The sequence below is a fragment of the Gossypium hirsutum genome, chromosome A03 (genome assembly GCF_007990345.1).
Source record: "Gossypium hirsutum isolate 1008001.06 chromosome A03, Gossypium_hirsutum_v2.1, whole genome shotgun sequence".
NCBI classification, from domain to species: Eukaryota; Viridiplantae; Streptophyta; class Magnoliopsida; order Malvales; family Malvaceae; genus Gossypium; species Gossypium hirsutum.
This window is the reverse complement of record NC_053426.1, coordinates 21655909-21727997: the sequence shown is the minus strand read 5'-3', so window position 1 is coordinate 21727997 and position 72089 is coordinate 21655909. Positions and strand designations below refer to the sequence as shown.

The following is a 72089-nucleotide window of genomic DNA, read 5'->3' as shown; positions in this document are numbered from 1 at the left end:
AACCGAACATGAAGCAAGAAATCCTCTTCTTCTTCCTTCCTCAAGTCACTGCAATGGAGGAGTACCCTAGCTCATTTTTTTTTCTTTTCTCTTTCTCCTCCTACTAACCACTATTATTTTATTACCCATGCTCCTTATTTTATCATTCCTCCATAAAACACTAACATAACATGTTTATGACATGTTTTACCCATCACATTTTGTCCACCTCATTGTCATGGCCGGCCACTACCAATTAAGTGGGGAAATTGACATGCAAGTCCACCCTTTTTTTACATGCACTAATAGATCCTTATAGATTAACCTATCACATTTCAAAAGTGTCACACATAAGTCCTATTAACTAAATTCACATGCAATTAACTAAATCGAAGCTTAAAACTTTCACACATTCATATTCACATATTTTAGACAATAATTATCATATTCAAATAATTTGGTGACTCGGTTTAGCGGTCCCGAAACCACTTTCCGACTAGGGTCACTTTAGGGCTGTCACAACTCTCCCCCACTTAAGAAATTTTCGTCCCCGAAAATCTTACCGGTAAATAGGTTTGGGTATCCTTCTTTCATAGAGTTCTCGGGTTCCCAAGTAGCTTCTTCCATCCCGTGTTTGAGCCATAACACTTTTACTAAAGGAACCTTTTTGTTTCGTAACTCTTTCACTTCACGAGCTAGGATACGAATTGGTTCTTCTTCATAATTCATATCGGCTTGAATTTCAACCTCGGAGGGACTTATTATGTGCGAAGGATCAGATCTGTAACGTCGAAGCATCGAAACATGAAAAACATTGTGGATCCTTTCAAGTTCAGGGGGTAAAAGCAACCTATATGCAATTGGACCAACTCGTTCGGAGATTTCATACGGCCCAATGAATTCGAACTCAATTTGCCCTTACGGCCAAATCTGAGTATCTTTTTCCAAGGTGAAACTTTAAGAAACACTTTGTCTCCCACCTGATACTTAATGTCTTTTCGTTTCAAATCCGCGTACGACTTCTGACGATCTGTGGCTGCCTTCAGACTTTCATGGATTAATTTTACTTTCTGTTCAGCATCTTTAATCAAATCAACTCCGAAAATTTTACTTTCACCGAGCTCGGTCCAAAACAATGGTGTACGGTATTTACGACCGTACAAAGCCTCGTAAGGTGTCATCTTAATACTTGATTGAAAACTATTGTTGTAAGCGAATTCAATCAAAGGTAAATACCGCTCCCATGAACCACTAAACTTGAGGATGCAACATCTCAACATATCCTCAAGTATCTGAATTATCCGCTCGGATTGACCATCGGTTTGGGGGTGAAAAGCGGTGCTAAAATGCAACTTGGTACCCAAAGCTTCTTGCAATTTCTTCCAAAATCGTGAGGTGAATCTCGGATCTCTATCCGACACAATAGAAATAGGTACCCCGTGTAATCTCACAATCTAAGAAACATACAATTCAGCTAGTTTATCCAATGAAAAATCCATGCGTACGGGGATAAAGTGAGCCGACTTAGTCAGTCTATCAACAACAACCCAAATCGCATCTTTCTTACTTGCCGACACTGGCAACCCAGATACAAAATCCATCGTGACTCGATCCCATTTCCATTCAGGTATCATGATCGGCTGAAGTAAACCCGTAGGCACTTGATGTTCCGCCTTCACTTGCTGACATACTAAGCACTTCGAAACAAAATCGGAAATGTCTCGTTTCATACCATGCTACCAAAACTGACGTCTCAGATCGTTGTACATTTTCGTACTCCCCGGGTGAATTGACATTCGGCTACAATGAGCTTCGTTCAGAATCATCGAAATAAGTTCTGAATTTCTTGGAACGCACAAACGAATTCTGAACCTCAAACAATCGTCATCATCAATTTGAAACTCTGATTCCATATTCGAAACACATTCAGCCTGTTTTGCAACCAGTTCATCATCGACTTTCTGAGCTTCACGAATTTGATGAATCAACAATGGTTTGGCCTTTAATTCTGCCACTAACACATTGTCGGATAGAACAGACAAGTGTACATTCATCGCTCGTAAAGCAAACAGTGATTTACGACTTAAGGCATCCGCAACCACATTAGCCTTTCCCGGGTGATAGTCAACGACAAGCTCATAATCTTTCAACAACTCGAGCCAACGTCATTGTCGCAGATTAAAGTCTCTTTGAGTCATCAAATATTTGAGACTTTTGTGATCCGAATATACATGGCACTTCTCACCAAATAAGTAATGTCGCCATATTTTCAAAGCGAACACGATGGCAGCTACTTCAAGATCATGGGTCGGATAATTTTTCTCATGTGGCTTCAGTTGTCTCGACGCATAAGCTACAACTCGACCCTCTTGCATCAATACGCATCCCAACCCAAGTAGGGATGCATCACTATAAATGACAAACTCTTTGCCTGATTCGGGCTGCACTAGTACTGGAGCTTCAGTCAAACAAGTTTTCAGTTGATCGAAACTTTTCTGACACTTTTCTGTCCATTCAAACTTAACATCTGTGACACCCCTAATTTGACCCTAGTCGGAAAGCGGTTTCGGGACCGCTAAACCGAGTCACCAAATTATTTGAATATGATATTCATTGTCTAAAATAAATGTGTGAAAATTTTAAGCTTCGATTTAGTAAATTTCATGTGAATTTAGTCAATAGGACTTATGTGTGACATTTTTGAAATGTGATAGATCAAAACATAAGGACCTATTAGTGCATGTTGAAAAAGGGGGGACTTACATTTCAATTTTTTCCCCCCATCTAGTAGTGGCCGGCCATGACATTAGGATGGACAAAGGGTGATGGGCAAAACATGTCATAGACATGTTGTGTTGGTGCATCATGGGAGGAAACAATAAAATAAAATAAGGAGTATGGGTAATAAAATAATAATGGAAAGGTAAATGATGATGAAAAAATTGTCTCATCCATGTTCCCCCCCCCTTTGCCGTGAATTGAAGAAAGAAAACAAAAAAAAAGTGTTCATTCTTGAACATCTTTGGCCGAATAGAGGAAAGAAAGGAAGGGGAAGAGCTTGAGAAAATCAGCTATGGTGGTTTGCTAGACTAAGGTATGTTTGATGTTGTCCTTGAGATTCATGCATGTTTTTAGTTGTTAGTTTGAGTTCTACCTAGCCCATGGTTTAAATCTTTGCTATGAGATGGAGATGATATTCGGCCATGGGTGTTGTCTTCTTGGTTGATGTTTGATGTTGTGGTGATGAGGCATGAAGATGAGTTAAGTTTCGGCTAAGGTGGATTTGTGTTGATGTCATTTGCATGCTAAGTGTAAAGCTTTGTAATGATACATGTGATGGTGATTGATGACTCTTGGATTCTCTTTTTGGCATTTTTGAGTTAGACATTAAGTTCATTGTGTAACCCATGTCCAAATTTGAATGGTATGGTGTCTTGATGCATTCGGCCATGGTAGAAAGTAGATGTAAAATGGTAGTAAGGTGAAGTGCAAAATGTTAGTATTTGATTACTAGTGTATATATGCGTATTAGCCGAGTTTTGAACTTGAAACAAAATGATATATAAGCAATACAAGTAACTATACTTGTAGGAAGTATTAAGCATATAATCGGCCTCAACATAGATATGCATATTCGGCCATAGGAAGAAGATTGGTGTTGCATGTATTCGGCTAGAGGCAAGCATATTGATGCTTTTATCTTGGCTTAGACAATCGGCTAAAAGAGAGTGTGGGCTAATATGTTGAATTGATTTATGATTTCATATGTATGTGACTTTAATGTCTAATGTATGTATATATGGGCTAAGTACCTTGAGTTCCTCTTTTGATGCTCAAATGATTAAATCAATTTATTTGTTAAATTAAGCTCAAGAGCTTAGAGGACCAAAGTTGGATAAGGGAAGGGAAAAAGTGATCGAATAGCTGCCGAAATTGTTCGACCACATCCGAGGTAAGTTTTAAGTGTTTAAACGTTGAGTAAATTCAATTATAATAGGACATGATGAGTTGATTTAATAAGATATGATGTGGCCATGATATGTTCTAAGCTCAAATGGTAAGTTCTTAAGTGTTTGAGCTTGGGAATTTAAGGGTAATTTGAAATAGTCTGCTTCGGACAGCAGCAGTAACGTGACTTTAGAAAATCACCATAAATTTATGGACTTGAATTAGAGGCTTAATGAGACATGAAATTAAAGCTTAATGGGTCTAGTTTCTTATAAAAGAAACCGTGTAAGCAAAGGAATTTCCGATAATGAGATATTTAAAGTTGTGTGAGACGGTGTCAGAATGACTCCGAAATCCCCTGTTCTGTTTTTAGAAAATCATTATAAATTGTACAAAAATGGTTATAAGATAAAATTTATATTCTTAGACTCCTTAATGAGTCTAGTTTAAAATGAAATCAAATACAACACATTTTAAATTCTGTAAAATGAGAAATTTGATTTGTAGTGAAGAGTGGTCAGATTAGTCAAACAGTGAAACAGGGGAAACTTTAAGAAAAATCTGGTATTGATTGGCCAAACCTAAAATTCTGGAAATTTTATGGATGGAAGATATACGAGTCTATATTCAGGAAAAATTAACGGAAAGTGATTTGGAGTTTTGTAGCTCCATTTATAAATAATTTAGTGACTATTGCTCAGGAAAAACAGCTTGTGCTGAATTTGAGATTATGTTGTGAACCTTGATAAACTTGTTTTAGTTGCTCATAAGCTATTGATTAAACCCATACTTGAATTCTAAATCGTGATATTGTAAGTTTATTAGTATTCGAATATGAAATGATAGTATGGCGTAATGACCGATGTGATGAATGTGAAAGTGTATATATGTGATAAGGCCTAATGGCCGATGTGATGAATGTGAAAGTGTATATATATGTGATAGGGCCTAATGGCCGATGTGATGAATGTGAAAGTGTATATATGTGATAAGGCCTAATGGCCGATGTGATGAATGTGAAAGTGTATATATGTGATAAGGCCTAATGGCCGATGTGATGAATGTGAAAGTGTATATATATGTGATAGGCCTAATGGCCGATGTGATGAATGTGAAAGTGTATATATATGTGATAAGGCCTAATGGCCGATGTGATGAATGTGAAAGTGTATATATGTGATAAGGCCTAATGGCCGATGTGATGAATGTGAAAGTGTATATTTGTGATAAGGCCTAATGGCCGATGTGATGAATGTGAAAGTGTATATATATGTGATAGGGCCTAATGGCCGATGTGATGAATGTGAAAGTGTATATATATGTGATAAGGCCTAATGGCCGATGTGATGAATGTGAAAGTGTATATATGTGATAAGGCCTAATGGCCGATGTGATGAATGTGAAAGTGTATATATGTGATAAGGCCTAATGGCCGATGTGATGAATGTGAAAGTGTATATATGTGACAGGGCCGAGTGGCCAACGTGATGGATGTGAAAGTGTATAAATGTGATAAGTCCCGAAGGGCATTTGTGTCAGTACTATATCCGGGTTAAAACCCCGCAGGCTTTATGCGAGAATATTATCACTGATTAATGTCCGTAAGCTTCGTGCTCGTACTATATCCGAGCTCTAAAGACCCGATGACTACGTGTGGGGATTTTGTCCGGGTAAGACCCGATAACTTGGTGTGGAGATTATGTCCGGGTAAGACTTCGTAATAAGAATTGCTTATAAATATATTCAATGCGAAAGGTTAAACAGGTATGTACTCCAAGTTTATATGTGAGCTTGATTTGCACTAAATCATAAGGTAGTTATGTGATGCATACGAGAGCAATCTATGAGACTATTCTTATGATTATGTGACATCGGATCAGTGTGAGAGGTTATGTGGAATCATACGATATATCTATGTCACATGAGCTCACTTTTATGTGAAAGTTTATCTGCCTATTGTATATGATGAGATGTGCATATTCGGTAAAGGGATGGTATGCCCGAAGGAAGAGTGAAATAAAAATACGAACAACTATGTTATAATTTGATTGTTATCTGTTGACACTGCTTAAAACTTACTAAGCATTGTAATGCTTACTCCGTTTACTCTGTTTCCTCTGTTTTATAGATCTCATTGCGAAGCTACAGGCTCGGGGATCGTCAGCAACTAGTCACACTATCACTATCCACTGTTTGGTACTACTATGTTTTGGATTATCTTATGCAATGTATAAAATAGACTAGTGGCGGAAGAATATTTTGGTTAATGTATATAAGCCATGCGAAAATGGCATCTTTTGAAATTTACTTAGAGAAGTTTAAATTTTATCCCTGGCCGTGCTTAGTACTTATCTAAATGAATGACCTTTATTTCAAGAAAAAGCTCAAAATTTTACGGTTCTGACATGAGTTACAAGCCCGGTAATGCCCCTTACCTATTCCGGCGACGGTCACGGGATAGGGGTGTTACAACATCTTTCTGAAGTAGTTTCGTCATTGGTGTGGCTATCATCGAGAAACCCTTTACAAAGCGTCTGCAGTAACTGGCAAGTCCCAAAAAGCTTCGAACTTCAATAATATTTCTCGGAGGCTTCCAGTTAAGTATGGCCGAAATTTTGTTCGGATCAACTCGAATACCCGATGCAGACACCACATGACCCAAGAAGCTAACCTCTCTTAACCAGAACTCACACTTACTGAACTTAGCATATAATTGCTTATCCCGTAAAATTTGCAACACTAATCCCAGGTGTTCAGCATGATCGGTTTCATTTCTCGAATAGACCAAACTATCATCAATAAACACAACTACAAACCGATCTAAATACGGTCTGAAGATCCGATTCATCAAATCCATAAATACCGCGGGGGCATTAGTGAGCCCAAACGGCATCATTAAGAATTCGTAGTGACCGTATATCGTTCTGAAAGCAGTTTTGGGTATATCCGAATCTCGAATTCGCAACTGATAATAACCTGATCTCAAATCTATCTTTGAAAACACCGAGGCTCCCTTTAGTTGATCAAACAAATCATCAATACGCGGTAACGGATATTTATTCTTTATTGTCACTTTATTCAGCTGGCGATAGTCGATGCACAACCTCATGGTTCTGTCCTTCTTTTCCACAAACAATACTGGTGCACCCCAAGGTGAGAAACTTGGTCGAGCGAAACCCCTATCCGTCAACTCTTGTATCTGAGCCTTCAACTCTTTTAACTCGGTTGGTGCCATACGATACGGAGCTATCGAAATCGGTGTAGTCCCAAGTACAAGCTCAATACCAAACTCTACCTCCCGAACAGGTGGTAAACCCGATAATTCTTCAGGAAAAACATCCGGGTATTCACAAACCACTGGCACAGATTCAGGCTTCTTTTCTAACTCTTTGTCATCAAGTACATACGCAAGGTATGCTTCACACCCCTTTCTTACATATTTCTGAGCCAACATCGATGATATTACAGCTGGCAACCTATTCAAGTCAGTAGACTCAACTCGGATTATCTCGTTATTTACTCACCTTAAATCGATGGTTTTTCTTTTGCAATTTACAATTGCATCATGTACGGTCAACCAATCCATACCGAGGATAACATCAAATTCGTCAAACGGTAAAAGCATCAAATCGGCCGGAAAACAGGAACCTCGGATTACTAGGGGACATTTCTTGCACACTTTCTCGACAAGCACGTAACGACCCAAAGGATTTGACACCCGAATTACAAACTCAGTAGACTCAACAGGTAGAGTCTTACTGGATGCTAAGGTTTAACATATATAAGAATGAGTAGAACCAGGGTCAATCAAAGCAATCACATTAGTATCAAAGAGAGTAAAAGTACCAGTAATAACATCTGGCGAGGAAGCATCCTCGCGTGTGCGTATAGCGTAAGCTCTAGCAGGAGCACGAGCCTCAGATCTGGTTGTAGCATCTCTAGATCCTCTCTGACCACCACTAGCATTGCCCGTATTTCTAGATGGTCTACCCCGAGCAGTAGTAGCACCAAGTTTCCCACTCTGATTTACGTTCTGTTCAGACAATCTCGGGCAATCTTTAATAAAGTGGTCAGCTGATCCGCACTTGTAACAGGAGCGGTCATGGAATCTACAACTCCCCGAATGCCATTTACCACAATACTGACACTCTGTTCTCTCTCGACGATCATTTCCAGCACTGGCGACCGAAGTGACTCGTGCACTCACAGGGGGTCGATCACGATCTCGTCTAGAAAAACCCGAAGTGTCTCTAGATCGGCCTAAATCATCTCTAAATTTCTTCGATGACTGTTGAAAGGGCCTCCCCGAAGACCTCTTACGAAACTCCTTTGCTCCCATATCAGCTTTTCTTTTCTCCATACTGAGCTCCTCGACTTTGCAAGCTCGCTCGACAAGTACCACAAATTCTCGGATTTCCAAAATGCCAAGATATAGCTTTATATCATCATTCAGTCCATCCTCGAAACGTTTACACATCACGGCTTCTGAAGAAATGCATTCTCGAGCGTACCGGCTAAGCCTTACAAACTTTCGCTCATAATCGGTAACTGACATGGAACCTTGTTTAAGTTCAAGAAATTCCTTCCGTTTTTGATCTATGAATCTCTGACTGATATACTTTTTCCGAAACTCGGTTTGGAAAAACTCCCAAGTTACTTGCTCTCTGGGCACAACAGAAGTCAACGTATTCCACCAATAGTAGGCAGAATCACGTAGCAAGGAGATAGTACACTTTAGGCACTCATCGGGTGTGCGAGATAGCTCATCGAGTACCCGAATAGTGTTGTCCAACCAAAATTCAGCTTGCTCGGCATCATCGCTGTCCGTAGCTTTAAATTCAGTAGCCCCGTGTTTTCGGATTCTTTCAACTGGGAGCTTATTTGACCTTATTTGGTCAGTTGCCGGAGGTATTGTAGGTGCGGGGGTGGTATTAATCGGGAATGGAGGTTTTGGAACAGCCGTATTAGTTCGAATGTATTGGTTGAACCAATCATTCATCACGCTATAAAAAGCTTGTCTAGCTTCATCATTCGGATTACTAGCAATAGGTTGAGAGTCCGGCGGTGCTGTCCCTTATGCGGGAGCAGGTGCTACACTCTCAAGATCATCAGCTACCGCTCGGTTGGGATCGGGATCCATTACTATAAATAAACACATTTTCAATTGTCAGAAATCATCACACTATCAAATAATCACATAATGGCATGTATAGCTAGACCCAAACGTATTACGGTTGTCCTAGAATCGACTAAACCGTAGCTCTGATACCAATAAAATTGTAACACCCCATACCCGAGACCGTTGCCGGAGTCGAACACGAGGTGCTAACAGAATTAATTCATTTATTTTCACAGACCATTTTAAAAATTTCCAGACAAGCTGGCTAACTGCGTCACTGTCACCTTAAAAATCATATCTTGAGTTCCAAAACTCGAAAACCAGTTTCGTAAATTTTACCTGAAACTAGACTCATATATCCATCTACAAATTGTTTTTCTAGAATTTTTGGTCGAGCCAATTAGTACGGTTTATTAGTTAAAGTCTCCCCTATTTCAGGGTTCGACTACTCTGACCTTCATGCATTACGACCTAGATATCTCCTTGTACAGGGATTCAATACTTATGCCGTTTGTTTCTAAAGAAACTAGACTCAAAAAGGAATCTGTACACATAGGGCATGACTTCCAATTATCTCTAGTTAATTTACAGTGAATTTCCAAAGTCGGAATAGGGGATCCAGAAATTGCTCTGGCCCTGTTTCACGAAAACTTAAGCATCTCATAAAATACTGCTCATATGATCGTTTCGTTCCTTTCATATGAAAATAGATTCATCAAGGTTCGATTAAATAATTTATTCACTATTTAATTCCATTCCTACTATTTTTAGTGATGTTTCAAATCCACACCACTGCTGCTGTCAGCATCTGTTTTTAAGGTACACTTTACCTATTTCATGGTTTTCCATGAATCAACTAGAATTTGTCATACAAAGCACCAAAATGATCATGATTAACCATTCCAATGGCTAATCGTTACCAAACATTTCCATACCTCTCAATGAACAACATACAAAACGATTATAATGCTATGCTCAAAGTATATATAAGCCATTTTCGCATGGCTATCCAAATTTATACAAAACCAAAGGGTACATGACCAACAACAACAAGGGTAGTCCTATACATGCCATTTTCAGAGTTCAACCAAAAGTGTACCAAAAGGGCTTTGATAGTGTGGATGACTTCGACTTCGACAATCCCGAGTCCGATAGCTGACGAACCAAAATCTATAAAATAGAGATTCAAAGAACGGAGTAAGCATTTAATGCTTAGTAAGTTTTGCGCAATTAAATTAGGCACAACTGAAGTATAGCATTCATATAACTAAACGGATAATTTCATATACACATATTCTCAAAAATCAGTCCTACTTCACAATTCCAACCCTCATATTCACACATAAGGGATCAACTTAACCAAAGGCCGGAAGCTCATTAATTGACTGAGCGAATAATATTTAAAAGGAATCAACTACTCCAATGCATATACGAAACGTACCTCATCGTTGGGATTTTAAGAGCGTATTAATTGAAATTATCATAGCAAGATCGCTCATTCCCAAACCAAGTACCTTCGGAATTTAGCCGGATATAGCTACTTGCTCAAATGCCTTCGGGACTTAGCCCGGTTATAGTAACTCGCACAAATGCCTTCGGGACTTAACCCGGATAGAGTAACTCGCACAAATGCCTTCGGGACTTAGCCCGGTTATAGTAACTCGCACAAATGCCTTCGGGCTTAGCCCGGAATTAGTCACTAGCACAAATGCCTTCAGGACTAAGCCCGGTTATCATCCGAATATCCATGCACATATCAATAAATCATGACACATCTATATTTCATTTTCATAACTAGAATTCAAACACAAGTCACTTATCAAGCATTATCATTTTCGGCTCAATAGTTACATACAAAGAGCATGATTTTGATTTACTTAAAACATGATCTAATCGAATCATAATCTAAGATCCATTACTCAAAAACTTACCTCGGATGTTGTCGAATGATTTCGGCGGCTATTCGATCACTTTTTCCTTTCCCTTATCCAACTTTGGTCCTCTAAGCTCTTGAGCTAATTCAAACAAATTTAACTTATTAAAGTCTCATTATGCTAGCTTATGGCCGAATACGACAAGGAGTTTGATAGGTCATATGGCCACCTTTAGCTCAAATACAAAATGGTCATACGCATTTTTAATCACATTGAGCAATTTAATACAATTAATCTAACATTTCCTCATGTGCACCTTTATGACCGAATACACACATCATTAACCTAATATCAATTAACTAAGCACTTTAACAAATTCTCCTTGAGCCGATTATCTAAGTCAAGATAGATTCATAATTATGCTCGCCTATAACCGAATACATGCAACACCAATCTATCTCATGTGGCCGAATATGCATGTCTATGTTGAGGCCAATTATATGCTTAATACTTCCTACAAATATGGTTACTTGTATTGACTACATACAATTTTGTTTCAAGTTCAAAACTCGGCTAATACACATATATACACTAGTAATCAAATACTAACATTTGCACTTCACCTTACTACCATTTTCATCCAAATAACATGAACAACAACCATATTTCTCTTCTACTTCCTACCATGGCCGAATGCATCAAGACACCATACCATTTCAATTTTGGTCATAGGTTAAACAAAGAACTTAATGTCTAACTCAAAAATGCTAAAAAGAAAATCCAAGAGTCATCAATCCACCATCACATGTATCATTACAAAGCTTCACATTTAGCATGCAAATGACATCAACACAAATCCACCTTAGCCGAAACTTAACTCATCTCCATGCCTCATCACCACAACATCAAACACCAACCAAGAAGACAACACCCATGGCCGAATATCATCTCCATCACATAGCAAAGATTTAAACCATGGGCTAGGTAGAACTCAAGCTAACAACTAAAAACATGCATGAATCTCATGGAACAACATCAAACATACCTCCTCCTAAACACCAACCAACCGAACATGAAGCAAGAAAATCCTCTTCTTCTTCCTTCCTCAAGTCACGGCAATGGAGGAGTAGCCTAGCTCATTTTTTTCTTTTTCTCTTTCTCCTCTTACTAACCACTATTACTTTATTACCCATGCTCCTTATTTTATCATTCCTCCCATAAAACACTAACATAACATGTTTATGACATGTTTTACCCATCACATTTTGTCCACCCTCATTGTCATGGCCGGCCACTACCAATTAAGTGGGGAAGTTGACATGCAAGTCCACCCTTTTTATTACATGCACTAATAGATCCTTATAGATTAACCTATCACATTTCAAAAGTGTCACACATAAGTCCTATTAACTAAATTCACATGCAATTAACTAAATCGAAGCTTAAAACTTTCACACATTCATATTCACATATTTTAGACTAATTATCATATTCAAATAATTTGGTGACTCGGTTTAACGGTCCCGAAACCACTTTCCGACTAGGGTCACTTTAGGGCTGTCACAACTCTCCCCCACTTAAGAAATTTTCGTCCCCGAAAATCTTACCGGTAAATAGGTTTGGGTATGCTTCCTTCATAGAGTTCTCGGGTTCCCAAGTAGCTTCTTCCATCCCGTGTTTGAGCCATAACACTTTTACTAAAGGAACCTTTTTGTTTCGCAACTCTTTCACTTCACGAGCTAGGATACGAATTGGTTCTTCTTCATAACTCATATCGGCTTGAATTTCAACCTCAGAGGGACTTATTATGTGCGAAGGATCAGATCTGTAACGTCGAAGCATCGAAACATGAAAAACGTTGTGGATCCTTTCAAGTTCAGGGGGTAAAAGCAACCTATATGCAACTGGACCAACTCGTTTGGAGATTTCATACGGCCCAATGAATCTCGAACTCAATTTGCCCTTACGGCCAAATCTGAGTATCTTTTTCCAATGTGAAACTTTAAGAAACACTTTGTCTCCCACCTGATACTTAATGTCTTTTCGTTTCAAATCCGCGTACGACTTCTGACGATCTGTGGCTGCCTTCAGACTTTCACGGATTAATTTTACTTTCTGTTCAGCATCTTTAATCAAATCAACTCCGAAAATTTTACTTTCACCGAGCTCGGTCCAAAACAATGGTGTACGGTATTTACGACCGTACAAAGCCTTGTAAGGTGCCATCTTAATACTTGATTGAAAACTATTGTTGTAAGCGAATTCAATCAAAGGTAAATACCGCTCCCATGAACCACTAAACTCGAGGATGCAACATCTCAACATATCCTCAAGTATCTGAATTATCTGCTCGGATTGACCATCGGTTTGGGGGTGAAAAGCGGTGCTAAAATGCAACTTGGTACCCAAAGTTTCTTGCAATTTCTTCCAAAATCGTGAGGTGAATCTCTGATCTCTATCCGACACAATAGAAATAGGTACCCCGTGTAATCTCACAATTTGAGAAACATACAATTCAGCTAGTTTATCCAATGAAAAATCCGTGCGTACGGGGATAAAGTGAGCCGACTTAGTCAGTCTATCAACAACAACCCAAATCGCATCTTTCTTACTTGCCGACACTGGCAACCCAGATACAAAATCCATCGTGACTCGATCCCATTTCCATTCAGGTATCATGATCGGCTGAAGTAAACCCGTAGGCACTTGATGTTCCGCCTTCACTTGCTGACATACTAAGCACTTCGAAACAAAATTGGAAATGTCTCGTTTCATACCATGCTACCAAAACTGACGTCTCAGATCGTTGTACATTTTCGTACTCCCCGGGTGAATTGACATTCGGCTACAATGAGCTTCGTTCAGAATCATCAAAATAAGTTCTGAATTTCTTGGAACGCACAAACGACTTCTGAACCTCAAACAATCGTCATCATCAATTTGAAACTCTGATTCCAAATTCGAAACACATTCAGCCTGTTTTGCAACCAGTTCATCATCGACTTTCTCAGCTTCACGAATTTGATGAATCAACAATGGTTTGGCCTTTAATTCTTCCACTAACACATTGTCGGATAGAACAGACAAGTGTACATTCATCGCTCGTAAAGCAAACAGTGATTTACGACTTAAGGCATCTGCAACCACATTAGCCTTTCCCGGGTGATAGTCAACGACAAGCTCATAATCTTTCAACAACTCGAGCCAACGTCTTTGTCGCAGATTCAAGTCTCTTTGAGTCATCAAATATTTGAGACTTTTGTGATCCGAATATACATGGCACTTCTCACCAAATAAGTAATGTCGCCATATTTTCAAAGCGAACACGATGGCAGCTACTTCAAGATCATGGGTCGGATAATTTTTCTCATGTGGCTTTAGTTGTCTCGACGCATAAGCTACAACTCGACCCTCCTGCATCAATACGCAACCCAACCCAAGTAGGGATGCATCACTATAAATGAAAAACTCTTTGCCTGATTCGGGTTGCACTAGTACTGGAGCTTCAGTCAAACAAGTTTTCAGTTGATCGAAACTTTTCTGACACTTTTCTGTCCATTCAAACTTAACATCTTTCTGAAGTAGTTTCGTCATTGGCGTGGCTATCATCGAGAAACCCTTTACAAAGCATCTGTAGTAACTGGCAAGTCCCAAAAAGCTCCAAACTTCTGTAATATTTCTCGGAGGCTTCCAGTTAAGTATGGCTGAAATTTTGTTCGGATCAACTCGAATACCGGATGCAGACACCACATGACCCAAGAAGCTAACCTCTCTTAACCAGAACTCACACTTACTGAACTTAGCATATAACTGCTTATCCCGTAAAATTTGCAACACTAATCCCAGGTGTTCAGCATGATCGGTTTCATTTCTCGAATAGACCAAAATATCATCGATAAACACAACTACAAACCGATCCAAATACGGTCTGAAGATCCGATTCATCAAATCCATAAATACCGCGGGGGCATTAGTGAGCCCAAACGGCATCACTAAGAATTCGTAGTGACCGTATCTCGTTCTGAAAGCAGTTTTGGGTATATTCGAATCTCGAATTCGCAACTGATAATAACCCGATCTCAAATCTATCTTTGAAAACACCGAAGCTCCCTTTAGTTGATCAAACAAATCATCAATACGCGGTAACGGATATTTATTCTTTATTGTCACTTTATTCAGCTGACGATAGTCGATGCACAACCTCATGGTTCCGTCCTTCTTTTCCACAAACAATACTGGTGCACCCCAAGGTGAGAAACTTGGTCGAGCGAAACCCCTATCTGTCAACTCTTGCAACTGAGCCTTCAACTCTTTTAACTCGGTTGGTGCCATACGATACGGAGCTATCAAAATCGGTGTAGTCCTAAGTACAACCTCAATACCAAACTCTACCTCCCGAATAGGTGGTAAACCCGGTAATTCTTCGAGAAAAACATCCGGGTATTCACAAACCACTAGCACAGATTCAGGCTTCTTTTCTAACTCTTTGTCATCAAGTACATACGCAAGGTATGCTGCACACCCCTTTCTTACATATTTCTGAGCCAACATCGATGATATTACAGCTGGCAACCTATTCAAGTCAGTAGACTCAACTCGGATTATCTCGTTATTTACACACCTTAAATCGATGGTTTTTCTTTTGCAATTTACAATTGCATCATGTACGGTCAACCAATCCATACCGAGGATAACATCAAATTCGTCAAACGGTAAAAGCATCAAATCGGCCAGAAAACAGGAACCTCGGATTACTAGGGGACATTTCTTGCACACTTTCTCGACAAGCAGTAACGACCCAAAGGATTTGACACCCGAATTACAAACTCAGTAGACTCAACAGGTAGAGTCTTACTGGATGCTAAGGTTTCACATATATAAGAATGAGTAGAACCAGGGTCAATCAAAGCAACCACATTAGTATCAAAGAGAGTAAAAGTACCAGTAATAACATCTGGCGAGGAAGCATCCTCGCGTGCGCGTATAGCGTAAGCTCTAGAAGGAGCACGAGCCTCAGATCTGGTTGTAGCATCTCTAGATCCTCTCTGACCGCCACTAGCATTGCCCATATTTCTAGATGGTCTACCCCGAGGAGTAGTAGCACCAGGTTTCCCACTCTGATTTACGTTCTGTTCAGACAATCTCGGGCAATCTTTAATAAAGTGGTCAGGTGATCCGCACTTGTAACAGGAGTGGTCATGGAATCTACAACTCCCCGAATGCCATTTACCAATATACTGACACTCCGTTCTGTTTCGACGATCATTTTCAACACTGGCGACCGAAGTGACTCGTGCACTCACAGGGGGTCGATCACGATCTCGTCTAGAAAAACCCGAAGTGTCTCTAGATCGGCCTAAATCATCTCTAAATTTCTTCGATGACTGTTGAAAGGGCCTCCCCGAAGACCTCTTACGAAACTCCTTTGCTCCCATATCAGCTTTTCTTTTCTCCATACTGAGCTCCTCGGCTTTGCAAGCTCGCTCGACAAGTACCACAAATTCTCGGATTTCCAAAATGCCAACATACAGCTTTATATCATCATTCAGTCCATCCTCGAAACGTTTACATATCACGGCTTCTGAAGAAATGCATTCTCGAGCGTACCGGCTAAGCCTTACAAACTTTCGCTCATAATCGGTAACCAACATAGAACCTTGTTTAAGTTTAAGAAATTCCTTCCGTTTTTGATCCATGTATCTCTTACTGATATACTTTTTCCGAAACTCGGTTTGGAAAAACTCCCAAGTTACTTGCTCTCTGGGCACAACAGGAGTCAACGTATTCCACCAATAGTAGGCAGAATCACGTAGCAAGGAGATAGTACACTTTAGGCACTCATCGGGTGTGCAAGATAGCTCATCGAAAACCCGAATAGTGTTGTCCAACTAAAATTCAGCTTGCTCGGCATCATCGCTGTCCGTAGCTTTAAATTTAGTAGCCCCGTGTTTTCGTATTCTGTCAACTAGGGGCTTATTTGACATTATTTGGTCAGTTGCCGGAGGTATTGTAGGTGCGGGGGTGGTATTAGTCGGGAATGGAGGTTGTGGAACAGCCGTATTAGTTCGAATGTATTGGTTGAACCAATCATTCATCACGCTATAAAAAGCTTGTCTAGCTTCATCATTCGGATTACTAGCAATAGGTTGAGAGTCCGGCGGCGCTGTCCCTTGTGCGGGAGCAGGCGCTACACTCTCAAGATCATCAGCTACCGCTCGGTTGGGATCGGGATCCATTACTATAAATAAACACATTTTCAATTGTCAGAAATCACCACACTATCAAATAATCACAAAATGGCATGTATAGCTAGACCCAGACGTATTACGGTTGTCCTAGAATCGACTAAACCGTAGCTCTGATACCAATAAAATTGTAACACCCCGTACCCGAGACCGTTGTCGGAGTCGAACACGAGGTGCTAACAGACTTAATTCATTTATTTTCACAGACCATTTTAAAAATTTCCAGACAAGCTGGCTAACTACGTCACTGTCACCTTAAAAATCATATCTTGAGTTCCAAAACACAAAAACCAGTTTCATAAATTTTAACTGAAACTAGGCTCATATATCCATCTACAAATTTTTTTTCTAGAATTTTTGGTCGAGCCAATTAGTACAGTTTATTAGTTAAAGTCTCCCCTATTTTAGGGTTCGACTACTCTGACCTTCATGCATTACGACTTAGATATCTCCTTGTACACGGCTTCAATACTTATGCCGTTTGTTTCTAAAGAAACTAGACTCGAAAAGGAATCTGTACATATAGGACATGACTTCTAATTATCTCTGGTTAATTTATAGTGAATTTCCAAAGTCGGAATAGGGGATCCAGAAATTGCTCTAGCCCTGTTTCACGAAAACTTAAGCATCTCATAAAATACGGCTCATATGATCGTTTCGTTACTTTCATATGAAAATAGATTCATCAAGGTTCGATTACATAATTTATTCACTATTTAATTCCGTTCCTACTATTTTTAGTGATTTTTCAAATCCACACTACTGCTGCTGTCAGCATCTGTTTTTAAGGTACACTTTACCTATTTCATGGTTTTCCATGAATCAACTAGAATTTGTCATACAAAGCACCAAAATGATCATGATTAACCATTCCAATGGCTAATCGTTACCAAACATTTCCATACCTCTCAATGAACAACATACAAAACGATTATAATGCTATGCTCAAAGTATATATCAGCCATTTTCGCATGGCTATCAAATTTTATACAAAACCAAAGAGTACATGACCAACAACAACAAGGGTAGTCCTATACATGCCATTTTCAGAGTTCAACCAAAAGTGTACCAAAAGGGCTTTGATAGTGTGGACGACTTCGACTTTGACAATCCCGAGTCCGATAGCTGACGAACCAAAATCTATAAAACAGAGATTCAAAGAACGGAGTAAGCATTTAATGCTTAGTAAGTTTTGAGCAATGAAATTAGGCACAACTGAAGTATAGCATTCATATAACTAAACGGATAATTTCATATACACATATTCTCAAAAATCAGTCCTACTTCACATTTCCAACCCTCATATTCACACATAAGGGATCAACTTAACCAAAGGCCGGAGGCTCATTAATTGACTGAGCGAATAATATTTAAAAGGAATCAACTACTCCAATGCATATACGAAACGTACCTCATCGTTGGGATTTTATGAGCGTATTAATTGAAATTATTACAGCAAGATCGCTCATTCCCAAACCAAGTACCTTCGGAATTTAGCCGGATATAGCTACTTGCTCAAATGCCTTCGGGACTTAGCCCGGTTATAGTAACTCGCACAAATGCCTTCGGGACTTAGCCCGGATATAGTAACTCACACAAATGCCTTCGGGACTTGGCCCGGTGATAGTAACTCGCACAAATGCCTTCAGGCTTAGCCCAGAATTAGTCACTAGCACAAATGCCTTCGGGACTTAGCCCGGTTATCATCCGAATATCCATGCACATATCAATAAATCATGACACATCTATATTTCATTTTCATAACTAGAATTCAAACACAAGTCACTTATCAAGCATTATCATTTTCGGCTCAATAGTTACATACAAAGAGCATGATTTTGATTTACTTAAAACATGATCTAATCGAATCATAATCTAAGATCCATTACTTAAAAACTTACCTCGGATGTTGTCGAACGATTTCGGCGGCTATTCGATCACTTTTTCCTTTCCCTTATCCAACTTTGGTCCTCTAAGCTCTTGAGCTAATTCAAACAAATTTAACTTATTAAAGTCTCATTATGCTAGCTTATGGTCGAATATGACAAGGAGTTTGATAGGTCATATGGCCACCTTTAGCTCAAATACAAAATGGTCATACGCATTTTTAATCACATTGAACAATTTAATACAATTAATCTAACATTTCCTCATGTGCACCTTTATGACCGAATACACACATCATTAACCTAATATCAATTAACTAAGCACTTTAACAAATTCTCCTTGAGCCGATTATCTAAGTCAAGATAGATTCATCATTATGCTCGCCTATAACCGAATATATGCAACACCAATCTATCTCATGTGGCCGAATATGCATGTCTATGTTGAGGCCAATTATATGCTTAATACTTCCTACAAATATGGTTACTTGTATTGACTACATACCATTTTGTTTCAAGTTCAAAACTCGGCTAATACACATATATACACTAGTAATTAAATACTAACATTTGCACTTCACCTTACTACCATTTTTCATCCAAATAACATGAACAACAACCATATTTCTCTTCTACTTCCTACCATGGCCGAATGCATCAAGACACCATACCATTTCAATTTTGGTCATAGGTTAAACAAAGAACTTAATGTCTAACTCAAAAATGCTAAAAAGAAAATCCAAGAGTCATCAATCCACCATCACATGTATCATTACAAAGCTTCACATTTAGCATGCAAATGACATCAACACAAATCCACCTTAGCCAAAACTTAACTCATCTCCATGCCTCATCACCACAACATCAAACACCAACCAAGAAGACAACACCCATGGCCGAATATCATCTCCATCACATAGCAAAGATTTAAACCATGGGCTAGGTAGAACTCAAGCTAACAACTAAAAACATGCATGAATCTCATGGAACAACATCAAACATACCTCCTCCTAAACACCAACCAACCGAACATGAAGCAAGAAAATCCTCTTCTTCTTCCTTCCTCAAGTCACGGCAATGGAAGAGTAGCCTAGCTCATTTTTTTTCTTTTTCTCTTTCTCCTCCTACTAACCACTATTATTTTATTACCCATGCTCCTTATTTTATCATTCCTCCCATAAAACACTAACATAACATGTTTATGACATGTTTTACCCATCACATTTTGTCCACCCTCATTGTCATGGCTGGCCACTACCAATTAAGTGGGGAAATTGACATGCAAGTCCACCCTTTTTATTACATACACTAATAGATCCTTATAGATTAACCTATCACATTTCAAAAGTGTCACACATAAGTCCTATTAACTAAATTCACATGCAATTAACTAAATCGAAGCTTAAAACTTTCACACATTCATATTCACATATTTTAGACAATAATTATCATATTCAAATAATTTGGTGACTCGATTTAGCGGTCCCGAAGTCGCTTTCCGACTAGGGTCACTTTAGGGCTGTCACACCATAAATATTCACATTTAATATTTACGAACTTGATTTATGAAAATAGGGTTTTAAACTCGTATTTTGTAGTACTATTAAAAATTGGGTTGTTACTAATGCTACTAAGGTAAATACTATTGCTATGTATTTTACAGATGTCGCTCTTTTATGGTGGTGTCGTAGATCCACAGATAAGAAACAAGGTAGGGTCGCTGTTGAAACTTGGGAGGAGTTTCAAATTGAATCCAATGGGCAGTTATACCTAGAGTATGCTAAGAATGAGGCTTGGGCTAAATTGCACTAACTTATTCAATAAGCCATAGTTAAAGAGTATGTGAAGGAGTTCAGTAGACTAATACTCTAAATTTTTTATTTGGGTGAGAATGAGGTATTTTTCTCCTTTTGTGGATAGGTTGAAGCCTTAGGTAAAGCAAGAGTTGCAACATCAAAGGGTCAAAGAACTTACCAAATTCATGCCTATAACAAAGTCTTTAATTGAGCTTGTTTCGAGGAAAAACAAGTTCAAGTCCTCCAAACCCAATGAGGAGGGCAACGGTGGGGTAAATGAAAAAGGATAGGTTAAAACGCTAATGGTGGAATTTGTGGTAATAAGAAACCATATAATAGGAACTTGAAGCCCAACAACAAAATAGAGGAGCTAGTGAAGTCCTTCTTATGTTGCAATTCACATAAGATATGGGACTATCTAGAGCGATCTAAGTTGTATGTGATCAGTGAAGAAGATGAAACAAAGCTTGATGAGGAAATGGTATTAAATCTTGGATCATTGATACTCTATTCTGCAAAAGTGAATAGGGATCACAAGCATAAATGATTGATGTTTGTGGACATCAACATCACAGGTCAAAGAATGAATGCTCTTGTTGATATGGGGACATCAAACTTGTTCATGTTGAAAATTTTCGTGAGTAAACTTGGTCTCTCAGTTAGCAAATCGACTAAGAAGATTAAGACTACTAATTCTAAAGAGGTCCCAACTGTGAGAGTAACACAATGAGTTGAACTATAGATCGGTTAGTAGAAAAATAAAGAAGACTTTGAGGTAATTCATTTAGATGATTACAACTTTATTCTTGGCTTGAATTTCCTTGAAAATATTAATTTTTTTTTGGCTCCTTTTGATGATTGCATATATATCTTGGACATTCGTCAACGACAATAGGTTGTGCTAGTGAATTGTGATGAGAAAGGTAGAAGAAGTTATTGTCAACAATCTAGCTAGTCGAGGATGTTCATTATGGTAAGAACGTTGACTTGGTAGATCGAACTGTTAAGGAGACCTCATTGGAAATATTAAAGGGGCAAAAAATCGATATGAAGCCTGTTGAGTTATCAATGGGGCTACCACCTATGTGAGAGGTGTGTTGTGCATCAAACTTTGTAGGAAAAGTAGTGATACAAACTGGGCAGTCAAAATGAGTAAATGTCATGACCAAGGTATATCTCAAACACTTTCTTAATGTTTTTCATTATGACTTACCATTGACTTGGCAAAGATATAGGACCCTTTCAGAGTTCTAAAACAGGTAAGCCGATGGGCTTACAAACCAAAATTAGCGGCAATACTCAAGGTTAACATAATGTTCAATGTAGGTGTGCCAAAGTCTTTTTGTATGGATCAAAGGGATCTTGATCGAGGCAAGTCATAAGGGGGTAAGTAAGAGTAGTGGGTTTTTGTGAATGAGATGTACAAAGGAGAGAAACAATTTGAGTTAAACGACAACAAAGATATAAGTTGAGGCAAATGTTTCGGGTGAAACTACTTAACAGAGAGAATGGTTGGGAAATTAGCGTAGGCATCATAACAGTTCTAAGACGAGTTAGACTAGTGTCATTTTGAGAACACGACAAGGGCATTGTGAGATGGATAGGGGAGAATGTCAGGGGCCGCAAATCAAAACTTATGACGAATTCATGCAAATGTCCCATAGAGGTCAAGTAATTAAATGCGGCTCATTTGACTCACTTAAACTAGCTCGATTCGTAGAATATATGGAGAAACTCATCTACTTAAAGCTTTGGTGACCTAATGAAACACTATAGTAAAACTAGAGTTACCATGGTGAATATTTTGTAATATTAAGGGATAAGATTGTATAATGCTTAAATCCCTTAAGACTATCATCTTGTAGATAAGCTTTGATTTCAATATGTAATTTAAACTATATCATTGGATTTGGGGAGCTCAATTATAAATAAATATCTTCCTTCTTATTTGTAATCATTTCATTTAGAGTTAATTGAATATATTTGAGAACATTTTCTTAAACACATTGTGTGCATTACTTTCTTATGGCTTTTCAGATCTTTCATTGCTTCTTTGTTTTGAGTTTGCTTTCGCTTTATTTCGGTGCGTTAGAGAATTAACTTTGTGAAATATCATCTTTTGAGAGTTAGACTGGCTTAGGCAGATTTGAAACTAAGATTTTGTCTAAGGTCGTGTGGTTTACAAGACTAAAGTTCTAGCCCCGTGACTAGAAGTGTTCATGGGTCAGGTCGGGCCAAGTCGAGTCCATACAAGGTGTCTAAACCAATTTTCCAAGCTCAGGCCAGGCCCGACTCGAAAAATGAGCTTATTTTTTGCCCAAGCCCAACCCGATTTAAGAAAGGTAAGCCTAAGCTTAACTTGACCCACCCATATTTGAATTTTTTGGATTAGTTTTTATTTAAAAATAAATTTTTTTAAAAAATATAATACACTAAATGTACTGAAAAATGCTAAAATGAAAATTTTCTAACACATTAAAAAGTATTTATATTAAAAACACTACTATAAATATAATAAATTTTTTATTATATTAAAAATAAAAATAAAAATAATAAATATTTTATTGCATTAAATATATTTTTTAAAATTTTATATTTTGAGTTGAGTTATTTAGTTGGATAAATTTTTTTAGGTCGTAGGTAATGAATTTAATAATTATTGGATTTGTGATTTAATATATATAATTATTATTTAACATATATAATTAATATAATATTTTTTTATAACATAATATATTGGGACCAGGTCCAGTTAGATTCAGGTAAAAAATCTTTTCCCAAAGCCCAACCCATATAAAAAACGAATCATAAATTTTATCTAAATTTATTTTTTGAGCTTCATATTTTATCTAAATTCTTCCAATTTTTAAATAAGTCTTTTAACTTGGATGGATAGTCCAAGATGATTAAATTCGTTGATTCACTATAGTATAGGGGCTAATATAAATTTAGCTAAGCTGGATTCAGGCAAGAAAATCTTGCCCAAGCCTAAATTTATATAGAAAACGAAAATTAAATTTTATCCAAATCCATTTTGTGCGCCTCTTATGTTATCAGGATCTCTCATTCAGCAATTTCAGCCGTCACACTGGAAGATGATTAAAAGAGGGGCTAATATAAATTTGGCCAAATCCAAAATAAAAACTTGAGAAAGTGACATTGTTTTAGGAGTATACGTAAGAAAAACTTCCAAAGCATTATCAGTTTTCTTCACTGAAATCTCACTCATCTGTTTTACTTCAGAGTTCAAATAAAAGTAAAAACCGAAAAAAAAATGGTGTACAGATCTTTGGATTCGGTCACCGTTAAAGATGTGGAAGCGTTGGGGATATCGTCTGAACTTGCACAAGAAATTCACAAGAAGGTGACGGAGATCGTTCGTGATTACGGATCTGCTACGCCGGAGGCTTGGAACCGAATTTCCAAACATGTACTTACCCCTAATCTCCCTTTCTCTCTCCATCAAGCCTTGTACTACGGTTGTTACAAAGACTTCGGACCCGACCCCCCCGCTTGGATTCCCGACCCGTGAGGATTCCCTCTTTTTTTTTTTCTCTGTTAGTTATTAGTACTTTGATCTTCAAGTTATTGCCTTTTTTAAAGTGATCTAAGTAATTAGTTTAAATTGTACTTTACAACTCTGCCAGAATTTTTCCTTTTTTGTACTTTATAGCTGAAAGTGAAGAAATTGCTAAAAGGAAGTGAAAAAATCTCAAGTAGTCAGTTATTTTGTTCATTCTGGCAATCATCAAAATTAGGAGCTACTCTTTTTACTGATAATTCAGTTTAATTTTAGTATACCAACAGTGAAGAAGCTCAGATTTGATTGGGTTTAACAAAAAAAATTCAATTTCTTTTATAGTTGCCAACTGAACTGAATGAGTGATTGAAAATTGTATTTCTTGGATAGAATGAAGTAAAGAAAAGAATTGAACATTAATCTGTTTTAGTTAATTGATTCTTTTTCATCTAATGGCTAGCCTAGAATAGCTTCAACTAGATGATGCAGCTTGTTTAAATAATATTTCCGCTTTTCACTTAGTTGAATCAAGAGGGATAACCCTAATTTAGGAAGAATTGTCATTTGAGCAACATTGATGTATTAATACTGGTATTGTGTTTTATTATGTCAATTCATGGATGGATAGGGAGAGTGCATTGTTTACAAATATTGGCCGTCTGCTGGAGAGACATGGAAAAGAATTCTTAGGCTCGAAATACAGGGACCCTATATCAAGTTTCTCTCATCTTCAGGAATTTTCGGTCTCAAACCCTGAGGTATGGTTGTTATGGTTTCAAGCTCACATTTCTTTGGAAAACATTAAGGTATTTGATGATTTTGAATTTTGGGTTATTATTAAACAAATATTTTCTCCTATATTTTGATATGCCAGGTTTATTGGAAAACTGTACTTGATGAAATGTGCATAGATTTCTCTGTCCCTCCTAATTGTATCTTACAGAGTCCATCTGAAGAAAGCCTCACATTAAATCCAGGTGGTAAATGGCTTCCTGGAGCTTTTGTGAACCCTGCAAAGAATTGCTTGAATGTTAATAGTAAGAGAAGTTTGGATGATATAGTAATAATATGGCGTGATGAGGGAGATGATGATCTTCCTGTGAAAAGCATGACACTTAAGGAATTGCAGACAGAGGTTTGGTATGGTGCTCTTCATCTTATAGATATAGTGTTTGTTCATATTTGCTTCTATTTTTGTTTGTTTGTGTAAGAGTGAAGTTTAGACGTAAGTTTCTAAATGGTTTAACTAGATACTTGCATTCACTATTGAAGTTTAAAAAGTATAGCTTGAGATTAGCAAGTTCAAATGGAAATGGTATTGAGTAGTAATATTATTTATTGCTTCCCCATAAGCCAAAATAAGAGCAAACATTAGCATTCTTGTAATTCTGTTCTATGCTGTAGCATCAATTTTTTTCTTAGAGTTGTCTTTTAGTTTTTAAGGATTTTTTGCCTGACTAGTTTGCTGATCAAATGAATTCAATGATTTTTTATATACATTGTGCACTTTAGAGCTTGTGATTTTGAATATATATGTTGAAGTATGACAGAAACAGATAATATTTTAAAATTTTATACTTTAATTTTGTTGGATGATTCTACTTACTAGCATCCGTGGGAATAGTCGCATATGAACTTAGATTTTCTGAATTTGATAAATGAAGAGCTTTGATGTTGTAATGAAAATTCTCGTTCTTAATACTTCTATTAACTTTGCTATCATATTAACTTGCAGTCCTTTGTTGTTTTAAATTTGTAGGTTAGTTGCACATGCACTCAATGCTCTGGGTTTAAACAGAGGATCTGCAATTGCAATTGATATGCCAATGAATGTCTACTCTGTGATTATCTACCTCGCAATTGTTCTAGCTGGCTATGTAGTTGTATCAATTGCCGATAGTTTTGCTCCACTTGAAATATCAACAAGGCTTAAAATATCAAAAGCAAAAGCCATATTTGCTCAGGTTTTCCTTTCATCCTTTCAGCAGATTATAGAATATTTGTTTCTTGTATTTCAATCTCTTTCGAATATTTGCAACTTGTCTTTTTGGAGTTCATGTTGTTATTGTGCTTACATGGCATTTTTTACTTTGAATTAGTCCATGCAATGTATGGCCCAATATATGCTCTTTTATTAGAAGGGAAAGTTGGTGATTTTTTCATAGAAGCTTACCTTTTCAGATAATAAATAGCATTAAGAACAATGCCTCCTTGCTTGACTTCATAATCCTTAACCATAGTGTGTTCATTTTTCTGATGAAATGTTCCACATTCATTGATCTAGTTAGACATTGCATCAACAATAGTTAGGTGCTAGCTTTTTCTGTACAGGCATGCATGTTGGTGGCACCTCATTGATGGTACTTATGTGACTAGGAGCTCAAATTCTAAGCAAATTCGAAGCAGTGATCTTTAACCGTGTATGAAATTTTTTGAATTGGGTAGTGGGAAGTCAGACCATCCTGCTCAAGTATATTTGTTAGCAATTCCTTTTTACCTTCATTTTGCTTTTTGTCTTTTCTCTTGATAATTCATCTTGTATGCGTATCATTACTACTGTTATATCTAGAACACTTTTCAGGATCCTTATTTGATATTATTATTTTTTGGTCTTTCCTTTAGTAACTCTTTTATCTCTGACTTGGTCCTAAAGGTTTTTGATGGTTTTTTAGTCTTTCCAGATCCTCACTCAAGTACATTTACTTGATCTTCTCAGTTAGTTCTTTTGTTGTTTTATCTCAGGATCTTATTATTCGCGGTGAGAAAAGCTTACCTTTATACAGGTGCAGTACTTTAAACTTTGTCCTCACCTATTTAAGGTGGTGTGTTCCTTTATATTTATATTTCTTATTTCTAATGGAAGTTATCTCACAACGTAGCTTCCATTCTGCAGTAGAGTTGTGGAAGCTAAGGCACCTATGGCCATTGTTTTACCAGCCAAAAGCTCTAGTTTCAACATCAAGTTGCGCGACGGTGATATTTCATGGCCTGAGTTTCTGGAAAGAGTTAAAAAGTTCAAGTGAGAACTCTAGTTCTTCTGGCTAATCTACTGTTATCTTTGTGATTCATACCTATGGTCATCTGTTGTCATTCTCCATACCGTTCCACCATTTTTTTGTGTAGTTTGCTTTGAGGCAATATCTGATTGATGTCCATGAGATATCGTTCATTTTCTCTATTGCAGAATTGATATGTTGTTTTTTAAATTTAAATAAGCAAGACATGCTACTTTAATGATGGTGGATGTTTCAAGTGTATTTACGTAAAATGGTTACGTGTTGTAGAAGATTCTTACCTGGGATGAATGAAAAGTTAGCTGGGCTTGGGGTGGTTATGCAATTTACCTTGGTAGCAATCTTCAGGACCAATGGGCACGTTTGGATGTTGATAATACTAAAGCAATCTTTTGGAGTGAGATCAACTCTCTCTAGTAGCTTCTTGAAACTCCATATTCTAAAGTTTTGCAAATTATGGCCTCTCAAAATAATGTTGTAGGAAAAGACAAATTTATATATTATAAAAATTGCAATTTACTGAGATAAAGTAGATCCAAATTAACCAAATTCTGGCCCTGTTTTCATATTGGTCTATTACGTGGTTGATATTATTGTAATATCTAACATTTAGTTGTATTTATCATAAAATCACTTGATTATCAATTTCTTTATTTGATTGCATGTAAAATTTCTGCAAGACTTTAAGCTGTATCTGCCCGGGTCAATTTTTTTTTTTTTTTAAATCTCAAATTGCAGGGGAGATGTTTTTAAAGCAGTAGAACAACCAATAGAGGCATTTACAAATATCCTTTTCTCATCTGGAACTACAGGTAACTTCAAAAACTCCTTATTTCTTGTAATTCCTTACAAACAAAATGTCATTTAAATAGGTAAGGTGGCCTAAAATCATGGTGATAGTGTAGTTTCTAAGTCCCAAATGAAAAAAGCTTAATTTAGTTAAAAATAAATAAAAACAGCCTAATTTTCATTTTAGCATATTGGCATTAAATGTTTGTCGTAGCAAACTTCCATATAGGTCGTGGCATGAGAAACAATTTTGGTGTAGTTATGTTTCGAGCAGTGTCCTAAATGTAAATTAATGGTAACTTTTGTGTTTGCTCGATATTCAGTCAACCAATCTCACTTGGGTATTATTATATACGTTGGAATATACCAATAAAATTCAAGAGACCAATTTCATACATTTGGTGGTAGGAGAGAAGATAATAAAGGAAAGACTTGCCATTATGTCTTCTGAGTAATTATCAAACATGGTATTTTTGTTTATCTACATCACATTAGTACATCTGGCACTTTAGTTTCAACATCCCGAGCCAATTGATTACCAAAAGTAGCGTCAAAATCAAGAAAGAAAAGTAAAATGATTATTTAAGTGTTCAAAAGTACAGAAGAGAGGAGAGAATTCTATATTCCGTATTCACCACAAGGCAAAATTTATACAAGTATTATTATGTGTATAAAGGAAAGAAAATAAAATCTCCCCAAATCTTTACAAATTAGTTATTTACAAAGTCCTATAAATGTGCTATGTATCGGCTTTTCACACTCCCCCTCAAGTTGGAGCATAGATGTTGATCATGCCTAGCTTGTTGCATAGATTATCAACTTGATTTCCAATTTAGTGCCTTTGTAAACAAATTTACAAGTTCTCCTGTATAGCCAATGAAGATTAAGTTATCCAAAATCTTCTCAGGAATGGTTGAAAATCAACCTCGATTTGTTTGGTTCCTTTATGATAGACTGGATTTGAAGTGATACAAAAAGTTAAATCAACTTTTAGTGTAATTCTACTGTTGAAATTGTTGAACAAAAGAACAGTAGGATAGGACTAAGTAGTTAATTAATAATTTTTTCCACTTTTCCATAGTTTAAAGCCGGCTGAAGGTCAGTAAAAATGAAATTGACTTGCTAATTGAGCTTATTTCTTGTGTAGGTGAGCCAAAGGCAATACCTTGGACCAATGGGAGTCCTTTCAAAGCTGCTGCAGATGCATGGTGCCACATGGACATCCGCAAGGGTGATATTGTTGCATGGCCAACAAACCTTGGATGGATGATGGGTCCTTGGTTAGTATATGCTTCATTGTTAAATGGTGCTTCAATGGCATTATACAATGGATCTCCCCTTAGTTCCGGCTTTTCCAAGTTTGTACAGGTAGTAATCTATTGTAATTGTTTCATTAAAGTATGATTGTTTGTTTCATTAAAGTATGATTGTCCTTGACTCGTATAATCAGCTTATAGAATCTTGACACACACGCATATATATATTTATATAACTCCAGTTGGTGCAATCTCGTCAGACCATTCAATAACATAATAAGTAATTGGCTCCTTTTTGGCTTCACATCCTTTTTGGCCAACACTTGTTCTGGGATGAAACAGTATCCAGTTGTCTGAAGATGATTTAATTATGAAGATGTCATAGCCTATGTATTATCTCTTTTTTTTTCCTTTTAGTTGAACAATAAAACAAACACAAAAGAAGCACCAAGGGAGTGCTTTTGTAGAATTTTGTATCTTATTCATCAGGGAATTTACGTATTTTAGTTAAACTTGTCTAGGATGCAAAAGTAACAATGCTTGGTGTCATCCCTAGCATTGTCCGCACTTGGAAAAGTACAGACTGCATAGCTGGCTATGATTGGTCATCCATCCGGTAAGTTGCCTTATATACTGAACCTAGTTTGTTCTTGATATGGTCAAATCACTTGAGAGTATATTTTCTTATAAGGAAGTTGACCTGCTGTGGATTTTAATCCAATATTGATTCTTCCTGCTTTTTTGCTGTTTTTCTGAAATTGGCAGTTGCTTCAGCTCCACCGGTGAAGCATCTAATGTAGACGAATACCTATGGTTGATGGGGAGAGCTTGCTACAAGCCTGTCATTGAATATTGTGGTGGCACTGAAATTGGTGGCGGTTTTGTTTCTGGGTCATTTCTACAGCCCCAATCATTAGCTGCTTTCAGTACTTCAGTCATGGGTTGCCGTTTGTTTATTCTTGGCGACGATGGCCATCCTATTGTAAGTTCCAATCCAACCCTTGTTAATTTTCAGTACCTATGGGGAATTCTACATGTTTAATTATAAATGTAAAATTAAATGCAATTAATTACTTCAACTTTGATTAATTTTCAGCCAGAGGATGCACCAGGGATGGGGGAACTGGCCCTTGGTCCTCTTATGTTTGGTTCTTCAAGCACACTGCTAAATGCCAGTCACTACGATGTTTACTTTAAGGAAATGCCTTCATGGAATGGATTGGTGAGAAACTTGTGGTTCTCGGCATCTTTTTTTATTTTTATTTTGGGTGCATCATCTTCTATATAATCTGTAGTCCTAAGTCTTAATGGTGCAAAATGATTCAAAATGTTCAACCCACTGCAGTGAGAATGCGCTGATTATACTTGTATAGCATCTATCTTAATTAATGGATTTTTGAAATGTAAAGGGTAAAGCCAATTTGTGTTACCTAGACCCAGAGCTTAGTGTCAAACACAACTCTCGGGTATGGATAGAGACATGAAGAGTTGGAGTAATATTTATCCCTATCTTACAGGCCTCCACTGTGTTATATTCTCTTGCAATTAAAATCTGTCTGAATTTACCTTTGCAGATTCTCCGAAGGCATGGGGATGTCTTTGAGCGCACCTCTAGGGGATACTATCGAGCACATGGCCGTGCTGATGATACAATGAACATAGGGGGTATCAAGGTATTTATTTGATGCTATGGAATATCACCTGTGGTTTGAGGTTTAAACATTCCAACTATAGAAAGATTGCTATTTATTTTCACCAACTCCATAGTTAAATCTCTTGTACTGTAATGACCGGGATTTGGAATATCTTCAAGTCACATACCTTTACATCAAAGGTATTGTTTTCTTTGGGCATTTATAGATCCTTCAAGACTTCGTTGCCTAAAGATGCGGCTCCCTTGGTTTAAATCAAAGAATTATCCCTTAAGAGAGTGTATCGATTAAACCAGTAACATGGCTATAGTTATTTTCATTAGGGTGAAGATTGTTAATGCACCAAATTTTAGACTTGTGCACACTATGAAGTACTGTTGTCTGGCGCTTGTTTTTGTGGTTTAATCCTTTTGAGAAGAATGTCTTACCAATATTTGCAACCTTGATGACTGCTGATTAATTGAGCAGGTTAGTTCGGTTGAGATTGAACGCATCTGCAATGCAGTTGATAGCAGTGTACTCGAGACAGCTGCCATTGGGGTGCCGCCAGCAGACGGTGGCCCCGAGCATTTGGTAATTGCAGTTGTGTTCAAGGATCCAGATAATTCAACATCAGACTTGAATAAATTGAGAATATCTTTTAATTCAGCGGTTCAGAGGAATCTGAATCCATTGTTTAAGGTAAGTTTGCTGTTCTCTTTTGCATTAAAATAATGCAAAGATAATTCACCATTGATCTTCCCAAAGTAAGATAAATTGTAAATTTGTAGGTTTCTCATGTTGTGGCCCTCCCATCTCTTTCAAGAACAGCTACTAATAAGGTTATGAGAAGGGTTTTGAGGCAGCAGTTGGCTCAAGTTGACCATAATTCTAAACTATAAATGCATAATGTAATATATACATTGGAGAGAAGTACCTGCATCAATGTAAAACTAAATTATTACATACTTTTGGTTTTTTTTTTCTTTTTTTTTTTGAATATTTTAATAAACTAATCGGTAGATTTTAGCATACAAGTATACTCTTGTTCATAAAGCTTCAAACTCGTATGATATTTTTAACAATTGAAAATATTGTTAGGATTTGAATTCTTTTGATTTATTTAATATATTTTTTATTGGGTAAACTACATAAATGATCACTAAATTAAAGTTAAAATTATATTTTGGTTGTGTAATTATAAAAAATTACATTATAATCGGATTATTACATTTTAGTCACTTGTTTATTAATTTCTATTTTTTAATGAAATGGTGATATGATGCATTAATTTAAAGGTTAATTAGCCCTTGGATTATAGCTTAAACATCTACTTTTACTATTCTTCCGAGGTAATTATAAAAAATCTAAAAAATATCATAAAATTTTAATTCTTTTAGAAGTTTGTAATTTATTTTTTAAAATTACAATTATGTGAAAATTTAAAAAAAATAAAATTTTCATAAAAGTCTAATCTAACTTAATTGTACTTAATTCTATATTTTCCAATAATTTGAATGAAAAAGACATTGTCATCTCTTGAGCTCATTAAACTATGTAAACTTAATAATTCAAGTACTTGTGTTATATTTATATATTTTTGTGCCATAATCGTGATTAAATTATTTTATATATCTTTTTATGATTTAATTTAAATTCGAAAGTAATAATTCAAACTTAAAAAAATTAAATTTGAGTTTCTCATATTTGTCTTTCAATTTTCATTTGTTGGTTTATTTTTTATTACTGAAATAAAGATAAAAGGAGTTTTGAGATTAAAACTAAATTTTCATGGAACGCAATACAACCACCTTACCATGCAAAAACTAAAGACATTAAATTAATATAAATAATATTTTTTATACTCAAATAAGCTTACTTAAATAACATTATGATTATAATTACCACTCAGTCATATTAAATTGTTGTCCTGCATTAGGCGATACTTGTCCACCACTTCTTTCACCTTTCAACATTCCTCTTAGTGAACGTGGAAAACAGATTTTAACTGTTGTCTGCAAAGAAGTGGGAGATAGGAATGCTTTCCTAATACAATGTATCTTCTTTTCTTTTTCTGTTGTCAATAATTCCAAGAGCAACATATTGAGACTCAAAATGAACAAGTATAAAGAAGAGGATCACTCAAAATGAACAAGTATAAAGAAGAGGATCACCTTATCGTAAACTCTTTAAAAGTGCGATAAAGTTTGATTTCCATCCATTCAGCAACACTTGGTAATTCATTGATGAAAAACACGACATAATGAAATCAATTCATCTCTCACTAAAACCCATGAAGGACAATACACATTTGACAGAGTTTCAGTTAATCTTATCGTATATCTTGTTCATGTAAATTTTTTAAATTTATAGATTCTTTTTTTCCTCTTTTCATTTTCATGATCGATTGTAATATTTTTATACTAACAAAGGCATTATAACATATTGTTGGAGATCGACCTAATTAAGGAACGAACAAGTAAAAAAAATAGCAGAAGAAATTGAGAAATTGAGCACATAAATTTAATGTGGAAAAACCCCTCCAAAGAGGATTAAAAAAGCACGGGCAAGAATAATTGTAATAGCCCGATTTTAGGCTTAGTCGGAACAGTGGTTTCGGGACCACAAATCCGACGAAAAAAAAAATGTAATGGCTTGAATTTTCAGAGGTGTCGGAACGGTGATTCGAGATCACTAAATTCGACAAATGGGTAGAAAATATTATTAATTTAGTAAGTATAAGTTAAATATGAAGTTAGGAAAATTTTTGAAATAGTGAATAGTGCACTAGAAATAAATATTAAAATAATTAGAATCGAAATGAGGTATCAAGACCTCGGGGATTTTAAACTGAGCCATAAATATTTTTATAAATATTCATGGAGTGTTAAAAAGTTAGTATTAAAGTTTCGTTAAGAAATTTTAAAGTTCCGATAATTAATTGAACAAAAAGGACTAAATTGTAACAAATGCAAAATTTTGGGAAATGATTAAATAGCTTAAATGATAAAAGGAAGAGGGCTTTAAAGGCAAATAGACCCAAGGTCTATTTGGGCTGGACGGCAGAGGCATGAAATCAGCAAGAAAGTAAGGAGAATTAAGGGCAAAATTGGAAAATTGCAAAATTTGCTTAATAAAGTTAGGACCCAAGTGGAATTATCCAGATTTCTCTTCATTTTTCTGAATTCTCATCAGCTAAAACACCATGGAAGGGCTTCTTCAAGCTGGTTCTTCATATTTTTATTACAAGTAAGTTCAATTCTTGACTATTTCTTGAAATTTTTGTATTTTTATGACTTTAACAACTAGGCCCACTTGTTAAATCCATTAGTTTTTGATTTTATGAAAGAAGTTGAAAGTTGATATGAATATGTGCTGGAAGTATATGATGATTTAGCATGAAATTAGAGCTTTAAATTGTTCATATGCTGATTTTATTGAAAGAATTGAATAGAAAGTGAATGTTTGGGACCTAATAGTAAAAGAGTTTGAAGATAGAGTTATATGTGGAAATTCTGAATTTCAATAGTTGTGTAACAACTTATAATGTCTAGTAAAGTACTAATTGAGAAAATTAGATTAATTGAGGGGTTAATTGAGAAAGGACCGAATTGTATAAACTGTGAAATTTGGGGCAAAATGGAAATCAACATTTTGCACTAAAGCAGTTTTGGACAGCAGCAGTAGTGTAACTTTGAAAAATCACCAAAAATTGTAGAGATTGAATTAGAGGATGAATAAAATATGAAACTAAAGCTTATTGAGTCTAGTTTCTTATAAAAGAAATGATGTGAGCAATGGAATTGTAAATCATGAGATATAATAGATTTTGTGAGACAAGGTCAGAATGAATTCGGGTTCCCCTGTTCTGACTTTGGAAAATCATTAAAAATTGTACAAAAATGATTATGAGTTATAGTTTATATGGTTAGAATCCTTAATGAGTCTATTTTTAGAAGAAACAAGCTAAAACATCATCCGAATTCTGTACAATGAGATAATTAATTTTTAGTGAAGAGTGGTCGGAACTGTCAGACAGCGAAACAGGGGAAACTTTAAAGAATAAACTGTACTATTTGGCTGAACCAAAAATTATGAAAATTTTATGGTATGAAGATATGTGAGTCTAGTTTCAGGGAAAATTAACGGATCTTAATTTGGAGCTCTTTAGCTCCGGATAAAAATAATTTAGTGACTCTGACTCGGATAAACTGCTTTGAATATACATGTTAGTGAATATTGAAATTATGGTTAATGTTGTTTAAGTGTGTTATACACATTAAGGATGTGGAATGGAGAGGAGGAGGAGGAAAATTGGGAAATATATGAATGATTCGTGTATAAATGGTCATATGTTTGATTATAACTCATAAACGATGAAATATGAATGATGCTTATTTTTGTGCATTATTGGTCATGGTTTAAGCTCATGTGTGAAAATAAAGTTTCATAGTATGTGTGTATGGTATATTCAGTATATGATTTGGCATGAAATAATACCATGAATGGTTTATGAATTAACACATGTTGGTAAGCCTGATATATGAATAAATGATCAAATTGAGCGGAACGCCGGATTTGAGTACTTCTGATCAAGTGACAAAGTGATAAGTGGTAGCTTTAGCTACACTTATCTGATCAAGTGACAAGTGGAAAGTGATAAGTAATAGCTTCGGCTATACTTATCTGATCAAGTGACAAGTGGAAAGTGATAAGTAATAGCTTCGGCTATACTTATCTGATCAAGTGACAAAGTGATAAGTGGTAGCTTTAGCTACACTTATCTGATCAAGTGACAAGTGGAAAGTGATAAGTAATAGCTTCGGCTATACTTATCTGATCAAGTGACAAAGTGATAAGTGATAGCTTCGGCTACACTTATCTGATCAAGTGACAAGTGAAAAGTGATAAGTGATAGCTTTAGCTACACTTATCTGATCAAGAGACAGAGTGATAAGTGGCTACACTTATCTGATCAAGAAACAAAGTGATAAGTGGCTACACTTATCTGATCAAGAAACAAAGTGATAGGTGGCTACACTTATCTGATCAAGAAACAAAGTGATAAGTGGCTACACTTATCTGATCAAGAAACAAAGTGATAGGTGGCTACACTTATCTGATCAGGGACAAGTGATAAGTGATCATACGTAAGACCATAGTTATACTATGGCAAAGTGAAAGTGAAGTACTCAATTTTCCGTGACCGTTCCCTAATTTGATTAAGGATGGTAAGTGACAAATGGGCCCAAAAGAATTAAAGTAAATGGATAAGTGGTAGTGTATTTATATCAGGACGATGTTGTTATTCAAACTAAAGTGATATTTTCATTGCTAAATTGAGAATTTCATAAATGTGTTATTGAATGGTATAATCAATAAACATTGAGTTAAATGGTAAATACGTATTAGTTTTGAATTTGATGTCATTGAATTGCACGTGAATTAAATGGAAATTGCTAGTGATATGATTTAAATTATGAGCATGAGAAATTGCGAATTGAATGAAATGGAAATGAAGCATTAAATTGCATGAGTATGTATCGGGTCTCGCGGGCCCTAATTATTATGATTATAATATTTTGAGGATATATTGGGAAAAGTTATAGAAACATGTTAATTATTTTGAAAGTTTTAATTTTGATGAAATTTTATAACTCGGTTAAATACGTTTACAAGTGTATGTGTTTTGGTAATGCCTTGTACCCTATTCCGGTGTTGGATACGGGTAAGGGGTGTTACATTTAGTGGTATCAGAGCTACGGTTTAGTCGGTTCTTGGACCAAACATAGCATATGTGAGCCTAGCTATACATGCCACGTTATTACTCTTGATGATGTGATATCTCCGGGCTCTAACGAAATTGCTTTGTTAAGACAGAGATGATTTTCAATCGAGCTATTTTCGATAATGCTAAAAATGATATTGAGATAAATGAAATATGCTCACGTTATGTTGGAATTTGGAAAGGTAAGTATAAAAATTTGTGATATGGATGTGTTCATGTATGAAAAGAGATGACTATAAGTTAAAAAAAAAAGTTTATGTTGTGACAAGCTCATCCAAGTATGTTGGTGATTATATAATGCTATGTGCTCAACATATTTGATTAAGTGAATATGATAAGCAAATTTACTTAAATAGATGGAACGTGTGTATGTACATCTGCTTGAATAAGTGAAATTAGTATGTTCATATGATAGAATCTTATGTTTAATTGTTAAATTAAAGATAATAAGATATTTTGTTTTATGTCTAAACCATGAATATTATAATAGTATGAAAAATTGAATTGGAAGTCAAATTGAGTAGAACGCAGGAATGAGTACTTTCGTTCTGTGATATGTGATGAATTGACGGAAAAGACCATGGTTTGACCATGGCAACATGTGAACATGTGATTATGTGATTCCGTGTAAGACCATAGCTGGGCTATGCCATCGGTAAGTGATATGTGTGATATGTGATTCCGTGTAAGACCATAGCTGGGCTATGGCATCGGTAAGTGATATGTGATTTCGTGTAAGACCATAGTTGGGCTATGGCATCGGTATGTGATTTGTGATTACGTGTAAGACCATAGTTGGACTATGGCATCGAGAAAACGAAGTACTCAATTCCGTAAGACGTTCTCTAATTTGGCAAATGTCGGTAAGTAAAATAGAAGCCAAGTATTGGAATTTAATTAGATATTAACGTTGAGCTTGAGTAAGTAAATTCGTTGTGTGAAATTGTGAGTGACAGAAAACATTTGTAATAAATAGATGTGTTAATTTGCTTGGAATGAATTACGTGGTTATGATGGTATTACATTGATGATGAATACAAAATCATATATATATATGTATCTATGAGAGCAAGTTGAAAGATTTATGACTTCACCATCACCCCCTTATCAGTATTGTTCTATGACGAAAATTATCTTGATGAGACAGATATGTTTTTCAACTGAGTTAATTCTAATAGTATAGAAATAAATACTAAAATGTTTGAGTGAAAATGTATTGATTATGAGTTGAAACTCATAAAGGTATGGATCAAAGAATAAAACATTTTTTTTATTGATGAATGTTATAATTATACAAGCATATGAGTTATGATATTTGGATTATGATGCTATATAGAAATTTTGATTGTGAATTAGTGATTTGAGTTAGAATTTTGTGTTGAGAACAAAAGTGATTAAAAGCAAATGTTTATTAAATGCTTTGAGAATGTGAACTTAGTAATGAATTGGCTATTTGTGATGGTATGTGTTATGCGCATTTATGTGTAAGATAAATTTGAGGCTTTACTACACTCACCCCCATATTAGTAAAATGTTACAATGAAATTTGTGAGATTTTGGTTGAATAAGCTTACGAGTGTAGTGTTACAGAAGTTCGTGTACGGGAGAATAATAATGTGGTCGGAAAAGTGAATGAATTAGAAAATGAGGACAATATAAAAAGAGAGAAATATTTGATAGTTCTGAAAACTACTCAGGTTATCAAAATGGATATCATTCTATATGGATTGTAATTTTTCGATACTTTGTGTAGCTTCAGATGCTGAAATATCGCTATCCTGATTTTCTTATGAATCTATGTGATTATCTGTAAAAGATATGAAAATCCAAAATCATGTGTGAATTTGAAATATACTGTGGAAGTAAATCATTAACCTACCATCTGGTAAGATTTTCGGGGACGAAAATCCCTAAAGGGGGGGAGAGTTGTAATAGCCCGATTTTAGGCTTAGTCGGAACAGTGGTTTCGGGACCACAAATCCGACGAAAAAAAAATGTAATGGCTTGAATTTTCAGAGGTGTCGGAACGGTGATTCGAGATCACTAAATTCGACAAATGGGTAGAAAATATTATTAATTTAGTAAGTATAAGTTAAATATGAAGTTAGGAAAATTTTTGAAATAGTGAATAGTGCACTAGAAATAAATATTAAAATAATTAGAATCGAAATGAGGTATCAAGACCTCGGGGATTTTAAACTGAGCCATAAATATTTTTATAAATATTCATGGAGTGTTAAAAAGTTAGTATTAAAGTTTCGTTAAGAAATTTTAAAGTTCCGATAATTAATTGAACAAAAAGGACTAAATTGTAACAAATGCAAAATTTTGGGAAATGATTAAATAGCTTAAATGATAAAAGGAAGAGGGCTTTAAAGGCAAATAGACCCAAGGTCTATTTGGGCTGGACGGCAGAGGCATGAAATCAGCAAGAAAGTAAGGAGAATTAAGGGCAAAATTGGAAAATTGCAAAATTTGCTTAATAAAGTTAGGACCCAAGTGGAATTATCCAGATTTCTCTTCATTTTTCTGAATTCTCATCAGCTAAAACACCATGGAAGGGCTTCTTCAAGCTGGTTCTTCATATTTTTATTACAAGTAAGTTCAATTCTTGACTATTTCTTGAAATTTTTGTATTTTTATGACTTTTACAACTAGGCCCACTTGTTAAATCCATTAGTTTTTGATTTTATGAAAGAAGTTGAAAGTTGATATGAATATGTGCTGGAAGTATATGATGATTTAGCATGAAATTAGAGCTTTAAATTGTTCATATGCTGATTTTATTGAAAGAATTGAATAGAAAGTGAATGTTTGGGACCTAATAGTAAAAGAGTTTGAAGATAGAGTTATATGTGGAAATTCTGAATTTCAATAGTTGTGTAACAACTTATAATGTCTAGTAAAGTACTAATTGAGAAAATTAGATTAATTGAGGGGTTAATTGAGAAAGGACCGAATTGTATAAACTGTGAAATTTGGGGCAAAATGGAAATCAACATTTTGCACTAAAGCAGTTTTGGACAGCAGCAGTAGTGTAACTTTGAAAAATCACCAAAAATTGTAGAGATTGAATTAGAGGATGAATAAAATATGAAACTAAAGCTTATTGAGTCTAGTTTCTTATAAAAGAAATGATGTGAGCAATGGAATTGTAAATCATGAGATATAATAGATTTTGTGAGACAAGGTCAGAATGAATTCGGGTTCCCCTGTTCTGACTTTGGAAAATCATTAAAAATTGTACAAAAATGATTATGAGTTATAGTTTATATGGTTAGAATCCTTAATGAGTCTATTTTTAGAAGAAACAAGCTAAAACATCATCCGAATTCTGTACAATGAGATAATTAATTTTTAGTGAAGAGTGGTCGGAACTGTCAGACAGCGAAACAGGGGAAACTTTAAAGAATAAACTGTACTATTTGGCTGAACCAAAAATTATGAAAATTTTATGGTATGAAGATATGTGAGTCTAGTTTCAGGGAAAATTAACGGATCTTAATTTGGAGCTCTTTAGCTCCGGATAAAAATAATTTAGTGACTCTGACTCGGATAAACTGCTTTGAATATACATGTTAGTGAATATTGAAATTATGGTTAATGTTGTTTAAGTGTGTTATACACATTAAGGATGTGGAATGGAGAGGAGGAGGAGGAAAATTGGGAAATATATGAATGATTCGTGTATAAATGGTCATATGTTTGATTATAACTCATAAACGATGAAATATGAATGATGCTTATTTTTGTGCATTATTGGTCATGGTTTAAGCTCATGTGTGAAAATAAAGTTTCATAGTATGTGTGTATGGTATATTCAGTATATGATTTGGCATGAAATAATACCATGAATGGTTTATGAATTAACACATGTTGGTAAGCCTGATATATGAATAAATGATCAAATTGAGCGGAACGCCGGATTTGAGTACTTCTGATCAAGTGACAAAGTGATAAGTGGTAGCTTTAGCTACACTTATCTGATCAAGTGACAAGTGGAAAGTGATAAGTAATAGCTTCGGCTATACTTATCTGATCAAGTGACAAGTGGAAAGTGATAAGTAATAGCTTCGGCTATACTTATCTGATCAAGTGACAAAGTGATAAGTGGTAGCTTTAGCTACACTTATCTGATCAAGTGACAAGTGGAAAGTGATAAGTAATAGCTTCGGCTATACTTATCTGATCAAGTGACAAAGTGATAAGTGATAGCTTCGGCTACACTTATCTGATCAAGTGACAAGTGAAAAGTGATAAGTGATAGCTTTAGCTACACTTATCTGATCAAGAGACAGAGTGATAAGTGGCTACACTTATCTGATCAAGAAACAAAGTGATAAGTGGCTACACTTATCTGATCAAGAAACAAAGTGATAGGTGGCTACACTTATCTGATCAAGAAACAAAGTGATAAGTGGCTACACTTATCTGATCAAGAAACAAAGTGATAGGTGGCTACACTTATCTGATCAGGGACAAGTGATAAGTGATCATACGTAAGACCATAGTTATACTATGGCAAAGTGAAAGTGAAGTACTCAATTTTCCGTGACCGTTCCCTAATTTGATTAAGGATGGTAAGTGACAAATGGGCCCAAAAGAATTAAAGTAAATGGATAAGTGGTAGTGTATTTATATCAGGACGATGTTGTTATTCAAACTAAAGTGATATTTTCATTGCTAAATTGAGAATTTCATAAATGTGTTATTGAATGGTATAATCAATAAACATTGAGTTAAATGGTAAATACGTATTAGTTTTGAATTTGATGTCATTGAATTGCACGTGAATTAAATGGAAATTGCTAGTGATATGATTTAAATTATGAGCATGAGAAATTGCGAATTGAATGAAATGGAAATGAAGCATTAAATTGCATGAGTATGTATCGGGTCTCGCGGGCCCTAATTATTATGATTATAATATTTTGAGGATATATTGGGAAAAGTTATAGAAACATGTTAATTATTTTGAAAGTTTTAATTTTGATGAAATTTTATAACTCGGTTAAATACGTTTACAAGTGTATGTGTTTTGGTAATGCCTTGTACCCTATTCCGGTGTTGGATACGGGTAAGGGGTGTTACAATAATTTTACTATAATAGCAAAAGAACAAAGAGTACAAAAAATGAAAATAAAAACTAAACCCCGAAAACCCGAAAATAAAGAACCCTCAAAACGTAAACACAAAATTCTCCAAAAGTGTTATGAGTTCTAATTTTTAATGGGTGTATTTTCTAAGGTTGTAAAAGAGCCTGTTTATAGGCTAAATTCATAGGTCAAGTAATAATAAAATATTCTAGACTAATCAGAATTTGATTGAAACAAATAAAGAGAGTTTAACTGGAAGATTATTTCTCAAATTTGACTAAAATAAGAGTCATACTCAACAAATCTCCACCTTGAATCATATTTCCACAACACCATATTTGTCAAAGCCCACCATAGGCCTATCTTGAACTATGTAGGGAATTAACTGAGTCGAATCTATGTTTAGAAACTGGAAGACTTCTAGCCTTCGACTTGTATACTGCCAAATCAAAACGAACTCAGGTCTGATTTCCACGAGCACAGTGCTCTAACTTTTCAAAACTTGCATCCAAAAGAAAAGCTCTCTTCAACGAAATGGTCATACATTGTCCCCCCTATGACCAAGTTACCTCCGCTCCAAACGAGTTAACTTCGACTCCGTAACAGACGAGGGACGTCCAATTTCATTGGTCACTATAGAACCTTCCAGAATATAAAAACTACCAGTCATCTTACCTTTTAATAAAACAAAAGCCCCACGAAACACCTTAATGCCGCTGGACTCGATGTTGATTCTGCAACCTTTCGAGTCTAAAATACTTAAGGAGATAAGATTATTTCGTAAATCGGGTACATACCTGACATCTGAGAGTGTCCTAATCATCCCATCGTGCATCCTAATTTTAACAGTACTAATACCAATTACCTTACTGGATGAATCGTTTCTCATGTGCACAACTCCACCTTCAACTGAACTATATGTGGAGAATCATTCTCTATTGGGACACATATGGAAAGAACATCCTGAATCTAGGATCCACTCGGATGTAAGCTTGGAGTTATCACTCGTTGACACTAACAAGAAATCATCACCGCTTCATCGGCCAAATGTAACAACCCGGTTTTGACTCTAATCGGACATAGTGGTTTCGGGACCACAAGTCCGAGTCAAAAAAATATTTTAATATTATTTTGTGTGTTTATTATGTGTGAATTTAATTGTGTGAAATTTTCGTGTTTTAATTTTGTCATTTGAGTGTCCGATTAAATAAAAGGATTAAATCGCTTAAAATAAAAATTTAGGGGTTAAATCTAAAAGTACCTAATTGTTGTTGTCTTTTTAAAATGGGGGATTAATGATGCAATTAGATTAAAACATAGATAGTGGGTGGCAAAGGACTAATATGACCTTATTATATATGTTTTGTTTATTAATTATTAAAGGTTAAATAAGTAAATTAATAAATAATGTATAGTATAATAAAACAAAACATAAAACAAGCCATTATCATCTCTTTTGTTGGCCGAATGTTGCAAAGAAAGAAAACATCCATGGCATTTAGGGTTTCGGCACTTTACTAGCTTGATTAAGGTATGAAATTGTTTCGGTTTTTGATGATTTTTACGTTTTTGAGATCGTTGCTTTGAATACTTCAAAACCCATTTCTTAATTTTGTGAATTGATGAATATTTTGAATTATGCCATTGATGAATATTTGTGTTTTGGGATGTTTGATGATGAATAATGGAAGATATGTCTTAGATTAACATGTTTTGTCTTGGGATTTTTGGTGAATTTGAGTATTTAGGGCTAGATTGTGAAAATAAATTTTTGAGGGACTAAAATGTGAAATAAATGAAATGTATGGACTTGTATGAATACAAGGAAGATTCGGCCTAACTATAGTGTTGTGAGATTTTGTGTATTTTGTGTTTTATGCAATAGGGACTAAATTGCAAAAAGTGTATAGATATAGGTATATATATATATATGGATTGAATGATTATATAAGTATGTATATATATATAAAGTCGAATAAGCATGCAAATATACATGTATGTGTTGTGTATTTTGTGTTTTATGCAATAGGGACTAAATTGCAAAAAGTGTAAAATGTCTGGGGCAAAATGGTAATTTGCCCATTTAAGTGTTTTTGGATAAAATTGAATGATTTGATGAATAAAAGGGTTAAATTTGACTATGTTTAGATCAAGGAACGAAGAAAACGAATTTGGATTGGGGGAAATCGAAGGTAATCGAATAGTCGATCGTGTTTGCTGATATCCGAGGTAAGTCTATTAGCAACTAAAAGTTATTAAGTTAATATTTATACATGCATACTAATTTTATCTTATGATTGAGCTATAATTTAAAGTATAATAGTTGAATAAACTTTGGACTATAGATATTGTATATAACATGTTCGAATATACAAGTATGATCTTGTATAAATTATTGGATTAATCAAAGGTATGTATAAGATATAGGTATATATATATATATGGATTGAATGATTATATAAGTATGTATATATATATATATATAAAGTCGAATAAGCATGCAAATATACATGTATGTGTTGTGTATTGAATTTAGTTATGTCATTATATAAGTATGCGAGGATTGATTGTGCATTTATATATGTACAAGTTTTTGTTTTGAAATTGAGTATGAAATTATACATTCATATGGTAGATTCGAATATGTATAAATGCACATGTATAAATTCTTGAATCGAAATTTGGTATGGAATTATATATGTATGTGAAGGTTTCGATTTTGTATGTATATTCACGTAAAAGTTTTTGAATGGTAGTGAAGATATGAAATTGTTAGTTTGAATTATTATAAAGTGATTGAATATAATACAGACGTTACGTCTAGCAGGCTTAATGCCGGTGAAGTAATTCAGACTTTAAGTCTAGCAGGCTAAATGCCGGTGATACATTTCAGACTTTAAGTCTAGCAGGCTTAATGCCGGTGATACATTTCAGACTATATGTCTAGCAGGCTAAGTGCCGGTGTACTGAATCAGGCTTTAAGCCTAGCAGGCAAAATGCCGGTGAATCTGTTTAAATTGTGTTAGAATATGCAATGGATATATCTATGATTTGTGATTATATGAAATCGATGAATACATATGTACATTAGATATATGTGATTGCTGAATTTATAAATGCATATGGTGATATGTGGTAGTTAAACATATATATGTTGAGCCTATGTGTTTGATAATTAATCATGTATGCATTTGAGATATATATATATATATATATGTGTGTATTTCGAATGTATGTGTTACCTAGGTATTCAGGTATAAATTCATAATGAGTATATTTATATACAAACAAATATAAGATGTGATTGATGTATATATATTTGTGTTAGATTTGAATTGATTTAGAACATACCATGAGTGTACATATACAATCGGTTTGATATGTATATAATATGTATATATATGCTCGATGGTATACATTCAATTGTAATGTTGTTTTGTATAATATATATATTAAACTGAATTCATCCGACAGGTATACATATCTGACTATAAATGAAATGGTCTGAGTAGAATAATGTATGAATGTTAGTTGGTTGTGTTAGTTGAAATTTCAGTAGAATAGATTAAAAAGGTTATAATAATTATGTGTTTATAATTATACATTTAGTTATGCTGGAGACTTACTAAGCTATAAAAGCTTACTTCGTTTGCTTTCGTTCATTCGTTTTTATAGATTTGGAGACGCGTTACGAGCTCGGGGATCATCAGCACAGTCCATCACACTATCGACTTCTTTTGGTATTTTGTTAAATATTTGAACTCGATCTTATGGCATGTATAGGCTTGATAATGTTTTGGTTAGTTTTGAATCCTATTGTGTAAATAGCATGGGAAAAGAGTTTAGTTTCCATGCTTGAATTTGATTATATATGTTCATGAATTGGACTTGCATTTGGAATTAGATATTAAAGTTATGTTTATGTGAGCTTGGTTTCGTAATGCCTCGTAACCCTGATTCGGCGACGGAGTCGGGTTAGGGGTGTTACACCAAATTAACATCAGCTACATCTTCCTCATCACTCTCAATAGCTCTTTTATTTCACAGTTTATAGCAATCTGCTTTGACATGACTTAACTTTTTACAATAGCGACACCTTTTGTCTCGCTTCTTTGATACTACATAAAAGGAAGCTTGGTATATGCCTTGCTATTTGAACCAAACTCACTGTCGAGTTTGTCTTTACTCAACAAATGATCCTTCACATTCTCGAACGAGAGTTTGTCTCTGCCATAAATCAGGATCTCCTTGAAAGATTTGTATGAAGGGGGTAAAGAACACAATAATAGCATAGTTTGATCTTCATTGTCAACCTAAACCTCAACGTTCTTTAAATCATTTAAAAGAGTAATGAATTGACTAATGTGATCTCTAAGAAACTCTCCTTCGTTCATACGAAACGTAAATAGACGTTGTTTCAACACTGAACGGTTAGCTAGAAACTTAGTCCCATAAAGAGTTTTTAACCTTTTCCACAAGGCAAATGAGGTCTTCTCCATCAATACCTCTTGCAATATTCTATTCGTGAAGCACAAATGGATTGCAGACAAGGCCTTTTCATCAAGCTCTTCCCATTCTAACTAATTTAGATTCTCGGGCTTTTTCCCAGTAATGACTTTTTTCAGGCCAGCCTAAACTAAAATTGTCATTATCCGAACTTGCCATAGATTGAAATTTGTGATACCATCAAACTTCTAAACGGTCTGATCGACGAAAATTGAATTAGCTTTGATACAACCTGTTGGGGATCGACCCGATTTTGCAACGAACAAGTAAAAAAAATATAGCAGAAGAAATTGAGAAATTGAACACATAAATTTAATGTGAAAAAACCCTCCAAAGAGGATAAAAAAACCACGGGCAAAGATAATTTTGTTATAATGGCAAAAGAACGAAGAGAACAAAAGATGGAGATAAAAACTAAACCCTGAGAACCTGAAAATAAAGAACCTTCAAAACGTAAACACAAAATTCTCTAAAAGTGTTATGAGTTCTAATCTCTCATGGGTGTATTTTATAAGGTTGTAAAAGAACCTATTTATAGGCTAAATCCATAGGTCAAATAATAATAAAATAATCTAGACTAATAAGAATTTGACTGAAATAAGAGTCATACTGAACACATATTCATATTGTTTTTCCAAATAAAAACATTTTGGAAAGGAGACATTACTTCCCCAATTATTGGCTTTAGTCTATGCACTAAAGTTTTTGCAATAATCTCATAAACCAAATTACACAAATTGATAGGCATGAAGTCAGTTTCAGGGTAGTTACATTCTATTTCTGACACTAGATGATGTAAGTTTTTATTTTTATTTATTTCAAAATACCCTTCTACATAAAAGTTTAAGGCCAAGTTTGCTTAAAAAATAAAGTAGATTTTCTATCCGAGTGATCAAAGGGCCCTCGTAGCAATTGTTTCACCACCAAAAAGTTTTAGTTAATGTATTTTCAATTAGGCGGGTGGTCGAATTAATTAAACCATCGGTTTATCGATTCAACTAAATGGGTAGTTCAATTGATTCGTATCGATTCTTAAATTAACTAATTTAAAATTTTTTCCCGCTTTGATATCCCGGCTGATCCGGTTTGGTACAGTTTGATTTAGACAATATTGGTTTTTGTTAAGACTGGACCAAAACCTAAACCGAACAAACAATACGGTTCGGTTTTATTTGTTGGGTCGAGTTTTTTTTTTTTTCATCCGTGCCCTTGCGCCTTGTCCCCTAATAAAACACAAAGTCCAGCAAGAAATGTATTTCCTCTCGAGAGGGCTCCAGCAGCTATCCATTTCCTTTGCTGGAGAGCTTCCCAGTCCTTTAAAGTTTCATTAAATAAACCAATTTTAATGTCGTCGTCCTCGCTCTCTAATCCCGCTCTCTCCACTCCTTTCATCTGCCACAACCTGTAAGCCTTTATTTCGTTTTTTTCGAAGCTAAGGATTTTTATTTATAATTAGGTTTTCAATTTCTTTTAATTTTTTGCGAAATTTTTGTTTACAGTCGTCTAAATCAGAATACGAAGGATGGGATAAATTGTTTTCCCTCTCTTAGAAGGCATAGAGTCCCAAGATGTGCAGTGGATATGCCTTACGGAGGTAGTTTTTCTTTTTCTGCTTAATTAATGCTTTATATGTCCTAATTATTACTCTTTTGTTTTTCTTGGTTGGTGTTGCTTTGTAATTTTTATTTCTTAGTACTTATTTTCTGCCAATATTTTTTGGTGTAACTTTAGCTCAAAAATTTGTATTTTTTTTAAATGATAACAATTTACTGTGAATATATCTAAGCTTTGAATACCCTTTTGCAATTAAACGGTCTAGTAGCAAGATTGTTTAATATTATATTGAAACTGGTATAAATGGACGGTACTGGATATCTAATTGTTCTTATAAATGTTTTAGAGCTTTGTTGCTTTTGACTCTTCATTTTTCTTGAAGTACTTGGTGTTTGAAACCCGTACAAATTTTCGGATAAGTATGAGGATAAGATCCTCTGAAGCCTTCGAAATACATGGAAAATCTAAAAAAATAACATATTTGTGTCGGGCATATATCCGTGTGGGAGTAACGTAGTCTGAGTCCTGAGATTATCTTTTTATCTGTAGACCTAGGCTGGCTAGTTCATCAGCTATTACCGGTTCAAATTGGCTACAGATAACCAAAAACAAGGAAGAACAACTGCTTGGAATGAAATAAGTTATATCTTGTCAAAGCATGGGTTGATGACTTTTGTTGTGTGGCCATTCAGAATTTCTTTTGCTTATGATGGGAAAAACCCTTTAACCAAATTATGGAGCTGCAGATTGATTCCTTACCTTTGCTAACTTTGTGCCACAAGCATTGCATAGCCATTTGCTTTGCTACTGTGGTCATTACTTATCTCATTTTTATTCCAGCTGCCTCTTCGAGGCTTTATTATGGATGTCGTAAATGTTTCCGGATGTGACCCACCATTAATTATGACACGAAAAGGGACATGATGTGGTGACATTGTATCATTTCTGACTGCATTTTGATGTGTTTTTTCCTTTAGGTAATGCTCCAACTTTTCCTCAAATAAGAGTCTGGGATCCGTATAAGCGGCTCGGCATTAGTCCTTACGCTTCAGAGGAAGAAATTTGGTCCGCGCGCAATTTTCTCTTAGAACAATATGCTGGACATGAGAGAAGTGAAGAATCAATTGAAGCAGCATTCGAGAAACTACTTATGGCCAGCTTCCAGCATAGAAAGAAAACAAAGATTAACTTGAAAAGTAGGCTAAAGAAGAAAGTAGAGGAGTCTCCACCTTGGATAAAAAACTTGCTCAATTTTGTCGAACTTCCTCCCATGGAAGTTATCTTCCGAAGATTGTTCCTATTTGCCTTCATGGGTGGCTGGAGTATAATGAATTCTTCCGAGGGTGGACCTGCCTTTCAGGTTCGTTCATTTTTTTTTTTCATTACCTTCAACTTAATGATTACCAAATCGAAACCTCGCAAAAAATCAATTATTATCGTGATAAAAGGATAATTTTATTCTTCTTAATGTTGTGAAGGGAAAGTGTAAGTTGTAGCTCCCATATTGAGATATGGCAGGATAAGCTGCTTTACCGTGATGATGGTGTTATATACTTGTTGTTTTAAAGGCTTTAAATCTGTCTAAAGGAATGCTGAAAAATTCTTTGTTTTCCTTGAAGTCTTGTCCAATACCCTTGTATCCATGACTTATTAAGACATGAATGTGGGGGTATGATTCTCTAAATATATGGGAAAACCGAGAAAAAATGAGCATACTTGTGTTGGACGCATATTCATATCAGACACTTACTCTTGAGATTGAGTAACATTGGTTTCAAGTTAACCCCGGATACTTACCTTGACGGAAACTAGTTAAAGCTTCTATATGAATCCATTCTCTCTGTTTCCTTGGAAGCTTGAATAATCCTCTCTATCATGGCTTTGTTGACTAGTTGAAGGTGGCTACCAAAAAGGAAAAATGAAAGATTGTAGTAATGGTGGTAAATAAAAGAAATAAAATGGATTAAATAGGTTAAGTTCCAAATTCTGTAAATTTGCATATTTCCATGTAGTTGAAACTTTTTTTCTTTCGCTCATTATACTGAAAAAATGTTGTTTTCTTAATGTTATTGTTTGATTACTGTCATACGCAGGTAGCTGTATCTTTAGCGGCCTGCATATATTTCCTTAATGAAAAAACAAAGAGCTTGGGTCGGGCTTTCGTTATCGGGTAAGCAATGGATTTCATGAATTTCTTTTTATCATGTGTTAAATCCGATCTGATTTCACCTGATCATTGCGTCACAGACTCGGTGCTCTTGCGACTGGGTGGATATGTGATTCAATCTTCGTTCCAATGATTCCGACAGTTCTAATTCACCCAACATGGACACTGGAATTGTTGACTTCACTGGTGGCGTATGCTTTCCTGTTTCTTGCATGTACTTTTCTGAAATGAAAATAAAAAAGCTGTTATGTTAGGAAAGTTTTGAAACTAAGATTGAACTCCATTTTTACATGAACCTTTAATTTGCAAACAATTCTTCCTTATTTCACTTAAATTATGTACTTCCGATTTACGTCAACCGTACAACGTGGATGTTTACAAACTTTCATCCATCATTACTTATTTTACTACTTCGGTTATTCCGTATTGAAAGTAATATGTACACCACGACTTGAATTCATGGTGGCGTGGATGGGAAGACCAATAGGTTAAACATTGAGATTTTTATTTTTATTAAATTTAATGATGAAAATATATAAAAGTTTAACTGCCTTTTGAAGAAAAAAACTTGTAAAACTTTGTGGTGATATGTATATTTTGTATTTATTTAATTAGTCACCTCAGTTAGTAGAATGTTTTTTTTATCATCCAAATGAATTTTTTAATTATTAGTAAAAAAAATTATCATCCACCTATAAAAAAATTATTTAATTATTAATAAATTTTTTCATTAATAATTTTTATCGGTTATTTAATTATTTAATTGTTTTTTAGTCATCATTGACTTACGATGATAGATTTTAAGATTCATATAGTAATAATTTTAATACTTAATATTTATAAATTATGTCAATTTAATTTTTATTTTAAAAAGTTTAACTCTCAATATGTATAAGTTATGCAATTTGATTTTTTTAAGTTATGCAATTTGATTTTTTTATATAATTCTTTTTATGATGTTAAAGATTAATTTTAAAAGAAACGAAGTAGGAGGTGAAGTATTACTTTTAAATTTTGAAAATTTTTAATTTTTTTGGTAAAATTTTCAAATTTATTTAGATAATTTTTAACTAAAAAAAGTAAAATTTCGTGTTACCATGCCACATGAACCTTACCATGCCACATGAACCTAAGCGTTGAATACTTTGAACCTGCATCTTGCAGTGCACACATGTCTGACAGACACCTAACCTAAGTACCTAACTAGTTTCCCTCTTCCATGGCTGCCTGCCTCCACCAAACCCCATGTACCAAAATCTAATACCCAAACCAAAACACATTTTTCTTTAATTTAATGTCAATAAATTAATAATCAAATTAAAATAACAATGCTTTTCTCACAACGCTCCAACCCACCTCCTCTACAGCTTCATTCCTCTTTCCTTGTTTTTCATCGCCGCTTGGCGGACTTCTCCACGTTCTTTCTTTCCCTATTTATACTGTTTCCCTCACTTTCTTTCCTTCCAAACACTCTTCTTTCCTTAATCTAACATGGCCTTAACTACCCAAACTTGTTTCCTTCAAAATCCATTCCTTCCTTCGCCTTCTCTTTCCCAGCCTTCTGCATTTCCTGCTCCGGCGGCTCTTCCTTCTCGAAAACTCCGCCCCATTTCTGTCCAGTGCTCCCTGGCTTCCGCCCCCTCTGTGGCGGTGACGGCGTCCAAGGAGTGCAAGGTGAAATCGGTCAAGGCTAGGCAGATCATTGACAGCAGGGGTAATCCCACGGTCGAGGTTGATTTGATCACCGACGGTCTTTATCGATCAGCCGTTCCTAGTGGCGCATCTACCGGGATCTATGAGGCCCTTGAGCTCAGAGATGGTGACAAGAGTGTCTATGGCGGCAAAGGTGTGCTCTTTGCCGTCCAAAACATCAATGAAATTTTGGGTCCTAAGCTTATTGGCATTGATGTCAGGTAAAGCTTAAAGCACCTTTTCCTTAGAAACAAAATATGCCAACAGCTGAAGTACTTAAACCCAAAGTATTTTCGTTTAACTGGTTTTTTTAGGTATTGAAGTTAACTAAATACTTTGTTTGACCTTTTATTTTTCAAGAAATCAAGCGGATGTAGATGCTGTAATGCTGGAAATCGATGGTACTCCAAACAAGTCAAAGCTTGGAGCTAATGCAATATTGGGAGTGTCATTGAGTGTATGCAGAGCCGGCGCAGGGGCGAAAGGGATGCCATTGTATAAGCATATCCAGGAGTTGTCAAGAACAAAGGAACTCGTTATGCCAGTTCCAGCTTTTAATGTCATCAATGGAGGAAGTCATGCAGGAAATAATTTGGCTATGCAAGAATTCATGATACTACCTGTCGGTGCAGCCTCGTTTGCTGAGGCACTTCGAATGGGGAGTGAAGGTTAGCTAAGTAAATCCGTTGTCTATGTTAATTGATGTAGTTGTATTTCATTGGAACAATCTTTTATCATTTGACATGAAATTTGGTTTTACGTGTATAGGTTTATGATTTAGCTCTAGGAATCCATGTTCTTGTAATTAGTTTGAAATTCTGATTAGTGGCTATTATTTGTAACTTAGAATGTTCTTTGGTTTGTTGTTTAAACCTATCTGTGCATATGTCAAATTAGTTGATGAAGCTTTCTTCTTTTTTGGGGTATAGTTTATCACACACTTAAGGGTATTATCAAAGCAAAATACGGACAGGATGCTTGCAATGTTGGAGATGAAGGTGGATTTGCTCCCAACGTTCAGGACAATAGAGAGGGATTGGTTTTGCTAATGGATGCTATTGAGAAGGCCGGTTACACTGGAAAGGTAAGAGACATACCCTTTTTTTCTGTTTTTATTGTTTTCCCATATGCTAAACATGACCCGAAAATATAAAAATTGCAGATCAAAATAGGAATGGATGTTGCAGCTTCGGAATTCTACACAAAAGATGGGAAATATGACCTAAACTTTAAGAAACAACCAAATGATGGAGCACATGTGCGTTCACCTCAGAGCTTGGGTGAACTCTACCAAGAGTTCGTCAAAGATTTCCCTATTGTGTCAATTGAAGATCCATTCGACCAAGATGGCTGGAGCTCATGGGCTTTGCTTCAGTCTTCCGTCGATATCCAACTCGTTGGAGATGATTTGTTAGTCACAAATCCAAAGAGGATATCGGAAGCTATTCAAAAGAAGGCTTGCAATGCCTTGCTTCTTAAGGTAAACATCTAAGCTGGTATGAAACCACTCTTTGCTTGGGTTTTCTTTTACCTAGTTTTTACAGTACTTGTCTTCTTTGTCTGATTCTACCATTCTCACCTACTGAATGAATACTTTGATCTTCATTTAGAATAGAACCCAATAACGAGCATCAATGTGGCATACTTTTTAATTGTTATTTGCATTGATAGAATCTATAAATTATGCTATTGAAAGCAAGATTCAACACTTATAAAATCCAATGTACAATGGAACAAATAATCTTATAGAATCTAACTGTCCATTGTGAGAAAATTGGCTGCTCTATTTATTTCATAGCTGCCAAGCTTTTTATGTAATCACCATTGTGACTATGCTATGTATTGGGTTCATTTGATGGATCAGTGGGTTCAAATGAGCATGCATGGTACAAGGTAACATGGTTGATTACTGAGATTGCCATTCAAATGTGCAAAATGCCTTTTTTTTTTTTCTATTTCTAATACATCATTTTTTTGTTACTATGACAGGTTAACCAGATTGGAACAGTGACCGAATCTATTCAAGCAGCACTTGACTCAAAAGCTGCAGGATGGGGAGTGATGGTCAGCCACCGAAGTGGTGAAACAGAGGATAACTTCATCGCTGACCTTTCTGTTGGTTTAGCTAGTGGCCAGGTACATCATTCGAAATCATTAACCCGTAATAGCAATTTATCAGCAATGCGTGTTTTTTTTTCAAATTTTTCCAGTGCTAGATGGTGAGGGTGGTTGTTCTGTTGTATAGATCAAGACTGGAGCTCCTTGTAGAAGTGAGAGGTTGGCCAAGTACAACCAGGTAATTTGGGCTTTTCTTCTCCTGTGTTCCTATTTTTTGTACTCTTTCATTTTTCTTTAAGTACCCGTGCCAGATGCCCTCTGTCTGACACATATTTTAGTATGTCCTTCCAATGATCCCTAAGTACATGAAAAAACTTGGAAAAATTAATCATATCCGTGTCGGGCATATGCCCCATATTCAACACAACCAACTCCATGGAAACCAAATGATTTCTAGGGTTAATGTAGATTTCTTTTCTATTTGGTATAATTGAACATGACCATGGAAAAAAGGGGTTTCAGACCCTGAACTTTGGCCATGCTTTAGATGCTAAACAACTACCGCAGTTAATTTAAAAACACTTCTAGTTTATCGAATTGATGATAGTTGAAAAATCATCACACTGGTAAACAAAATACCTTGGTCCAACATGGAGATGAGAATATTACCTTCCAATGATCTTCGAAATACATGAGAAAAAAAAGTGGAACATACTTATGTCGGATTCATACCCATATCTGATGCTCAATCCTGAATACGAGTAACATATTTCTGTAATTAGTTATGAAGGAATCATCTCACATTCTCCCACTCTGATTGCAGCTTCTTCGCATTGAAGAGGAACTTGGAAATGTCCGCTATGCTGGTGAAGCTTTCAGATCTCCTTAGAGGAGTTAACTTACAGGAACAAGTTTGTGCACCAAATTAGTATGGAGAAACGTTTTAACGAGCTCTAGTAAAGTGAGGCCGACCTTTAGAAATTTTCAGGAACCCTAAGAGCTTCTCAAGGGAAAAAAACATAATTTGATCATCTAGGATAGATTTTAGTTTGTGGGATCTGAATAATCAAGTTTTGGTATAAGTTGTATTTGCAGTGTTGAATGAAGACTTTGATTAGATGTGATTCTCTGTAATTCTGCTGAACCTTGTAAAGAGGTATTCAAAAATAAATATATGTTTGGATGTTGGTGTTTTTCAAATCTGCAGCCGCATGAGTCAATCGGGTTAAATCTTGAGTTTTAACTAGACCGCTCTATGGGTAGATTCTTTCTTAGAAGATTCAGATGGGTTAATATGGAGTTTACTTAAACATGTTTGTCTAAAAAATTATATATTTTTTAAAGTTAGTTTATATCAGGATTCATTTATTGTGTCATATTAAAAACTTGTAACGTGTCATATTAATTAAATATTTTTAGATAAATTCAGCAACATATCACAAGTTTTTATTGTTTTAAATTTTCACTTCCAATTATTTAAAAATACTCATTTACTAACTTTTATATTTTAGTTATGTTTTTCTAATTTTAAAAATTTTATCACAAATAATTGATTTTTTTACCAGCATTATTTCATTTATTTGCAAATCATTACCAGTATTTAATATTATTGTTAAAAAGTGATTTTAAATATTTTGATATATGAATAATTTGAATATATAATTTACATTTTAAATATTATTAAAATATAACTATTTCAAATTTAAATATAGAATGTTATATATTTGAAATAAATTTCAATAAAAATAATTGTATACCCAATATAAGTATTACATAAAATACATTTAATTGTAAATAAAGATTAAAAATGTTCTTTGGCTCTAAAAGTGCTTTTCTTAAAAACAAAAGTTAAAATAAATATTTTTGCTTTTGAGTTCAAAAGCTTTTTGATTTTAAAATTGTTTATTTAGTATTATGTATAAGTCTAAAAATATTTTTAAAAAGTAACGAAAAATAAAACTTTACTCATTGGTACTGTTGCTATTGTAATAAAAGGGGAAGGTTGGTTCGATCGCATTTGCATATACTTTTCTTCAACTTTAAGGGTTTGAAAATTATAAGTAAGTAAACATTGCATAACAAAAACTAATTTAAAATAAGATGTGAAGTGGCGTCTTACGAGTTTTTACAGTTTCCCGGAGTCAACCAGAAAACCAACTAATTGGGCTATTTTACGATCTCTGTTGTAGCTCTGACTTACATCGGGCATATATTGGGGATTTCAATTATCTTTTTTTCTTTGGATGATAAGAGTGGGGGTGCGGCATATCCGTCAACTTAGTTGGAAGGGTTTCGGGATTGCATCTCAGATTGTCTGTTGTTTGAGGTCCCGTTGACTGGGTTTTGTTTACTTGCGAAAGGGGTAGAGGCACTACTGCTTGTGTTTTGGAACGGTTAGATCGAACGCTTGTTAATGATGCATGGGCATATCATAAGCTCTTTAATTTGGTAAGTGCTTCGTCAGACAATTTCCTTATTAAGCTTATGTTGTCTATTTTTCGAGTCGGTCCTCGGGTTAGGTGGTTGAAGATTGAAAATCGGTGGCTGTTGGAGGACGACTTCTTGAGTGTGGTACAATAAGGTTGGACCAAGTGCTCTTCCTTTGCTTTAGTCTATCTGTTGGCTTGTTGTAGCTCACGATTGGGCGAGTGGTATTAAACGCTTGAGTGTAATTTTACTTCTTGTATTAAACAGGTTAAACGGCGGTTAAGCTTGGCGAGGGTGCATAGGATTGATGCACATGTGGTTGAGTTACGACGGGATGTGAATACTTTGCTTGCTTAGGAGTCAGTTTATTGGAGACATCGTTCTAAGATCTTCTGGATGCATTATGGGGAGTCTATTTTGAAGTTCTTCCATGCTCAAGCTTTGAAGCGTCGTGCTGTTAATCATATCTTGGTGTTGGTCGACGATATAGGTTAGTCTCACGCAGATGCAATACGGATGGGTAATGTTGTTTCGCATTTCTTAAATCTATTTGTTGGTTTTGATAATATGGCTTTTGCAGATTTTGATGACTTACCCTCTATGGTAAGTGGGTTTGATAACGATTCTCTTTTAGCTATTTTTAGGCAGGAAAAATTCTGGCAAGCGGTATTTGAAATGCTCCCGGATTAGGCGTTGGGCCCGGATGGATTGAATTCGGCTTTTTCCCAGAAGTGTTGGTCTGTAGTCGGTTTTCAGGTGTTTGCGCAATGCACGGCTTGGCTAGAGAGTGGAATGTTTTTGCCATCTTTAAATATTGGCCCATTTCCATGAAGGATCTCCAACCTATAACTCTTTGTAATCTCGACCAGGTAAGGAGGTGGTCTTGAAATCTGTGGCTCAGGTTATTCCTACTTTTTGTACGAGTGTTTTCTTTTTCTCGTTGGGTACTTGTGAGGTGTTTCAGCGGAAGATATATTAGATTTAGTGTGGTAAGTGTAATATTTTTGTTTAAATATACTTGTATTTTTCGAACAAATTAGTTTAATAAAATTACATTAATATCTTTTAAATATTGTCCTTAAACGATTTTTGCACGCAAAGTAAAATAGAAGCAAATATTGACCCATTGATTATTTAATGTTTAATTAATATTAAGTAGTATTATATGGTCAGATCGTACTACGGAAAGGCAACTTATAATAATGGATAATCTAAACATGTCCTCAATTTAATTGGAAATGAACAAATAGATTAAAAGGCTAATATGTCGTCTAACAAGTTCAATCAGAGAGATATCTTGTCTTAGGTATCGAAGCGGATGACTCCGAGAAGATAGAAACATAGATGTAACTGACTGGACTGAAAATATATTGAACATGACCCATGTAGAATAGATCTTAAATTCGTTTATGGATTTATTCACTTGTGATGTTCATAGTGTGACATACATTAATCTTGAGTAGATGATGGATTATGTATGCGTGACTTATACACTTTGAGATAAATGAAAGTTTAAGTTCAAACAGATAAGGAATCAAAAGCTGGTGCATTGGATATACAACATTATGCAATATGTAGCATCATTGCATAACAGTGGAATTCATAGCTCAATAAAGGGTAAATGATATCCTCTCATTAGTATTACATGATAGTTGAAAAGTACACATGACCATAAGTCATTTTTCTTTTTTATAAATGATTTAATTACTACTTGACAAGAATTGATTTTACATGAAAGAAAATGTAATCATTATTGTGAGATAAAATAGGATCATATTGGGAGAACTATGCATCCTAAAGAGATTAAAGATATCCTATGAAGGTAACACACTTATTACAATGTCATTGGATGAGAACTTATTAAGTAGCTTTTGTAATGATATATAATAAGGGAGAGCTCAGTCATGATATATTAGTAGAATAACTTTGTGACTAAACAATGTTATAATTAATAGGCGAAAAGTCGAAACTCAATTATAAATTATTTGAACCCTAATTATATAAGTCCAATCAGTTCCTCCATTTCTCGAGATAACTAGAAATAAATTGCATATAGAACCAATGAATAAATGGAAATGAACAGAAACAATGAAGTAAAAAAAATAAACCGCATGTATCACTATCTGCAATAAATATGTTTTCTCGCAAAGTATAAGAAATGACTTAGGAATTAATTTAAGGTTCTTCAAATTATTATTTTTTTAATTTTAATTAAATAATTAAAGTTCGAAGATAAAATTAAATTAATTAATTAATTGTGGATTTGACTGAATAAGAAAATTAAATATATTTTCTCATAGATTTTAGTACGATAAAGTTGCAATGATTTTAACGAAATTAGAATTAGGTTGAGAAAATTATTTAATTGAAAAATTAATTTAGTCAATTTAATTGATTAAATAATAATTATTTTGAGTAATAGAAATTAAATATTAGGTTGGATTAAATTATAAAGTGTTAAGTTAAAAAAGTCAGGTTAAAAATCCAAGAAGCACACATAATTAGACTCAACACATGAGAGACCCAATTTATCCCTCATGTAATAGTTAGATTATAAGGATGTGTTGCCCCCTAATTAGACTTATTCAAATAATATTATTTATCAAGACTTGTTGAACCTAAACTTTTGTAATTCTACCTATAAATAGAGAGTATTGATCCACCTATTTCATACATCGATTTGAAGAATTCATTATTTTCTCTTAAAGGAAGTAGAGGTAATTTATTACAAGAATAAATTCTACTTTCTAAGAATATTGAATTGTTGGTTTTTACGGAGAGAAAAATTACTTTTTCACTGAAAGTAAAATAAATCATTTCGATTTCTGTGAATTGGTTAATGTAGTTCGTGCCCACACTCGATACAATTTGTGATTTGAGAGTGACAGAGAAAATTGTTCGATTGAAAATCAATATCGACTTGAGTCTGCCTCACACAAAGCATATGTATTATTTCAGTTTAGGTTTATTGCTACAAATATCATAAATAGAGGTGAGCGTCTGATCGAATCGAATGAAAAAAATTCTAGTTAATAGAGTTGACAAATCCTATTTTATCATCTTAATTCGACTGGAATTGAGTCGAGTGAGATAGAATTCGAATCGAATCTAATCGAATATATTTGTTCGAGTTAAATTTTAAAAAATGACTTTGGATCTTTGTAACCACTGTCACCCACCGTAACCAAATTTGTCAATTGTAATCAAATTTGTTATTATTAACTTTCATCATCACCTCATAATTTATTTATTAATCTTTTATATACGAATTAGCTTATTTGCTTACTTAGTTGCTTCATTTATCTTCTGATTCTTGTCACTATGTATTTTAAAATTAAAAAATATATTAAATGTAAAAATGTGATTTTTTTATAAAAGTTATTTTAAAGATAAAATGTGAAATTGACACCTATATAAAAGTTTAACACGAATATTTTATGTCACTATCAATAATTTAATTTTAACAGAAATTTAGAAAGATTCAATATGATTAAATAATTCAATAATATAAATACTACAAAATGTGAAATTTAATTTAATAATATAAATAATATATATGAATAAAATTATTACTTTTTAGATTTAGGGATTTTTTTGGATAATTTTGATTTTTAGTTTAGGGTAAAGGGTGAGAAGTAAAAGTTTAAGGAGAGTAAAATTTTAGGGGAAAGTAAATGGGGGGAGAAATTTTGGAAGGAAAATATTAAAAAAAATTTGGGGGGAGGGAGAATGGGTTTGGGATAGATGGGGGTGAGATGAGAGGGGATCATAAGTTTCGAAGGGAAAGTGGGAGGAAGTAAAAATTTGTTACACTTGTTTTGGTATTCTTTAGCTTTTAGAATTTGTCCTTCTTCGTTCCGAATCACTATTCCAAACATGATTTCTTATTTTGTTGATGATATGCAGCATCAAAATTAATCTTGACATGCATGGTCTCTGACGATCTCTAATGTTCAGTTTCAATCATCCAAACAAGTAACTTCCTCTTTATTCCTTCTGATTCCAACAAGTAATTTTCAATAAAGTGCTTCATGTCTTCCAATGATTGTTGTTTCCTTTCATGAAATAGTTTATTTCAATAAAGCGCTTTTATGTTTTTTACTTTCCTCTTTGATAATTGTTAAATAGAAAGTACATCCATTCTTTAAACTATACATGACTTTGCTCTTGTGACCATTCAATCTGTAATTTTGACCAAATTTCTGATGCAGTAGGGCAGTCTCTAAAAACATGCTTGAGATTCTCTAGACTGCCCTAACATTTTGGACAGTTTGCCGAACTTACTAGCCTTTGCTGATATAGATTAAGTAGAGTTGGTGTTGTGCGGAAGCGTGTAGGAGAGTAAAATTATTGTACTAAAAAATCACACTAAGTTCAATTCCTAGGAAAGATAGGTGGATCACAAGAATCGCTTAAGTACCAGGTTTTTCCTAGCCAGAATATCTTTCTATCGTAATTTAATAGCACAATAAATCACTACAATCAAACTCACAAAATATGCAAAATAATACAATAAAGAACACTAAAATTTTAACGAGGTTCAGCAAATTTTGCCTACGTCCTCGGGCACTAACAAATGTATTTCACTCTAAAATACAAGTGAAGATTTACAAAGAGAGAGAAAAATGCCTTAAGTAGAGAATGGCAAATGTGGGTTGATAAAAAATGAGAAATGGTTAGGCCTATTTATAGTGGAGGTTCAGGGATCAACTAGCAAAGTCACTATACAATTAGGTACCAAAATTTGCAATTATCTCATGCCAAATCTCAATCCCACTCTTGGTGCCTTAAATCTCAGATTTCTAGTGCCAACATTTTGATACTCATATCTTTGTCTTTCCAAAATATGGATAATTGCCAATAATCTCCACCTTGAAGATTTATTAGGATAATCTTATCTTCACTCAATTCTTTTTGCCTTTGTCAACAATACTTGATAGTGCCTTCTTCAACTGTTAAACTTGCAGGATATTGATCAAGTTCAAACAATGTTTGAACTTGGTTGTTGTTACCACCTTGTTCATCATATCTGCTGGATTATCTACAGTCTTAATCTTCTGAAGAAGAATTTTCCCCTCATCAATAATTTCCCGCACAAAATGGAATCGTACATCGATATGCTTTGTACGTGCATGATAGACTTGATTCTTTGCTAAATGAATAGCACTTTGACTATCACAATACACATTAAAATGCTCCTGAACCAATCACAAGGTTTTAACCATACCTTGTAACCAAATAGCTTTTTTTACAGCCTCTGTTATAGCCATGTATTCGGCTTCTATGGTTGACAACTCAACTGTAGACTGCAGTGTAGACTTCCAACTTATTGGTCCACCAGCAAGTGTAAATACATAACCGGTGGTTGATCTTCATTTATCCAAATCACTGGCATAGTCAGAATCAACGTACCCAATAACACCTTTACCAAGTGTAGTATCCTGCTTGAACAGTAATCCAACATCCATGGTCTTCTGAATATACTGTAGAATCTATTTCACAGCTTGCCAATGTCCTTTTCCAAGATTATGCATATACCTATTCACTATACTAACTGCCTGTGAAATGTCGGGTCTTGTACACACCATTGCATACATCAAGCTACCTACTACATTAAAATACAGAACTTATAACATGTATTCTTGTTCTGTATTCGTTGAAGGAGCTAGTTGTGCTTAAAACTTGAAATGAGAAGCCAACGGGGTACTTATAGGTTTTGTCTGCTCGTTCATGCCAAACCGCTATAGTACTTTCTTCAAATATTGCTTCTGATACAAGCTAACTCTGCCATGAGCTCTATCTCTACATATTTCCATGCCAAGAATCTTTCTTAGCTTCACCTAGATCGTTTATCTCAAACTCAAGGTTGAGTTGAGTCTTCAATCTCTCAATTTTAACTTTACTCTTAAATGCTATCAACATATCGTCAATATATAAGAGCATGTATATGAAAATTCCATCTTGTAGCCTCTGAAAATACATGCAATGATCAAATTTACTTCTTGTATACCTTTGCCCTTTCATGAATTGATCAAATCGATTGTACCACTGCCTCGGAGATTGTTTCAATCCATAAAGCGACTTTGTCAGTTTGCAAACCCAATTTTCTTTATCAGTAACCTTGAATCCATCTGGCTGAGTCATATAGATTTCCTCTTCCAAATCACCGTGTAAAAATGCAGTCTTCACATCGAACTGAACTAGTTTAAGATCATATTGTGCAACCAAGGCTAGCAAAATCTGAATAGACGAGTGCTTTACAACTGGAGAAAACACTTCATTGTAGTCTATTCCTTCTTTCTAAGCGTAACCCTTTGCTACCAATCTAACCTTGTATCGAATTTCATTTTTACCAAGAAATCCTTCCTTCTTTGCATCCAATTATCTTCTTTCCTTTGGGCAATGTCACCAACTCCCAAGTCTTATTTTTTTGAAAAGACTGCATTTCTTCATTCATAGCTTGCTTCCACTTTACACCGTTAGGGTTACTTCTTGCTTCTGTGTAAGTAGAAGGAACATCATCATTTGCAATTGAAAGTACATAGGCCACCATATCATCAAAGCGAGCAGGCATATGAATCTCTCTTCTTGGCCTTCTATATGCAATTGAATCTTATTGCTGTAGAAGTTCTTGGGTCGAAACTTCTTCATCATTTGTTCCTTTAATATTAGTTGGATCATTGTTAACCTTTTCAAGCTCTACCTGCTGCAAAGTACTACTGGTTTTGTCATCCTTTTATCAATCCTTGTTCTTCATCATGGTTGATTCATCAAAAGTCACATCTCTACTGAAAACAATCTTTCTTGTATCAGGACACTAGAGACGACATCCTTTACTCTACCAGTTATACCCAAGAATAATGCTTTCTTTGCTCTTGGGTCTAACTTAGATTCTTTTACATGATAATATGCAGTAGAACCAAAAACATGTAAAGAATCATAATTAGTAGCAGATTTACCAGTCCACATCTCGATAGGAGTTTTTCCATTTATTGCAGCTTATGGCAAAGGGTTAATTAGATGGCACGCATATGTAACTGCCTCAGCCCAAAATTCCTTGCCCAATCTAGCATTAGACAACATACATTGAACTTTCTCCAGTATAGTCCGGTTTATACATTCTGCCACCCCATTCTGCTGTGATGTATCTTGAATAGTGAAATGTCGCACAATGCCCTCATCTTGACATACTTGTAGAAATGGATCATTCTTGTACTCCGTACCATTATCTGATCGAAGTCGTTTGACCTTTCGACCAGCCTGAGCCTTCACCATCTTCTTCCATTTCAGAAATGCATCCAAAACTTCATTTTTTCTTTTCATTAGACACACCCATACTTTTCTTGAATAATCATAAAAAAAAGTAACAAAATAGTGCATACCTCCCAAAGAATCCACTTTGGTAGGTCTCCACACATCACTGTGAACGTAGTCCATAATCTCTTTTGTATTGTGAACTGCTGAACCAAATTTTACCCTCGTCTTCTTGCCCAGAACACAATGTTCACAGAATTCCAATTTGCAAGAATTTGCATCTTTTAACAAGCCTTGATTTGCCAAATTCTGTAAAGCTTTTTCACCAGTATGTCCCAATCGCATATGCCATAACCTGGTAGCCTCTGAATTTGCATCTTTCGTAGAAACTGTTGATGTTGATCCAATAACTGTACTTCCATTTAAATAGTATAAGTTATTCCTTCTTGTACCTTTCATCACCGTCAATGCCCCAGCTGTTACCTTTAGTAATCCATCTCCGAAAGTGATTGTGAGCCCTTTAGATTCTAGGACCCCTAATGAGATGAAATTTTTCTTCAAGCAAGGTATGTAGCGAATATCTGTCAAGACTTGGATTGAGTTGTCGTGATTCTTCAATTGGATTGTACCTACTCCCATTGTCTTACTAGCACTGTCATTGCCCATAAAAACAACTCCACCTTTTAGTTCTTTAAGACTAGAAAACTAGTCCTTATCATGACACATATGGTAAGTACATCCTGAATCCAAAATCCACTCATCTGTATGACATGCCATTGCTATGCCAACCAAGCTAAAGTCTGACTTCTCATTATGCTCCGCTACACATGCATTAGAAATAGCCTTGCGCTTTTGTAACTTAGGACAATTCTTTTTCCAATGCCCTTTCTCATGACAAAAAATACATTTATCTTTGGCAGGTCTCCCTTTGGACTTTTCCCTTCTACTAGGTTTGTTGCTGTGTGAACAACCTCTTACTGTTAAGACTTCTGCAGTTGTATCTCTGTGATCCTTTTTATCTTTCTTTCAAGTCTCAGATCTATACAATGCACTACAGACTGCATCAAATGTGATCGTATCCTTCCCATGAAGCAATGTGGTAGTAAGATGATCATATTCATCAGGAAGGGAATTCAACAACAATAATGTCTTTTCTTCATCTTCAAATTTCTCATCCAAATTTAGCAAGTCTGCTAAAATTTTATTGAATGAGTTCACATGGTCATTTATCGACATACCGGGTGCATACGTGAATCGATAAAGTTTCTTTTTCATATAAAGCCTATTTTCAAGACTTTTCGTTAGAAAATTTTCTTCCAGTATATTCCACAACTTCTTCGCTGATTCTCCCTCATGACAGAGTACTTCTGCTCTTTGGCAAAACATAGGAAAATTGTACCACACGCATGTCTATTGATCTTGGCCCACTCATTGTCATCCATCTTGTTAGGTTTTTCTTCAAGGGCTATGTCCAGCTCTTACTAACATAAGACATCCAGGATCTCACATTGTCACATACCAAAATTATTCGTACCATCAAATTTCTCTACTTCAAATTTTGCATTGTTATAGTAGTCTTTGCTGATGACGATGCCTTTGCCATTTTTCTCCTCAATCCCAACTACTGTATATGCGAACAGTACCATCAATGTGAATAGTATCATGGATGAACAATATCATATACGAAAATAGTATCGTAAACGATCGTATTTCCCAAGTATGAATCTAGCTCGGATACCAATTGTTGTGCGAAAGCGTGTAAAAGAGAAAAATTATTATATTAAAAAATCACACTAAGTTCAATTCCTAAGAAAGAGAGGTGGATCACAAGGATCGCTTAAGTACCAGGTCTTTCCTAGCCAGAATATCCCTCTATCTTAATTTAATAGTACAAGAAATCACTACAATCACACTCACAAAATATGCAAAATAATACAATAAAGAACACTAGAATTTTAACGAGGTTCAGCAAATTTTGCCTATGTCCTCGAGCACTACCAAATATATTTCACTCCAAAATACAAGTGAAGATTTACAAATATAGAGAAAAATGACTTAAGTAGAGAATGGCAAATGTGGGTTGATAAAAAATGAGAAATGGCTAGGCCTATTTATAGTGGAGGTTCAGGGATCAACTAGCAAAGTCACTATACAATTAGGGACCAAAATTTGCAATTATCTCATGCCAAATCTCAATCCCACTCTTGGTGCCTTAAATCTCAGATTTTTAGTGCCAACATTTTGATACCCATATCTTTGTCTTTCCAAAATATGGATGATTGCCAATAGTTGGTAGATAATTATGGATAGGTTTTCATACAATAGTTTTAATTTTTGAAGGTAGATCCAGTAGCCATAATTTCTTGTATATCGGTCTATAATTATTTTGGTCAATTTATAAATTTGTTTTGTTGCTTTGTAATAAGATTTTATAACCACTCCGGACCGAATAGTCTCCTAAGCCTTCTTCGCCCTATAACAATTTTTCCTCTTGTTGATCAACAGGAAGGAGTATACACAATATTCTTTCTGTATCCTCAACACAAAAGGTATTTCTGATTAAGTCCTATTTCCAGGAGTTGGATAATTGGTCTATTAAATTAGAAACCTACTTGATAATTTGATCTATTACTAATGTTGGCACCTTATGGTCCACAACACCTGGTATCTATACATCGGTCTAAACCGATATTTAACTTCCTGATCTAACACGCCAACATACCCCTTTCTCAAAAAGTCCCTTGGTTGACCAAATACTCTTCCAAGTATAAGATGGTAAGTTTCCTAATTCTGTCGTCATAAAGGTTGAATGTGGATAATATTTAGCTTTTAGCAATTTTGCTTGTAACACCCCTAACCCGTCTCCGTCGCCGAATCAGGGTTACGAGGCATTACGAAACCAAGCTCACATAAACATAACTTTAATATCTAATTCCAAATGCAAGTCCAATTCATGAACATATATAATCAAATTCAAGCATGGAAACTAAACTCTTTTCCCATTGCTATTTACACAATAGGATTCAAAACTAACCAAAACATTATCAAGCCTATACATGCCATAAGATCGAGTTCAAATATTTAACAAAATACCAAAAGAAGTCGATAGTGTGATGGACTGTGCTGATGATCCCCGAGCTCGTAACACGTCTCCAAATCTATAAAAACGAATGAACGAAAGCAAACGAAGTAAGCTTTTATAGCTTAGTAAGTCTCCAGCATAACTAAATGTATAATTATAAACACATAATTATTATAACCTTTTTAATCTATTCTACTGAAATTTCAACTAACACAACCAACTAACATTCATACATTATTCTACTCAGACCATTTCATTTATAGTCAGATATGTATACCTGTCGGATGAATTCAGTTTAATATATATATTATACAAAACAACATTACAATTGAATGTATACCACCGAGCATATATATACATATTATATACATATCAAACCGATTGTATATGTACACTCATGGTATGTTCTAAATCAATTCAAATCTAACACAAATATATATACATCAATCACATCTTATATTTGTTTGTATATAAATATACTCATTATGAATTTATACCTGAATACCTAGGTAACACATACATTCGAAATACACACATATATATATATATCTCAAATGCATACATGATTAATTATCAAACACATAGGCTCAACATATATATGTTTAACTACCACATATCACCATATGCATTTATAAATTCAGCAATCACATATATCTAATGTACATATGTATTCATCGATTTCATATAATCACAAATCATAGATATATCCATTGCATATTCTAACACAATTTAGACAGATTCACCGGCATTTTGCCTGCTAGGCTTAAAGCCTGATTCAGTACACCGGCACTTAGCCTGCTAGACATATAGTCTGAAATGTATCACCGGCATTAAGCCTGCTAGACATATAGTCTGAAATGTATCACCGGCATTAAGCCTGCTAGACTTAAAGTCTGAAATGTATCACCGGCATTTAGCCTGCTAGACTTAAAGTCTGAATTACTTCACCGGCATTAAGCCTGCTAGACGTAACGTCTGTATTATATTCAATCACTTTATAATAATTCAAACTAACAATTTCATATCTTCACTACCATTCAAAAACTTTTACGTGAATATACATACAAAATCGAAACTTTCACATACATATATAATTCCATACCAAATTTCGATTCAAGAATTTATACATGTGCATTTATACATATTCGAATCTACCATATGAATGTATAATTTCATACTCAATTTCAAAACAAAAACTTGTACATATATAAATGCACAATCAATCCTCGCATACTTATATAATGACATAACTAAATTCAATACACAACGCATACATGTATATTTGCATGCTTATTCGACTTTATATATATATATATATATACATACTTATATAATCATTCAAATCATATATATATATACCTATATCTTATACATACCTTTGATTAATCCAATAATTTATACAAGATCATACTTGTATATTCGAACATGTTATATACAATATCTATAGTCCAAAGTTTATTCAACTATTATACTTTAAATTATAGCTCAATCATAAGATAAAATTAGTATGCATGTATAAATATTAACTTAATAACTTTTAGTTGCTAATAGACTTACCTCGGATATCAGCAAACACGATCGACTATTCGATTACCTTCGATTTCCCCCGATCCAAATTCATTTTCTTCGTTCCTTGATCTAAACATAGTCAAATTTAACCCTTTTATTCATCAAATCATTCAATTTTATCCAAAAACACTTAAATGGGCAAATTACCATTTTGCCCCAGACATTTTACACTTTTTGCAATTTAGTCCCTATTGCATAAAACACAAAATACACAAAATCTCACAACACTATAGTTAGGCCGAATCTTCCTTGTATTCATACAAGTCCATACATTTCATTTATTTCACATTTTAGTCCCTCAAAAATTTATTTTCACAATCTAACCCTAAATACTCAAATTCATCAAAAATCCCAAGACAAAACATGTTAATCTAAGACATATCTTCCATTATTCATCATCAAACATCCCAAAACACAAATATTCATCAATGGCATAATTCAAAATATTCATCAATTCACAAAATTAAGACATGGGTTTTGAAGTATTCAAAGCAACAATCTCAAAAACGTAAAAATCATCAAAAACCGAAACAATTTCATACCTTAATCAAGCTAGTAAAGTGCCGAAACCCTAAATGCCATGGATGTTTTCTTTCTTTGCAACATTCGGCCAACAAAAGAGATGATAATGGCTTGTTTTATGTTTTGTTTTATTATACTATACATTATTTATTAATTTACTTATTTAACCTTTAATAATTAATAAACAAAACATATATAATAAGGTCATATTAGTCCTTTGCCACCCACTATCTATGTTTTAGTCTAATTGCATCATTAATCCCCCATTTTAAAAAGACAACAACAATTAGGTACTTTTAGATTTAACCCCTAAATTTTTATTTTAAGCGATTTAATCCTTTTATTTAATCGGACACTCAAATGACAAAATTAAAACACGAAAATTTCACACAATTAAATTCACACATAATAAACACACAAAATAATATTAAAATATTTTTTTGACTCGGACTTGTGGTCCCGAAACCACTATGTCCGATTAGAGTCAAAACCGGGTTGTTACAACTCTCCCCCCTTAGGAATTTTCGTCCCCGAAAATCTTACCGGTGAATAGGTTTGGATAACGCTCTTTCATTGTATCTTCTGACTCCCAAGTTGCTTCTTCAACTCCATGTTTATGCCACAACACTTTAACTAACGGAATTTTCTTATTTCGTAATTCTTTGATCTCACGAGCCAGAATGCTAATCGGTTCTTCTTCATATGACATATCAGGGTTAATTTCAATCTCCGTCGGACAAATCACATGTGAAGGATCAGATCGGTATCTACAGAGCATCGAAACATGAAATACATTGTGAATCTTTTCTAGCTTAGGTGGTAACATCAATCTATAAGCAACCGGTCCGACACGCTCTATAATCTCATACGGTCCAATGAATCTTGGACTCAATTTGCCTTTACGACCGAATCTGAGTACTTTCTTCCATGGTGAGACTTTCAAAAACACTTTATCGCCGGTCTGAAATTCTATATCTTTTCTTTTCAAATCCGCATAAGATTTCTGACGATCCGATGCTGATCTCAGACTGTCCCGAATCACTTTCACTTTCTGTTCGGTCTCTTCAATCAAATCAACCCCGTGTATCTTATTTTCACTGAGCTCGGTCCAATACAGTGGTGTACGACATTTACGACCGTACAAAGCCTCATAAGGTGCCATTTTGATACTAGATTGAAAGCTGTTATTATAAGCAAATTCAATCAAAGGTAAATATCGTTCCCACGTACCTTCAAACTCAAGAATGCAACATCTCAACATATCCTCAAGTATCTGAATGATTCGCTCGGATTGACCATCTGTTTGCGGATGGAAAGCTGTGCTAAAATGTAGCTTCGTACCTAAAGCATCTTGTAATTTCTTCCAAAATCGCGATGTGAATCTCGGGTCTCTATCTGAAATGATAGAAATAGGCACACCATGCAATCTCACAATTTGAAAAACATACAATTCAGCAAGTTTATCGAGTGGGAAATCCGTGCGAATCGGAATAAAGTGCGCCGATTTTGTCAACCTATCAACAATAACCCAGATTGCATCTTTCTTGCTCTGTGTCAACGGTAAACCGGATACAAAATCCATCGTAACTCTGTCCCATTTCCATTCAGGTATCATGATCGGCTGCAGCAATCCAGAAGGTACCTGATGTTCGGCCTTTACTTGCTGACATATTAAACATTTCGAAACAAAGTCAGAAATGTCCCGTTTCATTCCATGCCACCAATAGTGTTGTTTCAGATCATTATACATTTTTGTGCTACCCGGATGAACAGAAAATCGACTATTGTGGGCTTCATTCAAAATCATCTGAATTAACTCTGGATTTTTCGGAACACATAATCGGTTTCTAAATCTCAAACAATTCTCAGCATCAACTAGAAACTCTGAATCAACATTTAAGTCACACTGAGCCCGTTTTGCAATTAAATCATCATCGACTTTCTGGGCTTCTCAAATCTGTTGAATAAATAACGATTTTACTTTCAACTCAGCTACTATCACACCATCGTCAGACATAGCCATATGCGCGCTCATTGCACGCAAAGCAAACAATGATTTTCGACTTAGGGCATCAGCAACAACATTAGCCTTTCCCGGATGATAGTCAATCACAAGCTCGTAATCTTTCAACAATTCCAACCATCGACGCTGTCTCAAATTCAGATCTTTCTGAGTCATCAAATATTTCAAGCTTTTATGATCGGAATAAACATGGCATCTTTCGCCAAACAGATAGTGACGCCATATTTTTAACGCAAATACAATAGCGGCCAATTCCAGATCATGCGTTGGATAGTTCTTTTCATGCGGCTTTAACTGTCTCGAGGCATAGGCTACAACTTTGCCTTCCTGCATCAATACACAGCCCAAACCATTTAAAGATGCATCACTATAGATAACAAACTCTTTACCCGATTCGGGTTGAACTAGGACTGGAGCTTTGGTTAAAAGAGCTTTCAACTGATCGAAACTTTTCTGGCACTTTTCTGACCACTCAAACTTAACGTCTTTTTGTAGTAGCCTTGTCATCGGGGTCGCAATCATAGAGAACCCTTTCACAAAACGTCTATAATAGCCAGCGAGCCCCAGAAAGCTTCGAACTTCCGAAACATTCCTCGGAGGTTTCCAATCAAGTATAGCTGAAATTTTACTCGGATCAACCCAAATACCCGATGCTGATACAACATGGCCCAGAAAACTGACTTCACGTAACCAGAACTCACATTTACTAAACTTTGCATACAACTGCTTATCTCGCAAAGTTTGTAACACAAGTCTCAGATGTTCAGCATGCTCATTTTCGTCTCGAGAGTAGATCAAAATGTCATCAATAAATACTACCACAAACCGATCCAGATACTTCTTAAAGATCCGATTCATCAAATCCATGAAAATAGCAGGTGCATTAGTAAGTCCGAAAGGCATAACAAGAAACTCATAATGTCCGTACCTCGTTCGGAAAGCAGTCTTTGGCACATCAGAGTCTTTAACTCGCAACTGATACTAGCCTGATCTCAGATCTATCTTTGAAAACACAGTAGCCCCTTTCAACTGATCGAACAAATCATCAATCCGTGGTAACGGATACTTATTCTTTATAGTCACTTTATTGAGTTGCCGGTAATCAATGCACATTCTCATCGTTCCGTCTTTCTTTCTCACAAATAGAACTGGTGCACCCCAAGGAGAGAAACTCGGTCGTGCAAAACCTTTATCAGTCAGCTCTTGCAACTGTACTTTCAATTCTTTTAATTCGGTCGGTGCCATACGGTACGGAGCTATCGATATGGGAGTCGTCCCTGGTACTAACTCAATA

At 35.0% G+C, this 72089-nt stretch overlaps 3 protein-coding genes and 1 long non-coding RNA gene across 4 annotated transcripts; all 4 read left to right on the top strand.

Annotated features, from left to right (window-relative positions):
• Positions 1–23832: 23832 nt before the first annotated feature.
• Positions 23833–32166, top strand: LOC107887048 (probable acyl-activating enzyme 17, peroxisomal). The gene is made up of 14 exons (XM_041097075.1): positions 23833–24375; positions 24996–25125; positions 25242–25507; positions 26127–26331; positions 27110–27150; positions 27261–27386; positions 28120–28193; positions 29318–29538; positions 29948–30042; positions 30192–30408; positions 30523–30648; positions 31001–31099; positions 31547–31759; positions 31849–32166. The coding sequence occupies exons 1-14, from the start codon at positions 24122–24124 to the stop codon at positions 31957–31959; spliced, it is 2178 nt and encodes a 725-aa protein (XP_040953009.1). The 5' UTR covers positions 23833–24121; the 3' UTR covers positions 31960–32166.
• A 15433-nt stretch (positions 32167–47599) lies between these two features.
• On the top strand, positions 47600–50496 carry LOC107887049 (protein CHAPERONE-LIKE PROTEIN OF POR1, chloroplastic). Its single transcript, XM_016811178.2, has 5 exons — positions 47600–47851; positions 47947–48041; positions 48979–49361; positions 50095–50171; positions 50249–50496. Exons 1-5 carry the CDS (start codon positions 47793–47795, stop codon positions 50397–50399), a joined length of 765 nt encoding a protein of 254 aa, XP_016666667.1. The 5' UTR covers positions 47600–47792; the 3' UTR covers positions 50400–50496.
• An 812-nt stretch (positions 50497–51308) lies between these two features.
• On the top strand, positions 51309–55118 carry LOC107887050 (enolase 1, chloroplastic). Its single transcript, XM_016811179.2, has 7 exons — positions 51309–52081; positions 52221–52528; positions 52790–52944; positions 53023–53340; positions 53850–53996; positions 54106–54156; positions 54742–55118. The coding sequence occupies exons 1-7, from the start codon at positions 51660–51662 to the stop codon at positions 54805–54807; spliced, it is 1467 nt and encodes a 488-aa protein (XP_016666668.1). The 5' UTR covers positions 51309–51659; the 3' UTR covers positions 54808–55118.
• Positions 55119–55806: 688 nt separating this feature from the next.
• LOC107887051 (uncharacterized) lies at positions 55807–57415 on the top strand. The gene is made up of 2 exons (XR_001680979.2): positions 55807–56499; positions 56613–57415. It is a non-coding gene; the product is annotated as an uncharacterized lncRNA (long non-coding RNA).
• The last annotated feature ends 14674 nt before the right edge of the window (positions 57416–72089 follow it).

Excerpts from the sequence above, each read along its gene's own strand:
- LOC107887049 (XM_016811178.2), top strand. The coding sequence starts at position 47,793 with ATGTCGTCGTCCTCGCTCTCTAATCCCGCTCTCTCCACTCCTTTCATC. Across the intron at positions 47,852-47,946 it reads CCTTTCATCTGCCACAACCT|TCGTCTAAATCAGAATACGA; the intron begins GTAAGCCTTTAT and ends TTTTGTTTACAG. Across the intron at positions 50,172-50,248 it reads GGTCGGGCTTTCGTTATCGG|ACTCGGTGCTCTTGCGACTG; the intron begins GTAAGCAATGGA and ends ATTGCGTCACAG.
- LOC107887048 (XM_041097075.1), top strand. The coding sequence starts at position 24,122 with ATGGTGTACAGATCTTTGGATTCGGTCACCGTTAAAGATGTGGAAGCG. Across the intron at positions 28,194-29,317 it reads TTTCTCATCTGGAACTACAG|GTGAGCCAAAGGCAATACCT; the intron begins GTAACTTCAAAA and ends TTTCTTGTGTAG. Across the intron at positions 30,043-30,191 it reads TATGATTGGTCATCCATCCG|TTGCTTCAGCTCCACCGGTG; the intron begins GTAAGTTGCCTT and ends TGAAATTGGCAG.
- LOC107887050 (XM_016811179.2), top strand. The coding sequence starts at position 51,660 with ATGGCCTTAACTACCCAAACTTGTTTCCTTCAAAATCCATTCCTTCCT. Across the intron at positions 52,082-52,220 it reads CTTATTGGCATTGATGTCAG|AAATCAAGCGGATGTAGATG; the intron begins GTAAAGCTTAAA and ends TTATTTTTCAAG. Across the intron at positions 53,341-53,849 it reads GCAATGCCTTGCTTCTTAAG|GTTAACCAGATTGGAACAGT; the intron begins GTAAACATCTAA and ends TTACTATGACAG.